Consider the following 72089-nt stretch of genomic DNA (forward strand, 5'->3'; position numbering starts at 1 on the left):
CATTTAGGACCCATGATGTTGTTGGCAAATGTGACACAGAAGTCAAATCCATTTTTTTAGCTTCTACATTATTGAATCTTACTAAGGTCTCAGTCACATTTCAACTTCATATACCAGAAAGAGTGTGTACCTTCTGCTTATACCAGCAGCTCTAAATAGCAGCATTTTGCTTCTCTCTCATAGATGGCTCCAATCATTATGTCCTTTCTTCCACTTATTGGTGCAAACATGAGTTTCCCTTTCTAGATGAGAGGATCTTAATTCTCTCTTAAGCAATGTTACCTAGCACTTGTTTTAACTTGAAAAGGTGCACAATTCCTTTTTTTAAAATTTTATTGAAGTATAGTTGATTTACAATGTTGTGTTAATTTCTACTGTACAGCAAAGTAACTCAGTTATACATATATATTCTTTTCCGTTATGGTTTATCACAGGATATTGCATATAGTTCCCTGTGCTATACAGTAGGACCTTGTTTTTTTATCCATCCTATACATAATAGTTTGCATCTGCTAATCCCAAACTCCCAATCCTTCCCTCCCCCACTCACCCCACCCCCTTGGCAACAAGTCTGTTCTCTACGTCTGTGAGTCTGTTTCTGTTTTATAGATATGTTCATTTGTATCATATTTGAGATTCCACATATTAGTGATATATATTTGTCTTTCTGTTTCTGACTTACTTCGCGTAGTATGACAAACCCTAGGTCCATCCATGTTGCTGCATATGGCATTATTTCATTCTTTTAATGGCTGAGTAATATTCCACACAATTCCTTTTAATATTTTATCACAGTCCAACTCATACTACTTGGTCTGTTAAAACCGGATTTTATTCCCTTTCAAATTCATTGAAAATTATGTTTTTAAAAAATGTTTAGTGTTTTTATTATAAAAATAGTACCTATAATTTAAAATATATGGTAGAAAACTTTATGAAGTTGAAAAGTAGCCTCTTCTCCAAACTACTCTTCAGTGGAATACTTATAGAAATTAAGAATGTTTAATAAAAAACAACATATATGCATGTATTTATATATATATTTATATATATATACACACACACATACACACACACACTCACATATAATCAAGTGTTCAAACTTTCAATAATAGACATCATAGGTCAGTGATCATTGAAGAAGGTAAGCAAATGAGATGAGTCAACTGTCCTAGTGGAATGAATAGAGCATTTCCAGGCCACAGTCTGGGAAGGGGACCATAAACAGAGCCTGGTGGTCACCCTGAATTGAGGAGACATTGCTGAGAATTCAGGAAGGGAAAGGCAGCAAAATATGCAGGGAAGAGTAATAGAGAGAAGAAAACTTTCCAAGGAAAACTTCAGAGTTTTCCCCATGAGTCCTCAACTGAGTACTTATGAGCACAAGGGTAAGAAATGAGTCACAGGGAAAGAACTGGAGACAGAATTCCTAGGGTTAACACAAGACTAGATACAGCACATGACCCAACTGTCAGTGGCAAACTTTGTAATACATGGGCCTGAAGGGCATTTAGGAGGGTACTGATTCATTAGTGGGACAAGACAAAAGACTACTTTAATCCAACCTAACAAAGCTTGAAAGCAAGCTTTGAAAGGATCAACCTGTTTCAAAATAACTATATCTTAGAACAAACTCAAGTATGTATAAAGTAATACAAATTTCTTTTTTTTCTGGGTATAGAATTCCAATTCGAAAGCTTGTTTTTGTTGTTATTGTTAAAGATATTGTGCATTTTCTTCTAGCTTGCAGTTCCTCTTTGGAGAAGTCTTCTGTTATTTTTATTTTTATTCCCTTTTATGGTAGGTATCTGGCTGACTTTAATATCTTTTTCTTTGTCACTGGTTTTAAATCAATTTTATTGTGATGTGCCTTAGTGTAGTTTCCTCATTATTTGGTTTCTTTGAGCTTCTTGAATTTGTGAGTTTGTAGTGTTCAACAAGTTTGGAAAAATTTTGGCCATTATGCCTTCATATATATGTTTTTCTCTGTTCCCCAGCTGCCAATATCAGGACTCCAATTACAACTATATTAGACATGAAAATTGTCCCACATCTCACTGGTGTTTTGTCCACTTTTTCAGGCTTTTTTTTCCTCAGTGTTTCATTTTTGATAGTTTCTATTGCTTTGTCTTCATGTTTCCCATTGTTTTTTTCTATAGTGTTTAATCTGCTATTAATCACATCTCATATATTTTCCATCTCAGACATTTTTTTATATCTCTTAAAGTTCAGTTTTTAAGAATATATCTCTCGTGACTCTACTTAATGTGTTCATGCTTCCTCTACTTTCTCAAACACATCAAATATAATTAAACTATTTAAAAATATCCTTGTCTATTCATTCTATCATTGATATCACTTTAGTGTCATTTCTATTAATTAATTTGTTTCATCACTATGCATCATGTTTTCCTGCTTGTGTGCCTGATAATTTTTTATTAGATGCCACACAATTTGAATTTTATCTTTTTGGGTGCTGGGTATTTTGTAACTAGAATATAAAAGTCCAAGTAAGGATTAAAATGTGATAGAGAAGGAGCCCAGGACCAAGGGATGAATTGTGATAGGTCGAACTAAATCATAGAAACTCAATTTCCAAGTCTTCCTTGCATCTAGGCTTGGAAATGTAAACTAAGTTTAGCCAATAATACATAAGGGGAAGTGAGTTGTGCACTTTAGTAATGTTTTGCTCCCCAATAAAATGTAAGATTTGAACCATAAGTTTTTTCACCATTGTTTCCTGGCTTTGAATATTCTAATGATGTCTAACACTGTGGGAGCTCTCTTGAAGCCTTGAGCTGACAAGGAACCCCCAAATTTTTGAAAATTAATTTACTAATTCAATAAATATTTGGTCTATGGAAAAGGGGAGAATTGAGTTACCAGTCATTGTGATGGGAATTCTGTAGATAAACATATTTTCAGTGGTAGGTGAAGAGTTCAATTTTAGACATTCTAAATTTGTGATACTTATTAGACAGTCATCCAGAGATGTCTAGTGAAGCAGCTGGAAATATTAGACTTGAGTTCAGGAGAGAAGGGGATGGTGAAAAAGATGTTCATTTGAGAAGAATGTAAAAAGTAAGAAATAAATAGTTATTTAGGAATAAAGGAAACTGAGTAGACTGGGGAGTTTCAGGATTATTCGAAAACACTAAGAGCCATTTGATCTTGGGGGTCATGAATTTACGTGAGTGTGATTATCATGAATGATCATGGAATTTAAGGTTGATGAAGATGGAAGTCAGAAACTGAGGAAAATTGAGGGACAGTGAAAATTAAAGCCCCATGGAAGTGAGACACTAAGATGGAATAATAGGAGATTGTCTTTAATGAGTGAATGCCTGAAATTGAGTTTACTAATGGGATGTAATTATTATTAATGTGGAAGGCTAAGGAATGAACCATGGGATCAAGTGGCTGAAATAGGATAGAAGATGAAACTTTTGGAGGATAGGAGGTCAAGGAACTGAGAGGCCAAGGAATTGGAAGAATCATATAAATGGATAATTAATTATGAAGAATTATGAGGGAATGACATTGGAGAAAGTGATCGTGATCCAGGAGCTAAAGTTTTCAAAGAATTACAGTGAGGGCCTGTGGATGATGGTAATCTGGAGAGGATGCTAGTGACATAGTTTAATGGCATAAAATTTAAAGCTGGGAGATTTAAAGGAGAAGGAAGGAAAATGGTCATGAAGTACTAATGTGAATCAGGGAGGATACCTGAAACTCTCAGGTTCAGGGTGTGAGAAACATGGGAGAAATACTATCAGTACTAATGAGTGACTTTGCAAAGGAAGTGGAGTCTTCCAAAGAGAGCAGGTAACCATGCAAACAACAAAGGGAAGGAAACATTTTGAGAAGTATGAGTAATTAGGGGATTTTGATGATTATGATTTGATGATTTTGTATTGCAGAAAACAGAGTGCTAGGATAAGTAGAGAAGAGGTGGGAAATAATATCATATTAATCTGAGAATGGAGCAATAGATTCATGGATTTAAAGCAGCTGAGTCCTTCCTGAAAGTGTTGAGTCCCTGACCTACCTGCCTCTAGTCCCCTGTTAAGTGATGTTATTTGTTTAAGCCTCTGATATTTGGGTTTGTTGTTACTTTTAACCAAACTTATCCTAATATAGCAGATATTGGTTAATTTTTAGCAGGAGTCTGAGTTAATCTAATATACTTTGTAAAAAGAACATTCTGGCTGCTCTGTGGAGAATAGGCTACATGACAGCAAAGACAGAGGCAAAATTACAAATGGCCAATAATTCATAAAAAGATGCTCATACTGACTTTTAATATTTATTGACTGTGTTGTTTTTTATGCCATTCGCTTGGTGTGTTACTTTCTTAAGGCTGCTGTAACAACTTACCAAAACTGAGTAGTTTAAGACAACAGAAATTTATTCTCTCACAGTTCTGGAGTTCAGAGTCTGAAATCAAGTGTTGGCAGGGTCATGCCCCCTCTGGAGCCTCTAGGATAGGAGCCATTCCTGCCTCTTTCTATATTCTAGTTTCTGGTATCTCCACGTATTCCTTGGTTTTTGACAGCATTAACTGTATCTCCGCCTTCTTCTTTTTTTTTTTTTTTTTTTTTATTTTGCGGTACACGGGCGTCTCACTGTTGTGGCCTCTCCCGTTGCGGAGCACAGGTTCCGGACACGCAGGCTCAGCGGCCGTGGCTCACAGGCCCAGCCGCTTCGCAGCATGTGGGATCTTCCCGGACCGGGGCACAAACCCGTGTCCCCTGCATCGGCAGGCGGACTCTCAACCACTGCGCCACCAGGGAAGTCCCTGCCTTCTTCTTTAATGGCCAGCTAATCTGTGTGTCTGTGAGTCCTAGGGTTCCTTGCCTTACAAAAACACTAGATATTGGATTAGGGGCCAGTTCAAAACATACAACTTCATCATATCCTCTGTTTATTATTTTTACTGGACTATTTATCTTTCCTACTATTGTTTTATAAATTCTTTAAAAATTTACATGTGCTACAAACACTTTTTAAGATAGTCTTTTTACTTTAAGAAAAAATAATCACTGGAAACCTTTAATTTTTAATAAATAGCACTCTTTTTAAAATTTATAGCAGTGTGTTACTTATAAAAATGTTTATCATTCCAAGATTATCCTTCGATGCACCCATTTTAATCAATTATCTTTTTTAATATTTAAAGAATTGATTTGTTATTATTTCAGAATTTGATTGGGATCTTAATTACATTGTCTTCCTTCATGCCCTTTAACCTCTTCCATTAGCAAAGAGGTCAACCTGTGTTTATTGCCCACATAATCAATGCTTGCCTCAGGCCAGAAAGATGCATATACAGGCCCTTCCATCACCTGGACTGGTCCCCTAATGTTTCTTCCTTCCAGTTATCAGGATGAACTAAGTTATTTATGATATATTCCCAAGATCTTCTGGGTAAGTAGACTTGGAATTTTCCAGCCTATTCCTTCTGGTCTGAATCAGAGGTTCCTCCTGGGAAATTCAGCTCTTGCAAATTTAACTTTTCCAAGTGTGTATGTAGACAATCACTAAATGGGTGTACTCTTGAGGGATTTAGGAGAGGAAATAGCCTTGAGTAGAGGGGCAGGGCAAAAGCACTAGTGAATAGAGTGTTCTTGAACCAAGATGCATCGAGTTGTTACCGTCTGCTCATATTTTTTTTTTTTTTTTAAAGAAGGACTTTCAGTCTTATGGTTGGCAGTCATGCTTCCTTTAGTGGCCATAAATCTCTCCCAAATGCTAAGAACCTGCTCAGATTCGGTAAGCCAGCTGAGTAAAAAAGTCATCTTCTTGCCTAATGGCAAATTCTGTAGTTTTTACCACACAATTCCCTTTATGGTCATAATTGTCCCTTGCAAAAATATAGTGTTACAGCAGAATTCAAACTGCTGCCTCTGGAATAAACAGGAAAGGGCACATTCTCATTTCAAAACAACATGTGCACCAATAGAGTTTAGCTTCCATTTAAAACGATTTTACTAACAATGCAATAGTTTTGATAGACTGCCTGTTTGACCTTTTAGTGCATAGATGAATCTGTTTGCTCTTGTTTAGACAGGTATATCTTTTGGATTATAGATACGGATATGACTCTCACATACATTTACAGTTCCTATAGGGCAGAGATTGTGTCTCTTTGGTTAGTCCAGGATGCAGCACAGTTTTAAGTACAAGTAGGAGCTTAATAAAACATGTGTTTTCAGCATTTTCAGTCCTGAAAAAAAGCAAAAAGAAAAAGAAAGAAAGAAACAGTGCCTGGTGAAGAATGGGTGCAACCTCAACCTGAAAGAGAATTTAAATTGATCTCTACACTTTGAAGTTAGCAAGAACATGATCTGTGGAAAAAGAAAAGAGGAACAGTAAAAACCCACACATGCAAAACTATTTCTAAATCAGACAGGGTTTTAGTTGGTTATTTCACAGAAACAATAGCCAAAGCCCCCTTTTAATGGGGGAAATGGTAACTTTTACATTCTGGGACGTGCAAAAGGAAATAAAAATTTTGAGAGGCAGGTTAACTGGGCAAATAGCCTTACCTTCCCAAGGATCCTGATCTGTAGGGAAAAGAACATCTCATTGGTATGTAGCTACAGGGAGGTAGACTATGGTGTGTAGATACTGAGAGCTCTAGAATCTGGATCCAAACCTATATCCTTAAATCTATTCATGTGAACAAGTTACTTACTTGTTACTTGTGGTTAGTTACTTGTTCGTTACTTAGTCTGCTTTTTCTATAAAACGAAGCTAATAATAGTACTTACCTTATGGGGTTTGTGTTGGAATTAAATGGGTTAGTAAATGTAATTCCCTTAGATCAGCTCCTGGTACCATATAAGAACAAAGTTGTCAGTTATTGGAAATAGTTGTAGAAAGAGTAATAGAAGTTGTATTAGTTTGCTTGGGCTATGATAAAAATGTACCACAGACAGGGTACATTAAAAAATAGATATTTATTTTCTTACAGTACTGAATGCTAGAAATCCCAAATTAAGGTGCCAGCAGGCCATGCTCCTTCCTTGCCTTTTCTGGTTTCTGTTGGTTCTTGGTGTTCCTTGGTTTGTGCCAGTGCAACTTCAATGTCTGCCTCTACCTCTACCTGGCCTTCTTCCCTGGGTCTCTGTGTCTCAAATCTCCCTCTCCTATCTCTGGTAAGGACAACAGTCACTCAATAGGTATTTTTACACCTGGATTATTTAAAGTCTTTCATGTTTTAAATCTCAGTAATAGGTTTAGAATGGGTTGGTAATCAAGTCTTTCCTGGAGTTTTGGGACGTTTCTGTCAAAGTGATTTGCTATTAGTCTTATGTAAGCAGGAGTTGGTTGTGGCCACTATACCTAATCACATTGAGGAAGCCATTTACGTTCCAATACAATGAAGGCAGCTTGCAAAAAGAAGCACACATTTGGCAGTGGGAAAGCTGAGAGAGAGGAAGGGCAAGAGGGAGGGAGGAAAAGAAAGAAAATACTTTCTCTTTGTGGTTTAAATAGAATTCATCTCTTCCTCACTTACAGTAAGTATTTGTCACTATATACCATTGTATATGGACATCTCCTGCATGTCTTCTCTCTTTGGTTACATGAACGATTGCGGACTCCTTGAAGGTAAGGTCTGTATGTGATCAATTTATGTAACCTCTCACAGTTTCCATCCCATTCCACTGGGAACTCAGTAGACGTGAATGGGAGTGGGTGAAATTAAGGAAACTAATCTTTTAAAATCTCTTACTATGTTCTACACAATGTGCTAAAGACTTTCCATAAATTACGTCACTTAATCCCTGTAATGTCTTTGTAAGGCAAGCATTATTACCTTTCTTTCAGAGATACTTGAGTCATGACTCAGGAAGTTTTTGTAGATTTCTAAATGCCATATAGCTTTTACGTTGGTAGAATTGGGATTTGGACCCAAGCTACCTAGTTTCAAAACTTGGACTTCAAGTCTATCTAGTCCCCATACCTGATGTTCTAACAGAGTTCCTAATAAGGAGGAACATTTTGATCAGAATGTATAGAAATGGCCTAATGATAGAGGGGAAATGCTTGAATTGAACTTTGAGGAATGGAATTTCTATATCTAGAAAAGTATTAGGAAGATGCTTAAAATACATAAGTGAGCTCATTCAGACTCCTATTCCAAAACTCTCCACTAGGTTCTCCTTATGCTTGGAACAAAATCCAAACTTCTGTCTCTGTCTTAAAAAGCCTTTCATGACCTGTCACTTGCCTCCTACTTTAGGCTTTTCTCAGACCTCATCTTCAACTGTTCTAGAGCCTCCTTTCTATTCCTACCCCCTCACAACTTACTCCTGCCTACTCACACTAGTTTTTCTTTCTCTGATACACTCTCCTGGTCTTCTCATGGCTGGTTCCTTTGTGTCATTCTGATTTCAGAGAGACCACACATCAAAAGCAGCTTCCTATTCACTTCCATCATATAAACCTACTCTAATTTTAAATTTTAACACTTTGCACTATTTGACATTTTCTTGTGAGTTTACTTGAATGTGTTTGTCTTTTATTTTCCCCGCCTGTTTCATTGGAATGTAAAATATCCTAAAAGCTAGGCTCAAGCCTGTCTTGTTGTTGGTTGTATGTACCCTCCCCAGATCTCTTGCAATCACCATCCCTCAGTAGATAACTTTTGAATGAATGAGTGAGACTACAGTAAGTAGCTTGAAGTGACTATGTATTGGCAGGGCCCACAATAATTGAACTTAAACTCAGATGTAACAGAATAAATATTTGAAAGTAGTTGGCTAGAGTACAAAGTGCATTAAGGATAGCAGGATGTAAAGCAGGACATTTTGATAGGGCCATTTTGATGCTCTAGTTTTTTTTATGTGTTTGCATCAGAATGTTTCTGGCAAAATAGAAGGAACGGTGACAAATATATCACATGAGAAGTATTCAGAGGCTTTTCTTCTCGTATAGCTGCAAAGGAAGTGCCTGAATTTTCTCCCTTTCTCCATCTTGCTGTGTTGATCACTTATTGGTAATTATCTCCCACTAGAGAGATATCATCAACATCTCTGTCTCCAGTAGTGAAGAACTGGAGGAGAGGAAAGGTGTGATTGATTTACTTAAGAAACAAGAGAATTTATCCTGAGGCCAAGGAGTCAGGGAAAGAGGGCTGATGGTCAGATAGAGAAAGGAGATTTAAGGAGTAGCGGCTGTCTGGCAAAGAGGACTTTTGAGGCGTTAGATGGGTAAACGGGACTGATTAGGACTTTGGAGGGTTTTGAATGATATTCCTCACCTACTTCACCACCTCGTCAAGGTACTTTGGTAGAGAAATGTATGATTTTTTTTCAAGGCTACTGGAGTTGGATTTGTTTCTTCTGGATGTGACAAGGCCAAGATGAGCTTCTAAACTGTTTTAAAACACAGATTCATTTGGGCTACATGTGTTGTTTAGTTTTATTAGTAAGTCAAGCTGCAACGTATCCTCTGATCCTGACTTCTTTTCTAACCTCCCTTTCTGACCCTCAATGAGCATTCTTTTTTACAACAAGAAAACAACCAATACCAGGATAGCAGTTTAGGAGTTTAACAACTGATGCTTTCTCGTTATTATAAAAATATTTAACAAAGTAAAACACAATATGTGAATGCCATTATTATTAAGAGAAATAATAATAGAAATATCATTGAGAATTTTCTGTGCAATTTGATGCAGAGAAAAGTAATCATATTACGACCCAACTCTCTGCTGTATTTCCCCATAAATCACCTTTCTCAAATAAATATTCTCAATGAAATAACATTGGCCTGTCGACTGAAAAAAAAAATGCTTGACCTAAAAATTGAGAGTTATGTTTTATTCAGTGGACAAAACTGAGGACTTAAACCCGGGATACAGCATCTCAAATAACCCTGAGAGGGTGCTCCAAAGAGGCAAGTGGGGGAGCCCAGACTACACAGGAGTTTTTGCAACAAAAACCAGGTAGTCGGAACATCAAAAGATTCTTGTTAATTAAGGAAAACCAGATATCTCAAGTTAATGAATTTAGTGCTCTCCTATGTATTGGAAGATGCAAGAGTCTGGGGATCATTGAAATCATTCCTTTGATAAGCACCTCAGCTATCTGGGGTGTATTCTGTGTTTACTCATCCTGAGTCCTCAGGGTATGCCCTCGGGGTGACTGGAGCAGCGGACTGCTGGATGGAGGGGGAATCCTGCCTCCATCCTGAGTTCCCTCAGGGCCCACCGTAGGGGGCAGCTGTAATGTGATGGCTCGATGGCTACAACATCCTTTGTTTACTGATATGGCAGGCAACATTTTTCACAGGCCAAATCAGGAAGCTTACCAAAAACAATTTCCTATATATATATAGGAAAAGTACCATTATTAGACTATTTAGTCTATTTCCATTATGAAATGCTATTTTTAGGTGAGAAATCAAAGGCTGAGAGACAGTTCATACAAGGTATATGTTAATATGGAGAGAATAAGCAAACACTTAGTTTATTTTGATTAATGGTTTTTCCTGAGAAAAGCAGGTATAGTGACATGACTCCTGATTATATGTTGTTTGTCTGCTAGGTGTTTCTCACAAGCCATTTCATCCTTCAGCCCATTTCCTGCCTCACTCACCCCTGACCTCTGCATTATTCCATTCTCCACCTTGGGTTGACCATGAAGTGGTGAAATGGAGTGAGGCTGAAAAACAAGGTAAAAATATATGCTCTCCAGAACTGAAATAGGTGAAAGTTGGTGTTTTCACTTGTTTATTTCAAAATAACCCCCATCAAAAACACTCAGTTAAAATGGTCTCGTTGGAATAACTTTGGTATGAATAAATAGTTGTAACAAAGTAACAAAGCCTCTCAAAAATGCTATGTTCCCAGAGGAAGTGCTGGGAATGATTCATAAAGGATCAGGCTTAGATTTCAAAGGTACATTCATGTTAGATTCTGGAGGGTTGAATGGAAAACTTGTTGTGCATTTGGTCTTGATTTTGTAAGAGATAGGAAACTAGAAAATTTTCCTTTCAATCCAAGAGTAATGAGAATAAGGTGGCATTTTAATTGCTGTATTTAATGGACTGTAGTTTCTTGAGTATTAAAAACCTTACTTTGAAAAGTAAAAAAGTAATAAAGCATTTCCATAGTCACATAAATTTGGAAAATGCTGAGTTAAACAAAGTGAAGCGTATATCCAAGCTACAGGACTTCCAGAGCCTTCAGAGACGGCTGATATTCCACATAAATATCCCAGACGGGGAGAGTAGACAGTGTTTCTTCAACCTGAGGAATTAGTGATCTGAGAACACGCTACAGAATGCAAATGGTTTTGAGGGTAAAAAGACTGGAAGCAGAGGGAATGGTAAAAGGGTTATCCAAAAGCCCAGAAGGGAGATAATACCCTGCCTTAAACGTGGCAGAATAATAGATTAGGAAAGAAAGCCTCAATGCTGTGGTATATAAGAAATGTTCCCAAAAAATTGGTATAAAATAGACATCGTTCAGATTTTAACTATCACTTATACAAGTCTATATGTCTATATCCTTAATTTTTGTTAACCTATATTTCTGCCAATTGAATGTTTCTATCTGTAATTAAACGTGGCATGTACCAAACTCATTATAGCTTGCTCTGCCTACTCTCTGCCTGTATGATTTACCTATCTCATTCGTCAATCTCTCAAGCTCTAACATATCAGCTTCATTTTTGAGTTCTCCTTCTCACCACTTGAGAACTCACCAAAAACCTGTCCCTTTTACCTTCTAATTGCTGCTAATCTTTGTCAACCCTTCATCTCTTCTGACTTCCCTTCAAATTCTATTTCCAAAATTATTTTCTTAAAAAAATGTCTAATAGCATCACCTCTATTCTGTGCTTGGAAATACTGTCCTTCCCTGTTGACTAAAGGGTAGAGCCATCCTTTTAAGTGGGGGCTTACATGTTCTGGATCAGACTCCACTTTTGCCATTCCTTCCTCACCTGAGCTGAGGCTGTTCCCTGAAATAACGCAAGCATTAAATCTCTGTATCATTGGCATACCTTGTCTCCTCCACCTGAACTGTCCTTCTATCTCTTCTCTATTTGGCAAAAGCTCACTCATTCTTTAAAATTGTTTGCTCCCTCTTTGCAATCGGTTATGTAGATATTATATATGTATATATATATATATATATCTGTCCTGTCACCATCCCTCACGTACTTCAATGTCACCATTTATATAAAGAAAAACAATTTAGTTCTGCCTTTGTTTCCTCTATTGAAGTCAGTTTTCTCTTCATGAGTCAGCATTTTCTCTAATCACCTGATGAATTTGTTGGTCTGGAACCTTCCCAAGACTTTCTAAAGGTTGAAAGAAATGATTCCCATTGGTTCCCCTTGGTCTCCTATTCTTCAAAATATAAATACCACTTAGTTAAATTTAATTCCATTTTTTTGGCCTGTTTTACCTTGCTATAAAACAACTAAAAACTACTGATTTAATATTTACCACATAATTTACTAATTTTCAACTCTGTAGCAGCAAACCAATTCCAAGGTCACTTTCCAAGTCTTTAATAAAAAAAGAGATGGCAATGTGCCAATGGATTGGTACAGTGTCCAATCCTAATGAAAGATTAAACATTTTAGCTAGTAATTCCAGTGTCCTCTGACTGCTTTAAAAACATTTGGTTGCATGGCATCTGTTCTTGGTGATTTATTTATGTCTTGTTTGTCAATTTCTTTCTAAAGCATCCTCTCAACTTATTTATTTATTACTCAATTCCTCTGGCCTATGCACTGTGAAAGTCAATATGAATGTATTAAACAGATAACCTGTGCCCAGCCTAGTGCTGGGTAATGTGAGAAATACAAAACATTTGAGATGTGCATCTGTTCTCTAGGAGCTTGTCTTTCATTGGGGTAAAAAGCAAAAACAAAAGAAAAAAAAATGGAGAACATGTAACTCAAATGACCCAGGTGCTATTAGCTGCAGGTACAAAATACATTAAGCTCCAGATTTTAACGTCTGTTTAGTTCCTTCTAGCAGCCCTCTTCACTTCCCTGCCAATCCCTCCCATTACTCTGGAATTTCTAAGACTTTTCTTAAGAAAAGTCTACTCATATTCTTTTGTGTTAGCTTTCTCTTGGGTGTTTATTGCCCAAAAATGTTTTGAGAGAGATATTTCACCATGGCCACTGCTGTCAGTGGTATTGAAATTTTTACCTCTGTCAGGCATAACTGGCACTACTGATACTTCTTGTCTGCTCTCCACTCTGGCTTGATACTACCACTTTGGTAGAAAAATGGGAAGAATTTTGCTATTCCTAAATCTCTGTTCCCTAAGCCCTGACGTGTGGCTGACTACACGCCTAGTTTCTCACTATCCTTTGTCAAAACAATCCCTCATCTTCTGCTTTGCACCTATTTTTTAGAACTTGAGGTGGCTGGACAACTGACTTCATTTTCTATTTTCTCAGCTTGGTTTCCTCTGCCTCTGGTCACCATGCTCCATCCTCTTTCTTCCTCTTGCAACCAAAAATAAAATTTCCCATTCATATAGATTTATGCAAAGAAATGCTGGGAGCTATCATTGGTCTTACATGTCCAATCTTCAGTTGCTACCTACCGAATAAATCCACAGATCTTAATTAATCCTCACAGCAACCCTATAGGGCAGGCACTATTATTTATGTTTTACAGCAGAGTGTACTAAAGTTTAAAGAAAACTAGCTCAAGAATACACAACTAGTAAGATTCCTTTACTCGAAAATGTTGGCAGCCTATTTCGTGAGTGGGAAACTACAGCAGTTTGATTGCTTTGATTTGCATTCCTTTATACATATATATATATAAATATTTTGATTACAGAGAAACAAAAAAAAGTGAATTTAAGACATGATAAAACTTTAAGTTAAATTCACTTTGACTGATTGGTCTCTCCCTTGAAATTTTTTTTTTTTAACTCTACTCTAACCCTCTAAGCCAAATTTGAAATCATAAACAATAAGGCCAGTGCTCAAATCAGGCATTATCTGCTTCAGAACTGGTCATGTCTCAGTTTCTGACTGGCAAGCAAATCACAGCCAAGTACTTATTAGACTGTTAGGCTGCCTTCCAGTATAGTCTTCAATTATCTTTGTTATTGTACAGCAAAGAATATTTGCTTGATGAAGTAGGGCTGATTTGCTTAGTGTATGTCTCTGCATTCCCATTAATCTCTCCAACTCTGCAATTTGTGTTGGTTTTCTAGTTATTAGTGTGAATTCATGACAGTGTACTTTATTATTAGTGCTGCCTCCTAGCAGTACCTAACCATTTGTAATATGCAGAAAATGTGACAAATCTCCCAGCCCTGAAGTCTTTGGAGGCTGAGTGTGAATGGCTACACTGCAGCAAATAGACAAGCACAGGTGCTGATGTTTTAAGTGATGGACCTAAAGAGTGAATAGAAATCTATTAACATTTTTAGTCATTGAAACAATTGTCTCTTCCTTCTTCTCATCCCTGTGGCTTAAATGGAGTTTAAAAAATTCTATTTTTATATGTTTTTGCATTGTCACTTCTTCATTTTGGTCCTTTGGCCTTTTGGTAGTATATCTATTCCATGATGACACTATACCCAGGCTCAATTTTACTGTAGGATTTTAATTGGAGAGCGTCTCAAGTCTCTTAACAGAGTTCCCTGTTAGATGACTCACATGAACTCTCCAGCTTATAATTAAATACTGATTAATAAATGTTCTTATTATGTCTCTTCAGAAGATCCCAAATATCAAAAGATTGTATTCTTCGACTTTGGGGATAACCTGTCTTTTCCATTCACAGGACTTTCCTAAGCCTCTTCACATAGTACCTGACCAAGGCCAGATCCGGGTAGGGATCTTGACCCCACTTGACTACTACTTCTAGGAAAAAGGAAACACCAAGAAATTTCAGAAGTTTTCTAATGAAGTTCTCTTCCTCTCAGTAGTGTACTATTTCCATAAGACAGTAGAACTCTTGCTTCAAGGACTGAAAAATGTAAATTTAACACAGGATACAGGGATTCACACACCACATATAAAGCATAGCATGTGAGCAATAGTCAAATGGCAAGATTACTGGAAATAGTTTTTTGGACAGAATTGGAAGGTTTTTCTAAATAATGGATTTTGAAAAGGGGAATAATGGAGAAAATTAAATGTTCTTTGGAGGAAGATGGTAATGATCAAAGTATTTGTGTTTTTGCACATGGAAAATACCTTCATGTTTAATTTCTCTGAAAAGTATAGCCCCATTCTTTCCAGGTAAATATCCTGAAGTAAGGGAAACATACTCTTCAATTTATATCTCTTGTACTTTGTTAACTGATCATTTATGATCTTGTGTATTTTGGAATTGACTATTAGACCTTTCCAGATGCCAATGGGAATGACCATTTCTCCATTTCTGATCAAGTATTATCATATTCTGTATTGTGCAAAGATGCCTGGGAGGTGAAGTATATGAATAATGATGTTTTATGACTGCAATTATTCCTCAGTTGATTTTTCATTACTCATAGTGTGAAATCTGAGTGAAACTTATATTCTCTTCCTATAGTTAAATGTTACTATCAATTTAGTATTATAAATTTCTGCCAGATGTAATCATGCCTCATTTCCAATACTGAATTGTCTTTGAGTGAGTGATCATATTTCTTTACCAAGCCTTTTGAATTAATTACTAATATTTTCAATCTTGTAGAATTCCATAAATCTTATTCATTAAGTGAAAAATCATGATTAGTTTGAATCATTAAATGTTAACTTATGACTAAATCTAACTCAATTCACGATAGTATCTTTCTAAATTCCATGTTTGCCCCAATCTCCATAAAACCAAATGTATGTATATGCTTGCTTCACATTTGTATTTCAGCCTTTATCCTAGTTTATTCTTTCCCAAATAGTTCTATATTTGTGCCTTGAAATCTTCCAAAAGGTTTTAAAGCCACTTCCTATTCGGTTCACTGTGGCTTGGAGGTCTCAGATTACTTTTCAAATCTGTATTCTTAGGAAAATCTCAATAGCTTGATTTTTATTTTCTTTTCAAAACATTTTGAATAGATTTTTCATTTGTTTGCTTTCTACACCAAATCATATGTTTGGCCAAAAAATTAAACAATGATTTTGTAAGACATTCATTGCAAACACAAGGGATCATTTTAGTCACATGTACCCTTTTAATTTTTTTTCTATTCTAAGTAAATAATGCTGTGATGAGTATCCTTATACATATTTTTGGTGTATATTTCCACTTATTTCCCTGAGATAAACATTTAGAAGTTGTATCACAGGAAAACATTCTTATTTAGACAAATTTTTATCTTTGCTCAAATTTGATATTAGAATAATATATATGTGGAATTAAGTGTTTGCATATATTTATTGACCATTGATGTTTCTTCAATTATAAATTGCCTGTTTATGAATTTCCTTTGTCCACAAGTCTATTGGAGTTTTCATCTTATTGATTGGCAAGAGATATTCATAAATTTGTGGTATTAACCCCTTGAAATATTCTTTGTATATACACATTTTATTTGCTCAGCTCTATTGTTTTCTTTATAATTCCTTTCTTTGCTTTTCAACCAATAACTTATTTAGTACTGCCAAATTAATATTTACTCTTTTTTAGTTTTTTTCACTTTCCCCTATTTACCACTTTAATAGATTTATAATTTGTTTTGTTTTTCACAAAACTGATCTACTCTACCCACACTCTTGCTTTCACCATTGGCCTCATGCTTAGTATGCCATTAGAATTGCCTTTTAGAACATTTGATTAATATACCCTCTTGCTTATAATGCTCATTTTCCTCTTTCTTTGTCACTAGCAGCTTTACTGCTCTGACTCCAACTGGCCCCCAGCACAAATCAGAGGTGCCACAATATGATAGGCTGAACAATGGCCCACAAAAGATGCCCATGCCCTCAGCTCTGAAACATGTGAATAGGTTACACTACATGGCAAAAAGAACTTGGAAGATGGAATTAAGGTCACAGCCCTTAAAATAGGGAGACTACCTTGAATTATCTGTGTGGGCCCAGTGTAATCAGATGGCCCTTAAAAGTGGAAGAGGAAGGCAGAAGAGTCAGTCAGAGAAATGTGATGGAAGAATAGGCAGGAGACATTCAAGGTATGAGAGAGACTTGGCACTCTGTAGCTCAATTTGACATTGAAGGAAGGAAGCCATGAGGCAGAGAGTTGTTGCCCTTTAGAAGTTGGGAAGAGTTCTCAGCTGACAGCCAGCAAGGAAATGAATACTTCAGCCTGACAACCGCAAGGACCTAAGTTCTGCCAACAACCTGAATGAGAAAGGAAATGGGTTCTCCCCTAGACACTGAAAGGAACACAGCCTTGCCAAACTTTAACTTTAGCCCATGGAGAGCCATGCTAGACTTCTGACCTATAAAACCATACAAAAATAAGTTTGTGGTAATTTTTTACAGGAGCAATAAGAAATTAAGCAAGGCTTTATGGATTTTGATATTGGGCATATCTGGTTCAAATCCTTACTCAATCCCTTAATAGCTGACTAACTGAGTAACTGTTTACCATCTACCTCATGGGGATTTTGTGAGCCAGAAAGTAGTAATGACAGTAGTAATAATAATGACAACAATAATACTAATAATATTTTAACAATATAATACTATAGATACATATGCATATTTAAAAAATAATGATTGTAGGCAGTACTTATTGAATGTTTACTATGTGCCAGATAATTTTTAAGCACATAATAGGCATTACTTCTTTTAATCCTTAAACTACATCTCTGTTGATGGTGTTATTATAATCAATTTTTTTCTTATACATGAATGATATTTATTTAAAAAATAATGAGACAGAGGAACAGAGAGGCTAGATAACTTGCTTAAGCTCATACATTCAGTCAAAGAGTGTTGGAGCCAGTACAGTAAACCTAGACAATGTGACCCAGAGCCTGCATGCTTAATCACCTTGCTGCAGGTGCTCTATTATTTTTGTTGTTGTTTTAATATTATTAACCATTATGCGACAGCTGCTCAGCTATCATTGTTTTTGTTATTACTACTATGTTATTATTATCATCCCAATATCAGTCGAAAGTCCACAAATGATACAAAGATAGTAATGGGAAGACTTGCATATGGGGTTTTGACTTTGAACAAAGATTGTCTTTGAGCCTGTCGTATGGTTTGATAAAAGGGCCAGTTCAGATACACAGAGCCTTTAGACCTGGTGTGGGAGCTGGCATTTCATCCTGGAGTCAAGTGACCTGCCGTTAAGTACCAGCAATTATTAAATTTGCCTGTGAATTTTGAATAGTTTATTTAATTTCCATGTTCTGATTACTTAACTGATCTCCCTAATAATATCTTTTTAAAATCACTAATTAAATTAGATCGATTGTTATTATAACTATAAAAATAGGAGATAGATTGCTCAAATATGAGGTTTTATATCAGCATAACATATTTAAGAGTTAATTGGGAAAAGGACAGAAATATGAATTGTTGGATTTTTCACTTATACCCAGAGGCTCTATATGTTTTGTTCATCAGCATAGTTGCTTTTATAACACGTTTCCTTTGGTTTTCACAGTGTTTGGCTATGGGACTGTGGCTGAAAAAGCAGAGTGTGTGAGAAGTGAGACAGTGAGATACAATGACCAGCTGTTCAATATTATGATACCACTGAAATGAATAACTCTATCTTCCTACGTGAAACAAACAGTACCATGCTCTACAGCAGCAATGTGTGCAGAGAGGAAATAGTCTGAGTGCTTTGGATGTGATGACAAAGACAGGGCTGAAAGCCACAAATGAATTCTTAGTCAGATAAGACCCTTGGCCCCTAGTAAGCAATGTTGTACCAGGTTGGCCTTCAGGATCCCACAGATGGGGCCTGCGTTTCACTTACTGAAAGGGCAGCAATCACACTTCTCCCCCAGTCAGAACAAAAAGGATAATTGGGAGGCCTTGGGGGGTGAGAGCAGGGGGATTGTTCCAGTTAATCCTGGAAGTCCTACAAATCTAAGCCAAAGGAAACAACTTTAATCACTTCTATGATCTTCCTCACCTTGCTCAGTACTCTTCTGGCTTTTCAATTAGCGTTTCACTTCTTTGGCAAACGATTCACTCTGCTTATGATTTGTATTTATGGTACTCATTTATTTTCAGTCATGGGTCACGGTAACTCAGGAAAAGTTCTAGCTTACTGATTTCATTATCCTCCTAATCAGCCTCCTGGCTTAACCTTACCATCCCATTCTTCACCCAGACACAAGTGGGATGTCTCTTAAGAGCAAGTTTGATTGTGACCTTCTTGCTTATCCCCAAGCCAAAATCCAACTCAAAATCAAAGCCTCTTAGTATCAGTCACCTTACTGTGAGGAGAAATTCCACATTTCTCAATACATCCTCAGAAGTCTTTATGCCCAGGGTACCTATCCCTTAACTTCTCCAGGCTCATACTTTGCGCAAACTACTTCCCCTGCTTTGCTCTCTGCATGCTCCACTCCTTCAGCCACCATGGACTAGACTCCTGTCTTCAATGTTTCCTGCTTGCTCTTGTTTCCATGTGTTTGCATTAGGTCTTCTTTCTGCCTGAAATATTCTACCACCAAATACTAACCTTTACCTGGAATTGCCTCTTCATCCTGAAACCCTCAGTTTAGGGGTTTCGTAGATACTAGGATGGATTTAAGTGACTTTAGACTGTGTTCTTGTAATGCCCTGAATCTTCCTGATTTTACACTTAGCATCCGCGAATAGCATCTGGCTATTTTCTGTATCTCCCAGTAGACTACAAGTTCCCTGGGAATATGGCCCATCTCTTGTGCGTATCACGGTGCCTCGCACACTGGACAATGAGCATCTTTTTGTGTTAAATCTTTCTGTTAACCTGGTACACTTTCACCACTCAGTGTGTGCAGAAGCATTTGGGTTGATCAGTGAAATCTAAATCCACAAGATAAAAATTCCAAAGTTATGCTTTATGCTTTACCAGATTGCCTTGATACTATATATCAAATAATTAAAATAATAAATGAATTATTCTTTTCTGCAATTCCTTTCCCAATTTATTATCTATATGTCTACATGAGCAGGAGCCTCAAAATTTTGCAATCTGGTAGAAACTGTTGCTATAACGTCACATGATTGCTTTTTTCATAAGCTAAAAGTATATTATCTTTTCCTTAATAAGCAGAACAATAATCCTTTTATGTATGTGTGCATCTGTCTTTGAATGTTGATGGTAATTTCATATGCATTGTGTTATTTATTCCTCATAATTCCACCTTGAGGTAAATAGTACAATTTTTATTACCTCTATTTTATTGATGACAACTGCACTCAGTGTACTTACTAGTTAGCCTGAGCCACCAGACAGTGAGTGACAGACTAGATACATCTGGTTCACAATGTGGAGTCTAGTTTATTTTCAGTTCTGAGTTATTTTGAGACCCCTCTAGTTCAAAGCCTAAAATAATTCATACTGTAAACCCCATGAGAACAAAGTCCATGTATGTTTCCTTCACCAATGTGTTCTGCATCATGGGCTTGGCAAAGAGTAGGTACTTAATAATTACATGTTAAGTGAATGAATGAATTAACCTATACTGGGAATTCTTTTCATTGCCTTTCAAGCCTTTTATATTTGCAAATGGCGTACAGAGATGGCACCTTCTAAGGTACCTAACATGAAGAGGGATGCAGGATATTGAAGGGAATAGACAGACTCAGAGATGAATCTTGGCTCTGCTATTTATTAGTTTTGTGTTTTGGACCATTATTTCAATTCTAAATCTCAATCCTATCATCTAGAATTTCCATCATCTGGCTGAAACATAAAGACAATATTACTTGCTTTATAGGGTTTTTGTGGGAGATAAATGAAATAATGTATAAAAAGTATGTACCACAGGGTCTAGCATTTAGTAGACACTAGGTAAATATTAGTAGCTCTCTTCCTGCTATGAGGGAAATGTGTTAATTCATAGCCATTTAGGTCAGCAAGAGAATCAATCATTAATTTTTTTTTTCTAAATAGTCATTACATATTTATAATTCCAGGCTGCTTGATTTATATGTACTCTTCTTAGCTGCTTCTAAGCAGTTTCCAGCTTTTGCATACCCCCAGAGTTTATCTCATTCTTCTATATAGGTTGAAAATAAATTTTGAAAATCATACCAATATAACTCAACAGTCTTTCAGGCTAGTGGATTTAGTTGTGAGTTTTAGGTAGGAAAAATAACAACCGTAGTAAAATGTTTTGTAAATCCATACCTGATTGGAGAGAGGATATTAGAAGTTAAGCTCTTGATTTCAATATATCCAGGCATTAAGCTACCTTTTGTATTTTGCTTGGTATGCTAATCCACACAGAAAGCATTACAGAAATCTTTTCATGAAGTCCTCTCTAAATGATTCCTTTAACCATGTGAGTGCCAAAATGTGCAGTTTTTCCTTCCATTCCAACTACCTAAGGACCCACAAAACAACATTAGTTTTGCTTTTAAACAAAAATTATATTAGGCATGAGTTGTGTTCAGGGGGTTAAGAAAACAGTTATACCGGTTTTTGATTCCTTTATGTTGACATATTAATTAAGTTAGTTAAATTAGTTCAATTTGTCCTTTCCTTCAAATGCCTTTGTTAAGAAAAATAAGTTGAAAACAATATGTTCTTAGCTATTTCTACAGCTGATTATTGCTGCTTGTTAAGTTTGGGGGACTCCTTTCCCTGTGAAAATAGGTGTGGATTTCTGAAGCAATGCGCAATCTACATCAATTGTTTCTGTAGTCTTTGCAGTCAGACTGTCCTTGGTTTGCATAGGGGCTCTGATTTGTTAGCTAAGTCGTTTTAACTGATAAGATTCTCAATTTCCCCACTGGTCAAAAGCAGCGATTAATATCCGTCTAACCAGTTAGTTGTGTGGATGAAATAATATATGTAGATCTCTCTGTATGGAACAGAAGCTCTATAAACATTAATCCCTTCTCCACTTCTCTCTGTTAAGTATTCTTTAACCATTTACATGCTTCTGATGGTTTTATGTGTAGTAATAATACCACTTTGCATATGTAACACATTCCAATTCTGCCAAGCACTATCCCATCCTATATTTTATTCTCATAACAAACCTGAGAGATGGGTACCCCTTCTGTTTGGAAGGTGAAAAAATTTATTAAATTGTAAAGTTCTTAGATGTCAAGGACTATGTCTTTTGCTCTTTTCTTTGTTCTTTAGGCCGAGCTTAGCACAGAACTTGGCATACATTCGGGCTGTATAAATACTTGTTGGACAGAACTGATTGATGGGAAGAACAGTAACTTGTCCAAGGTCACACACAAGGTCTTGATGGCAAGATGAGAACAGGGTTCCTCTGACTTTCAGATTTTTCCATTAGACAAATGGTGAATTACATTTTTTTCTCCACAAGGTCAATTCAGGGAAAATAAAAATATTTATATGCCACAGTCTCCCAATTGAAATGAAAATAGCTTTATTGAGTCTTAAGGAAAAATATATTCCTCTACTTAGGTTACTTACTTCTGCTGTAGAAAAGTGCCAATGAGAAATATTAGCACTATTTTTTCACCACTAAAATGTTAATATCTGGGCATATTTGAGAAGGAGCCACCCAGAGGCACTTTACAATCTTTTATCCCTTATATTTGCATAGCACTTTAGAATTCACAAAGTGCTTTCACAGGCATTATCTAATTGTGTTTTTGAAACAATCCCAGGAAGAGGTATTACTACCAACCACACTTTGCAAGGGGTGCACTAAAGTTGAAAGGAGGGGGAACGACTGGCCTAAGGTCCCATACCAAGTGTGTAAAATAAGGCATTTCCTTCCATAGCATATATGCTGAGGATGTCCTTTGCCTTTTCTGGGTACTGAGAGTGGAGACAAGATATATTCCCTAACTCAAAACAAAACAAACAAAAAATCTGAGCATTTGGGCATTTCTCTGTCTTTGCTCACGAGGCTTTTTTTTTTTTTTATTCCAGCTGAGTACAGGAACCTAAGAATGAACCAATCCAAAAAAAAAAGAAAAAGAAAAAAAAAACTACCTTATTGACCTGGAGGCTTTCTGCTCTGAAGTCTCTGCTTTGTATGGGTAGGAAGGCTACAGTGAGAATTATACTGTGAGCTACAAAATGAAACTTTGTGGTCTTTAAGCTGCTCTGCATGACCTAGTTGGATGATTGATGCCACCAAATCAGAGGTCTGTTCTGTTTCATGGAATGCCAGTGATTTGGTACAGATTTGACTTGAAATATCTAGAAATGATCAATTTTGTTATAGTCTGCACATATGATGAGACTTTAGAAATTTTTTACTAAATATGCATGTAGTGATCTTTCCTTCCCACATTTATACATCTTATTTTTTCATATACTCCTCATTTGATTTTGTTTACTTGCAATTGAAGACTAAAATAAAACAAGTTTATCTAACCAGGTTGCCCACTATGGGCAAGTGAACAGAGGTTTTTCCTCACCATTTGTCTTCCGGGAGATCTCCAATCAGGTGCATATTTGCATAAAGCACCAAACCAGGAAGTATGAGGAGAAAGTAAGAATGGTGGGAGGGTGGGGGCGGGGGGCATGGCTTTCTGACGCTGGTCCTGTCTCTCTGCATTCAGTCTCGCCCCACTGGTCTCCTTCTCTGTCTCCCTTCTATGGTTTCTCATTTGTCACCTCTACATGAGGTGAGAATTAATTTGAAGCTTTTTTAAAAAAGATTTTTTCTTCTTTTGATTCTAATACATCTGCTTCCTCCCTCATTTATATTTCACAGTTTAGTGTTGTAAGTGACATCATTTTCCAAATTCCTTTAAAATGTCAGGGTTGTCTACAGTTGTGATACCAATAATATCTTTTGCAGGGAGAAGGAACACTTGGAGAAAGTTTTGTTGACCTCAGACAACTTGCTATCCTTGGAGAAATCCAGAGCTGCTTTATATTTCATTTTCTGCTTTCTGACCCAATAGAAATAATCATTGACTTGTTTTAGACTTGGTTGTGTTTGCTAGCTGATTGATGAAGTCCACATTTAGTGAACTTGCTAAGTTTTTCTGTTCGTTCTTTGAATAATGCTGCTGAAAGTGAAATTAGACCCTCTATAGTAAGTGCTGTCTCAGTGGATGAGTGGATAGATTTAATCCATGGTAGGGAGGTCACCTTAGAGTTGGGTACATATAATATTTTCTTCTTATATTTTCTTACATCTGCATTTCTAAAATATTGCTATGTACTTTTTAAATCAAAAAAAGAATAAGTGCAAAGATAAATCAATAAGGAGTTCAGTGAGTTGGAAATCTCCACAACATGTAATTTGCAATTATTTTGTCACTTTTGTGATGTTTATTAGTTTCCATATTTCTAACACACTAATGACTATATAAACAAAATTTGGTTCAATGTATCTTTGTTTAATGAGAATCAAAACCCCAAAAACCCATGCTCATGTCCAGAATTTCCCCAAAATATAATTAGTATAAATGATGAGAAAAGCTTGTGCTTTTTTTCCCCCATGTGGTAATTCAGTTTATTGTCAAAGGTAACATTCAGTCCAATGTTGTTCATGTTTAACAAATACTTAGAAGTCACCTAACTGCCCAAGTCACAATGCTCAGCCCTTAAATACTAAGATGCAATCCTAGAGTATTGCAATAACTTCTTAACTGATTTCCTTTCATTCTGTCTCTCTGTACACCCAGGTCAAACCTCTACACTGAGAATTCCTTTATGAAGCCATTTCTGATTCTTCATCAGAATAATTTCACCCTCTCTTCATTCATTTATGACACAACGCTTATTCTTGTCTAATGGCATATGATATATGTTATCATTAGACAACATATTCATTACAGATACTGAAGATGATTAGTTACAGATGTGTGGCAGATACAGATGCACTGTGGCTACCCCTACATCCCGTGCATTTTTAAGATGAACTATTGAGAATTACAAACACACAAAGAAGTGCACAGATCATGTATATGTTTCTCAATAAATTTTCACAAAGTGAACATGTTCATATAACCCCTTTCCAGAGCAATAAACAAAACATTACCAAGTTCCCAAGTGGGGGCCTCTGCTCCCTCCCAATCACAACTCTCCTCACCAAAGGTAACACCAGCTCACCTCTTATCACCGTAGATGAGTTTTAGTTTTATGTGTCTGGATTCTTTTACTCAATATTAGGTGTGTAAGTACTGGCATTGTTAGTAGTTTATTCATTAATACTGCTGTTTAGTATCCCATTTTGTGGATATACTACAATTTATCTATTCATTCTACTTTTGCTTACTTGTTTGGTTTACAAGTTTGGGGCTATTAGAAAGAGTGCTGCTATCTACATTCTAACATACAGCTTTCGGTAAACATTTATATACATACATTTCTGTTCATTCATTTATCCGTCTCTTGGGATATTAAATTGCCAACATGAAATCAAGAATTGCATTCTATTTTGTTTTAAATACAGGAATGTGTTTCTGAAAATATTTGAGTTTTGAAGGCAACTAAAGGGAACTTCTTAAGCTGGTCCACTTTCCAATTCCAAACATTAGGACTCTTAAGTCTGTTTCAAGTTCTATTTCCCAGAAGTAAGCAAGCTAATTAATAGAGACTATTAATTTAAAAAAATCCGTTCTCAGTTTAAAACAAATAAACAAACCAAATATTCTGTAATATCAAAGAAAAAGGAGAAATCACAAAATGTAAAGGTAATATGAATTCCTAAAGAGGAACTTTCACATGAATTCCTAGAAAGTTTTATAAAAACAACTCTATGGTTAGTAAACTGAAACTGGACCTTAACAATGAACCCAGAAAGGCTGACATAATTTCTAAAGTATAAAAAGTAAAATCTGTATTGAAAACATTTAATATAGTGTAGTTGAATCGTCCTTAAAGAAAATCAGATAAGTGAAATGGAAGACAGATTGGAGCAATTTTATTCCAAGAGGAGAAGGAGAATGAAAATATACTATGTAAGTAATAGGAGCCTCCCGAAAAGAACACAGAACAAAGAGGGATGACTAAATAAGCAAGGACATAATAAAATAAAATTAAAACTCTAGAACTAAAGTAAATAAATTCTCAAGATTGAGAACTAAGTGAAATTAAAAAGGCCTACTATGTTCCAAGTAAAATGTACAAATATAAACTACTACTGAAACACATTAACAATTTTAACTTTAATTTTTAATGCTAAAACTCAAGGAAATAACATATCAAGCAAATACTGATTAAATATTGGACTGGCCAAAAAGTTCGTTCGGGCATTTTTCATAACATCTTATGGGAAACCGAAACGAATATTTTGGCCAACCCAATAATTTTTTAAAATATCTTTTCCTGAATAAAACACTGGCAGATGTAATATAACATCTTAAACATGGAATTCCACACTTTGAGCTCAACAATGTCTTTTTTCCTTTTGCATTTTCTAGCATTTTGTTCACTTAGTACGTATTCCTATTTTATCTAAATTGATCATCCTTTAGTCTTCTTATATAAATACATATTGTGCAGGTTATATCTTAATATATCCCCAGACATTCAAAAAGACTCATGGGATCACTGATGAACACAAGAAGTTAAATAATTGATTTCTCAAAGTGTAGGTACAATTTTGTACCAATAATGGAATATACACTAAATGTGGCTGTTGTTTTTGAAAAGAAACAATTAGGTTTAATTAAACAACATCATTAAGACAGGGGAAAGACTAATAAAAATAAATTAGAATACAGAACACCAAAATTGAAGGAGAGCTAGTACTGAAAAATCTTAACTGGTATAACTTTTGGAGCAAAGTAGGATACAAAAGAAAAAAAAAAGGTGACAATTAATGGACTCTACCTTCAAGATAAAATACAGATATATGGGAAGAGTGAGAAGGTAAGAGAGAAGCTATAAAAGTGTTCAACTGCTCTTTCCTCCAAGGCAGTATGGAAAAAGACTACCCTAATATTTCAAAACTTGTAATACATTACAAAATGAGTAATTATGCAATTAAGAAGGAAAGAGTAGAGGAGCTTCAAGATGGCGGAAAAGTAAGACGTGGAGATCACCTTCCTCACCACAAATACATCAGAAATACATCTACATGTGGAACAAGGGCTACAGAACACCGACTGTACACTGGCAGAAGACCTCATACCTACCAAAAGGCAAGAAACTCCCCACGTACCTGGGTAGGGCAAAAGAAAAAAGAGAGACAAAAGAATAGGGTTGGGACCCGCACCTCTGAGAGGGAGCTGTGAAGGAGGAAAGTTTTCCACACACTAGGAAGGCCCTTGCTGGGCGGAGACTGTGGGTGGCAGAGGGGGGAAGCTTTGGAGCCGCGGAGGAGAGCACAGCAACAGGGGTGCGTAGGGCAAAGCGTAGAGATTCCCGCACCGAGGATCGGTGCCGACGGGCACTCACCAGCCCGAGGCTTGTCTGCTCACCCGCTGGGGCGGGTGGGGGCTGGGAGCTGAGGCTCGGGCTTTGGTCGGAGCGCAGGGTGAGTACTGGCGGGGTGAACACAGCCTGAAGGGGTTAGTGCACCACAGCTAGCCCGGAGGGAGTCTGGGAAAAAGTCTGGAGCTGCCGAAGAGGGAAGAGACTTTTCTTGCCTTTTGTTTCCTGATGCACGAGGAGAGGGGATTAAGAGCACTGCTTAAAGGAGCTCCAGAGACAGTCGTGAGCTGCGGCTATCAGCACGGACCCCAGAGACGGGCATGAGACGCTAAGGCTTCTGCTGCCACCACCAAGAAGCCTGTGTGCAAGCACAGGTCACTATCCACACTGCCCCTCCCGGGAGCCTGTGCAGCCCGCCACTGCCAGGGTCCCATGATCCAGGGACATCTTCCCCGGGAGAACGCACGGCGTGTCTCAGGCTGGTGCAACGTCACGCCAGCCTCTGCTGCCGCAGGCTCGCCCCGCATCCGTATACCTCCGTACCCCCGGGCTGCGTGAGCCAGAGCCCCCGAATCAGCTGCTCCTTTAACCCTGTCCTGTCTGAGCAAAGAACAGACGCCCTCAGGTGACCTACAGGCAGAGGCGGGGCCAAATCCAAAGCTGAACTCCAGGAGCTGTGCAAACAAAGAAGAGAAAGGGAAATCTCTCCCAGCAGCCTCAGGAACAGCAGATTAAATCTCCACAATCAACTTGATGTACCCTGCATCTGTGCAATACCTGAATAGACAACAAATCAACCCAAATTGAGGAGATGGACTTTGGGAGCAACGATATATATTTTTTTTCCCCTTTTTCTCTTTTTGTGAGGGTGTATACGTATGCTTCTGTGTGTGATTTTGTCTCTATAGTTTTCCTTTTACCATTTGTCCTAGGGTTCTGTCTGTCCGTTTTTTTGTTTTTTTTTTTCTTTTTGTATAGTTTTTAGCACTTGTTATCATTGGTGGATTTGTTTTTTTGGTTTGGTTGCTCTCTTCTTTCTTTCTTTCTTTTTTTTTTTAATTACTTTTTTAAACATTTTTTTGCGGTATGCGGGCCTCTCACTGTTGTGGCCTCTCCCATTGCAGAGCACAGGCTCCGGGCGTGCAGGCTCAGCAGCCAGGGGTCACGGGCCTAGCCACTCCATGGCATGTGGGATCTTCCCGGACCAGGGCACGAACCCGTGTCCCCTGCAGCGGCAGGCGGACTCTTAACCACTGCACCACCAGGGAAGCCCTAAAACATTTTTTTTTGTTTTTTGGGTTTTTTTTTTTTGTGGTACGCGGGCCTCTCACTGTTGTGGCCTCTCCCGTTGCGGAGCACAGGCTCTGGATGTGCAGACTCAGCGGCCATGGCTCACGGGCCCAGCCACTCCGCGGCATGTGGGATCTTCCCGGACCGGGGCACGAATTCGTGTATCCTGCATCAGCAGGTGGACTCTCAACCACTGCACCACCAGGGAAGCCCACTAAAACATTTTTTTAATAATTATTTTTATTATGTATTTTAAAAACTATTTTATTTTACTTTATTTTATTTTATCTTCTTTCTTTCTTTCTTTCTTTTTTCTCCCTTTGATTATGAGCCGTGTAGATAACAGGTTCTTGGTCCTCCAGCCAGGCATCATGGCTGTGCCTCTGAGGTGGGAGAACCAAGTTCAGGACACTAGTCCACAAGAGACCTCCCAGCTCCACATAATATCAACTGGTGAAAATCATCCAGAGATCTCCATCTCAATGCCAAGACCCAGCTTCACTCAAAGACCAGCAAGCTACAGTGCTGCATACCCTATGCCATCCAACAAGCAAGACATAAACACAAGCCCATCCATTAGCAGAGAGGCTGCCTAGAATCATAATAAGGCCACAGACACTGCAAAACACACCGCCAGACGTGGACTTGCCCACCAGAAAGACAAGATCCAGCCTCATCCACCAGAACACAGGCACTAGTTACCTCCACCAGGAAGCCTACACAACCCACTGAACCAACCTTAGCCACTGGGGACAGACACCAAAAACAGCAGGAGCTATGAACCTGAGGCCTGTGAAAATGAGACCCCAAACAGAGTAAGTTAAGCAAAAATGAGAAGACAGAGAAACACAGCAGATGAAGGAGCAAGGCAAAAACCCACCAGACCTAACAAATGAAGAAGGTATAGGCAGTCTACCGGAAAAGGATTCAGAATAATGATAGTAAAGATGATCCAAAATCTTGGAAATAGAATGGAGAAAATACAAGAAGCATTTAACAAGGACTTAGAAGAATGAAAGAGCAAACAAACGGTGATGAACAACACAATATAGCTGAAATTAAAACTTCTCTAGAAGTGATCAATAGCAGAATAACTGAGGCAGAAGAACGGATAAGTGACCTGGAAGATAAAACAGTGGAAAGAACTACTGCAGAGCAGAATAAAGAAAAAAAAAAAAATGAAAAGAATTTAGGACAGTCTCAGAGACTTCTGGGACAACATTAAATGTACCAACATTCGAATTATAGGGGTCCCAGAAGAAGAAGAGAAAAAGAAAAGGACTGAGAAAATATTTGAAGAGATTATAGTTGAAAACTTCCCTAATATGGGAAAGGAAACGGTTAATCAAGTCCAGGAAACACAGAGAGTCCCATACAGGATAAATCCAAGGAGAAACATGTCAAGACACATCATAATCGAATTGGCAAAAATTAAAGACAAAGAAAAATTATTGAAAGCAGCAAGGGAAAAATGACAAATAACACAAAAGGGAACTCCCATAAGGTTAACAGCTGATTTCTCAGCAGAAACTCTACAAGCCAGAAGGGACTGGCATGATATACTTAAAGTGATGAAAGGGAAGAAACTACAGCCAAGACTACTGTACCCAGCAAGGATCTCATTCAGATTCTATGGAGAAATCAAAAGCTTTACAGACAAGCAAAAGCTAAGAGAATTCAGCACCACCAAACCAGCTCTACAACAAATGCTAAAGGAACTTCTCTAAGTGGAAAACACAAGAGAAGAAAAGGACCTACAAACACAAAACAATTAAGAAAATGGTCATAAGAACATGCATATTGATAATTACCTTAAACGTGAATGGATTAAATGCTCCAACCAAAAGACACAGGCTTGTTGAATGGATACAAAAACAAGACGTATATATATGCTGTCTACAAGAGACTCACTTCAGAACTAGAGACACATACAGACTGAAAGTGAGGGGATAGAAAAAGATATTCCATGCAAATGGAAATCAAAAGAAAGCTGGAGTAGCTATACTCATATCAGATAAAATAGACTTTAAAATAAAGAATGTTACAAGAGACAAGGAAGGACACTACATAACAATCAAGGGATCAACCCAAGAAGAAGATATAAAAATTATAAATATATATGCACCCAACATAGGAGCACCTCAATACATAAGGCAAGTGCTAACAGTTATAAAAGAGGAAATTGATAGTAACACAATAATAGTGGGGGACTTTAACACCTCACTTACAACAATGGACAGATCATCCAAAATGAAAATAAATAATGAGACAGAAGCTTCAAATGACACAGTAGACCAGATAGCTTTAATTGATATTTATATGTTGTTCCATCCAAAAACAGCAGATTACACTTTCTTCTCAAGTGTGCATGGAACATTCTCCAGGATAGAACACATCTTGGGTCACAAATCAAGCCTCAGTAAATTTAAGAAAATTGAAAACATATGAAGCATCTTTTCTGACCTCAATGCTATGAGATTAGAAATGAATTACAAGGAAAAAAACATAAAAAACACAAACACATGGAGGCTAAAAATTACGATACTAAATAACCAACAGATCACTGAAGAAATGAAAAAGGAAATCAAAAAATACCTAGAAACAAATGACAATGAAAACACGATGATCCAAAACCTATGGGATGCAGCAAAAGCAGTTCTAAGAGGGAAATTTATAGCTATACAAGCCAACCTCAAGAAACAAGAAAAATCTCAAGTAAACAATCTAACCTTACACCTAAAGGAACTAGAGAAAGATGAACAAACAAACAAAACCCAAAGTTAGCAGAAGGAAAGAAATCATAAAGATCAGAGCAGAAATAAATGAAATAAAAACAAAGAAAACAATAGCAAAGATCAATAAAACTAAAAGCTGGTTCTTTGAGTAGATAAACACAATTGATAAACCATTAGCCAGACTCATCAAGATAAAGAGGGAGAGGACTGAAATCAATAAAATTACAAATGAAAAATGAAAAGTTACAACAGTCGATGCAGAAATACAAAGCATCCTAAGAGACTACTACAAACAACTCTATGCCAATAAAATTGACAATCTGGAAGAAATGGACAAATTCTTAGAAAGGTATAACTTTCCGAGACTGAACCGGGAAGAAACAGAAAATATGAACAGACCAATCACAAGTAATGAAATTGAAACTGTGAGTAAATATCTCTAACAAACAAAAGTCCAGGACCAGATGGCTTCAGAGGTAAATTCTATCAAACATTTAGAGAAGAGCTACCACCTATCCTTCTCAAACTCTTCCAAAAATTTGCAGAGGAAGGAACACTCCCAAACTCATTCTATGAGGCCACAATCACCCTGATACAAAAACCAGACAAGGATACTACAAAAAAAGAAAATTACAGACCAATATCACTTATGAATATAGATGCAAAAATCCTCAACAAAACACTAGAAAACAGAACCAACAACACATTAAAAGGATCATACACCACAATCAACTGGGATTTATCCCAGGGATGCAAGGATTCTTCATTATAAGGAACTCAATCAATGTGATACACCATATTAACAAATTGAAGAATAAAAACCATATGATCATCTCAATAGATGCCAAAAAAGCTTTTGACAAAATTCAACACTGATTTATGATAAAAACTCTCCAGAAAGTGGACATACAGGGAACCTACCTCAACATAATAAAGGCCATATATGAAAAACCCACAGGAAACATCTTTCTCAATGGTGGAAAACTGAAAGCATTTCCTCTAAGATCAGGAACGAGACTAGGATGTCCACTCTCACCACTATTATTCAACATAGTTTTGGAAGTCCTAGCCATGGTAATCAGAGAAGCAAAAGAAATAAAAGGAATACAAATTGGAAAAGAAGTAAAGCTGTCACTGTTTGCAGATTACATGATACTATACATAGAGAATCCTAAAGATGCCACCAGAAAACTACTTGAGCTAATCAATGAATTTGGTAAAGCTGCAGAATACAAAATTAATGCACAGAAATCTCTTGCATTCTTATACACTAATGATGAAAAATCTGAAGGAGGAATTATGGAAACACTCCCATTTACCACTGCAACAAAAAGAATAAAATACCTAGGAATAAACCTACCTAAGGAGACAAAAGACCTGTATGCAGAAATCTATAAGACACTGATGAAAGAAATTAAAGATGATACAAACAGATGGAGAGTTATACCATATTCTTGGATTGGAAGAATCAACATTGTGAAAATGACTATACTACCTTAAGCAATCTACAGATTCAGTGCAATCCCTATCAAACTACTACTGGCATTTTTCACAGAACTAGAACAAAAAATTTCACAATTTGTATGGAAACACAAAAGACCCCGAATAGACAAAGCAATCTTAAGAAAGAAAAACGGAGCTGGAGGAATCAGGCTCCCTGACTTCAGACTATACTACAAAGCAACAGTAATCAAGACAGTATGGTACTGGCACAAAAACAGAAAGATAGATCAATGGATCAGGATAGAAAACCCAGAGATAAACCCACACACATATGGTCACCTTATCTTTGATAAAGGAGGCCAGAATATACAGTGGAGGAAAGAAACCCTCTTCAATGAGTGGTGCTGGGAAAACTGGACAGCTACATGTAAAAGAATGAAATTAGAACACTCCCTAACACCATACACAAAAGTAAACTCAAAATGGATTAAAGGGCTTCCCTGGTGGCACAGTGGTTGAGTGTCTGCCTGCTGATGCAGGGGACATGGGTTCGTGCCCCAGTCCAGGAGGATCCCAAATGCCACAGAGCGGCTGGGCCCGTGGGCCAAGGCCGCTGAGCCTGCGCATCCGGAGCCTGTGCTCCATGGTGAGAGAGGCCACAACAGTGATAGGTCCGCATACCACAAAAAAAATTGGATTAAAGACCTAAATGTAAGGCCAGACACTATCAAACCCTTAGAGGAAAATATAGGCAGAACACTCTATGACATAAATCACAGCAAGATCCTTTTTGACCCACCTCCTAGAGAAATGGAAATAAAAATAAACAAATGGGGCCTAATGAAACTTAAAAGCTTTTGCATAGCAAAGGAAACCATAAACAAGATGAAAAGACAACCCTCAGAATAGGAGAAAATATTTGCAAATGAAGCAACTGACAAAGGATTAATCTCCAAAATTTACAAGCAGCTCATGCAGCTCAATATCAAAAAAACAAACAACCCAATCCAAAAATGGGCAGAAGACCTAAACAGACACTTCTTTAAAGAAGATATACAGATTGCCAACAAACCCATGAAAGAATGCTCAACATCATTAATCATTAGAGAAATGCAAATCAAAACTACAATGAGATATCATCTCACACCAGTCAGAATGGCCATCATCAATCTAGAAACAATAAATGCTGGAGAGGGTGTGGAGAAAAGGGAACCCTCTTGTACTTTTGGTGGGAATGTAAATTGATACAGCCTCTATGGAGGACAGTGTGGAGGTTCCTTAAAATCAACAAATAGAACTACCATTCAAACCCGCAATCCCACTACTGGGAATATAGCCTGAGAAAACCATCATTCAAAAAGAGTCATGTACCAAAATGTTCATTGCAGATCTATTTACAATAGCCAGGACATGGAAACAACCTAAGTGTCCATCAACAGATGAATGGATAAAGATGTGGCACATATATTACTCAGCCATAAAAAGAAACAAAACTGAGTTATTTGTAGTGAGGTAGATGGACCTAGTGACTGTCATACAGAGTGAAGTAAGTCAGAAAGAGGAAAATAAATACCATATGCTAACACGTATATATGGAATCTAGAAAAAAATGGTCATGAAGAAAAGAGGGGCAAGACAGGAAAAAAGACACAGACCTACTAGAGAATGGACTTGAGCATACACGGAGGGAGAAGGGTAAGCTGGGACAAAGTGAGAGAGTGGCATGGACATATATACACTACCAAACGTAAAATAGATAGCTAGTGGGAAGCAGCCACATAGCACAGGGAGATCAGCTCGGTGCTTTGTGAACACATAGAGGGGTGGGATAGGGAGGGTAGGAGGGAGGGAGATGCAAGAGGGAAGAGATATAGGGACATATGTATATGTATAACTGATTCACTTTGTTATAAAGCAGAAACTAACACATCATTATAAAACAATTATACTCCAATAAAGATGTTAAAAAAAAAGAAGGAAACAGTAAAATAAGAGCATAAAATAGGATTATAGAAGATGACATCTAAATAACAATTAGAACAATAAATTTTAATGCTTTAAAATCTCTATAAAAATCTGAAGGACCTTATATTGAATTGATAAAATATATTAAAAATATAGAGTAAAATTTTTAGACTCTACATGTAAACACCTATGGGGAGTGCTCCAAGGCCCACACCGAGTTCCCCGGGTTAGCCCTTCTCTGAGGTCGACCTTCATCATAAATTTGGGGTCCTTAGCACAGATGTATGCCAGACAGAATCTCACTTGCTTCCCCCTTCCTTGCCAGGACCAGATTGACCCCCTTCATGGAAGCACCAGCCTAAGCATGATTATAATTGGGGACTGCTATTTTTAAGGGACAAATTTGAGGAAGGATTTTTGCTGGAACAGGTAAGACAAGGTGAAACCTTTAGCATTGGTGACTCACAAATCAACAACACAGAATTTTTGCAAGTAATTGAAACCATTAGCCTTCTTCAAAACTTTTTAGTTTTTATAACTAAGCAAGCAAAGTTAGTAAAGACAGTTTGCATGGTATTAAAGATCAGAGAAAGTTATTGGTGGGTACAGATTCTGGCAAAACACACAGCAGATACACGCAGAGAGGAGGTTTTCCACAAGCAGCTCACCAGCGTTCTCCCCAAGCTGGACCTCCTTTTCCTTCTCTACAGTTTCATCTCCACAGCCAACAACTCCACTCATGCTTTAGTAAATGTTCTCTTTAGACTAAATCGAAGATGTAATCAAAGGAAATCCTTCGCTATTCCCAACGTAGGCAAGATTAGCCAGCATGAGTACAAAGTGCCTTCAGTGCCAAATATTAAGAGTTATGCCAGTTATTAAAGAGCATGGTAATGACTTTTTTTTTTTTAACAAGGACGGAGTAATGAAAGACATTAGGGCTATTCACAGGTTTATATCGCAGTTCATGCAGGCAGTGTGTGCAGCTGTGGAAAAGAGTGAGTGAGTTGTTGAATCTTGTCAGGCAGAAGTGAACAAATTAAGAAGACAAATCACTCAGATGAAAAACAAACAAACATAAAAAGAACAAGAAGGAAGATTGCAGCAGGCAATGGTAAGCAAACAGATGCCGTCTGAAAGTTTGGAACCCACGTTTGGTCCTCTGATGCCATGAGTCTGTAGCTGAGGTAGAAGTACACTGGGAGATGCAGAGCTTTCTGATCCTCCTCCCTCTTACTCTGATTTTCACACACACAGTCAAGAAACCACTTCGAGCCTTTCTCACATGAAAAGTAGAGTATTTATGCCTTGATCTCAAGCCATGAGCTCTTCCAATTATGCTTCCATTAGTGCCAGACTGAAATATCCTGGAAGTGGAGCAGGATGAAACTTTGATTGACCCCCCACCCCCCTAACATTAGGGAGTACTCACGTTTGAGGAATTTGCCACTACTGACATATACCCAAGAGGGCTCCAGGAACACTCAGACCTCCCAGAATTAAATAAAGAAGAAGCACTCTCCACTTAGCACTGTTTTTCTTAATTACTTATTGAGACAATATTTGAAAACTTGTTCTGAGGGAGAATTGCTTTCTTAGATCCCTAGATTCCCAAGAGGAGAGTCCTTGTTCACAGAACTTGTTGGAGCTTCACATAGGCAGATCCTCACCTTTGGTCCCAGTGTGTAAGTTTTAAGACACAACCATTAAGATAATCAAATTGCCTAATTCTGGTCTGATTCAAGGGTGTACAGTTAAGTTTAGGCAAAGTAAAATAATGAACATAGGTTTTGTTCTTTAAAATAAATTAGAAATTAGAGACTAAGCACAAGTAATCTATAAATGTTCTATAATTAATCTATAAATGAAAATTTTACTCCTTGCACTATCATGCCTTAAATTTACTTTTCCCAAAAGAAAATGAATTTAGTAGAGATTTCAAAGAACTTTCTTTCTATGATAAGCCAAGTTCATCTTTACCAGAAAACTTTTAAAAATAATTCCATGAAGTCTGATTGGCACAAATCAGATATATCTTCTCTTGTCATATTGGATATGACTATGTGAGATCAAAAGAGAGGGCTTTGCTTCAACGTTTTTCTACTAGCCTAATATGTATTGACACTTAAAATGATTGCCTTTTAAATAATGTAGAAATGATAATTACCAGTAAGTAATCATCCAAATAAGTATGTCATCAAATAACTTATTTTTCTTTTGGAGGATTACAGTGACTGCTATGTTGTATTAGCCAATTTATGGTCTCAGTTCCAGTCTTAAAGGAAGGATGTACAGCAATGGAGGACAGAAAGGAATTATGTACCAGACTCAAATTTTGTGATGAACAGATTTCAGACACAGTGGATTTAGTTCAGTTCCTATGTAGTGCATTTAATTCATTTAGATTTCCTGACAAATCCTGGTGTTAATTCAATTTGTGGAGAAAAGATATTTAATAAACTGTTTGGGAATCTTGATGAATAAATATTCATTTTAAATCTGGGGAAAAAATAAACCTATGGGCTACAGGTAAAAAATGTACTCAGGATCTATATTTTATCTTTATAGTCTTTTTTACCCCAAGTGTAGAGATTGTATCAACATTTCTCAGATTGGAGGAAAATAAAATAACTTTTTAAATCTGGTCGTAGCTCAATTTAAATTCAGGGAATATTAAACTAAACACAACTTTCTATCTTGAGTTTATAAATTAAGAGTGAAAGACATATGAAATGAAAAAGCTAAACATTCCACTTAAAATCATAGAAAAGTAAGGATAAACATTAAAAGAAGCAAATTGTCAACAGCTATTTTCAGGATATTAGCCAAAGTGGACAAATTTGCCTGTAAATATCGATCAAAGTACCTGACTAATCGCCTTTACGTCACGTTGTAAAGTATAAATGTGATAACATTGGACAATATTGGGGTTCATTCTTATTTAGACTTCCAGATTACGTATTGTGGGTGTAAATCAGGAGATTTTAGTGGCACAGTAGGCTAAATGTATGACGTGATTCAAAGGTACTGATTGTGATATAATGCTTAGTACATTTAAACTTATGAATATAGTAGATAAGACTTTCATAGAAGACTGATGATGCTCATAGTTGCTATAAATGAAAATTACCAGCATAAGGTTTACTCTAACAAGATTCTATACATTTCATGTTATTATATTTATTTTATAAATTTATTTTGAATGTAAGAAATCTGACATGAAGTAGAGTCTTCTGAAAGCTGTGTTTTCCTTTGTGGCAATTGCAGAAATTCTAGTTTTCATGAAAATGAATATAATAAGAAATACAATAGTAAGAAATCCATTTTATGCATCAAGTTCTTGAATACTTTTTTGAATGTTTGTCATGCTCAGTTTCATCAAGCTCAGTGCATAATTTAGGTATTGGAAGCATCACTTCATATCATTGTTTGGTTTTAACATCTAGCTTAAGTTATTTCCCAGGCAACAAATGTATTTGACACTATTACAGATAAATTTTTTTGTTTGGTTACATATTAACCTGCCATTTCTCCAGTGCTTTGTTTTAATATGTTCACATTATATACAATTCATGTCACTCTACCTAAGCCATGCTGAACTATAAAATCCCAAGATATAAGCTAAAAAATGTAATAAAATATTTTTCAAGTGATGATATGCTTTTAGTCATCACCTAGGAGGTAAGTTTGATAGGCCATTTGTCATAGAAAGTTTGAAACCCTAGGTACTGAAATTATTTTTACTCCATTTATGTTTTATTATGTTCGTTATAGTCAAAATATGTCAGGTTAATCACTGTTGTCATGTGTTTTCTTACATCTGTTACTTAATATTTTTCACTCTATCTCTGCTAATATACATATATTTAGGGTCACTGTTAACTTCTTCCAATATGCTTAAAAATACAATTCATTCACTATATAATCTAGACTAGAGTTAATCTTGATGCCTTTGTTTTCACATTTTTTCATTAAGAGAGACCAAGGCATATATGGAGGAGTAAGCCATTTTTTTAAGAGGATAAATATAGTCCATTATAGTCCATATAAATGTAGTACGGTGCAATGAATTTACAGAAAAAAAAGTAGAAAATAATGCTACCTTTTGAGAATTAAGCTAGTAAGGTACACATAAAGAGTGTGGTTAGAGACTTACTGTTGATATTAAGGTAGGGAGTACTTGAATATTTACATAAAAAAGGAAATAATTATTTGTGGGGGGGGGAGGAGATGTTATGGTGAATCACTGATGGCTGAGATCTCCTGGGAGAGGAGACAGATATCTGTATTTTTAACAAACTTTCCTTGTAATTATTTTGTAAACTGTGGAAGTTTGTATGGAATTTGAGTCTGATATTTATATTTTGCTCATTTTGTTGTTAAGTAATTTTTCCTGAACTTTTAGAAAATGTCTTTGTTTAATTAGCTTGTCTTCACAGAGCTAACTAGCTAACTTCATAGAGCTTTTTCTTCTATTTGTGTGTTTATATTTATTTTATTTATGTTTTTCCTTTCTTTGCTTCTCCTTAATGTGGATTCTTATTCTAGAAGGGAGCTCCAGTGGGTCAGGTTCGAGCTCATATGGGACAAACTGCTTCCGCCCCTCTGATGATCTTGCCGGGCACCCCTTGAACTGTTGGGGAAAACCCCTCAGTTTTAGCTGTTGTTATCAAATTGGCCTGCTGCATATTCCAGGGACTATCTTTTGGTCATTTGGTGTTCTCTAGTTTTCAGGTCAAACATCACTTTGCTTCTGTCAGACCTTATGTCAATAATATACAAATTCCTGTGGTTGTTGGCAATTTTTCCCCACCTGTGGACATATCTGTGTTTGTAGGGATATCTCATCACATAGTTTTGTTGTAAGTGTTCTCTTGGTGGTTTTGATTTTGCAGTTTAGTTACTTTGTCCAATTTTATGTGGGAATTCAAGATACAAAACTATGCCATGATATTCTAAATTTATATTTGTAAACAGTTCTACAGGTGATTCTTGTATACCACTGCTTTAAATCATAGTGTTTTAGCTTTAGAGCCTACCATCAACTAACCTCAGTCTATGTCCCTCTTAGTTTAAACATATGGGAGAGAAAACCAGCAAAGGTTTGCTTGTCCTCAAGTCCAGTCATGGTCTAATGAGCAATGGGTGGTGACAGGAACTGATATACACTTTTGTGTAAGACTAAACATTACAGATCAGTAAAGGAAAAGGAAATGGCTGCTTAACATTTATTATAACTTTTATTCATAGTTTTCTCTGAAATATTAAAACATGTGACTAAAATTATGAAGAAGACTTTTTTTTCTCATGCTGTTGTCTTTGCCTGAACTCACCCTGTGCCCCAACACTTTGCTGACTGATTCCAACTTTTTCTTCACGTGTCCGTCCTGATACTTCCTAGAAGACTTCCTTGACATATTCCTTTCCCTTAGTCTGAGTTACATGTTTTCTCATTCACCCATCACATTTTAGTTTTTTGTCTGTTTGTTTCTCTTCAAATAAGACACTAAATTCCTTAGGGTAGGAGCTGTACTTTTTCTCTCTGTATCTCTACCACCTGGTACAATATTTTCCATGTAGAAGGAACTGAGAATGATGAATGAGTAATTTATGAATGAATGAATGAACATAAATCATAAATAATTTTACCACTTAGCATTTATCATTGGTGGTTTAATGGTAGGCTAAATAATGTCCCCCAAAAGATATCTACTGCCTAATCTCTAGAACCTACAAATATGTTACTTAGTACAGCAAAAGTGTATTTGGAGATGTGATTAAGGATCCTGAGATGGGAAGATTATCCTGGATTATCTGGGTGGGTCCTAAATATAATCAGAATGGTCCTAATAAGAAGGAGGCAATGGGAAATAGGAGATGTGATGTGAGAAGGAAGAAGTTGGAGTAACGTGAGGAAGGGGCCACAGGCCAAGAAATGCAGGCAGCCTCTAGAAACTAAAATAGGCAAAGAAAAAGATTTCTGAACACGCCAGAAGGAACACAAACCAGATGACCCATTGATTTTAGACTTTGGACCTTCAGTACTGTAATAGAATAAATTTCTATTGTTTTTTTCCCACTCAGTTTGTGGTAATTCGTTACAGAAGCAAGAAGAGACCAATACACTGTTGTATTTTCCTTGCTCTTTCTGATCAATAACATATACTTTTACGTTATTGAATCAACTGACAATTGTTTCATGTCATGTGGAGAATATATTCTCAGTAAAGATTTGAGGACAGGGCTTCCCTGGTGGCGCAGCGGTTGGGAGTCCGCCTGCCGGTGCAGGGGACACGGGGTCGTGCCCCGATCCGGGAGGATCCCACGTGCCGCGGAGCGGCTGGGCCCGTGAGCCATGGCCGCTGGGCCTGCGCGTCCGGAGCCTGTGCTCCGCAGCGGGGGAGGGGGCACAGCAGTGAGAGGCCTGCGTACCGCAAAAAAAAAAAAAAAAAAAAAAAAAGATTTGAGGACATTCTTCATTTTAATAGCTGCTTTTTGTCTATGAGTCTTCACAAGGTACTAAGGGATAGATTCTAGTCCCATAAATATGATAGTCACTACCAGAATTTTTTTTTCCTCTGAAATGTTTTTGCCACAAGCAAGCTTTTATCTTCTTCCTCACTGTTACTTTGTATTTTCAATATCTGACCTTCAGAGATTGAGGCATCTCCCAACATACATTAGACCACACAAGGGCACTTAATCATGTAAACAGTGAACTCAGTCTCACTGCTAATTTTTATCTAATGGCAAATTCCTTAGCTGTAAGTACTTTGATGGTGATAAAAGGAAATACTTTTTATTTTATTATTCCACAAGACACATTTCAATGTGAGAATCCCAACCTGTGTTGGTTGTAATTATAATTTAAAAATCTTGACTCTTTTTTTCTTTCTTGATTGCAGATACATTAGCATTACTTTGGAATACAATGCCACTCCAACTTCATTTTTCTCTTTGGAATGTGTTATGTAAGAAAAAAAAAAGGATGATGCACCTAGCAATATTTTATCCATGAAAAGGACATTAATTTTTCCTTTCTGCTTTTATTATGTTATGAGCTATGTTGGAGGTAATGGATTACAGTGAAGCTGTCTTCACTGTGATTCATCAGCCTTGGGGGTGGGGGGGGCGACAACCAATCTGCTCTTAGTGATTGGTTTCTAAAAGACATGGCCTTTTGTGCCGTGAAAAAAGAAGTTAGTTTCTAAGCCTTAGAATTACACTTAGCAAGAAGGCAGAAAATGTACTTATTGCCAATGAGTAAATTAAGATGACAGAAAAAAGGATATGGAATTGTTTAGGTTTCATCTCTTTTGCAGAAATGAGGAATACAATGGTTTCTCACATAGTTACATATCCACAGGTTTTTTACCTGTAGAATTATTAAACACCAAAAGCAGCTTGTGGTTTGGAAGATTCCACATTTACAAGAGCAGCCAAATAGAACTGTTTGATTTAAGTGGCTACTCCTAGATCCCTGGCTTAACTCTGAAAAGAAGGTTGAGATATAAATCTGATTTATAAATTATCCAGTTTAAATAATTGGTAATTGACTAGGCAGTTAAAACAGCTAGACTATCTTATTTTAATCTGTTAATCCTCCAAAGTTTAAAATGCTTTGATCATCACACGTGATAGACTCAGTCAGATACTAATGCCATTAATTGCTGTTATTTTAGCAAGCTTTTATTTTTCTATTTATTTTTAACATCTTTCTTTGGGTATAATTGCTTTACAATGTTGAGATAGTTTCTGCAGTATAACAAAGTGAATCAGCTATATGTATACATATATCCCCATATCCCCTCCCTCTTGAGCCTCCCTCCCACCCTCATATCCCACCCCTCTAGGTGGTCACGAAGCACCAAGCTGATCTCCCTGTGCTATGCAGCTGCTTCCCACTAGCCATCTATTTTACATTTGGTAGTGTATATGTCAGTGCTACTCTCTCACTTCATACCAGCTTACCTTTCCCCCTACCCCGTGTCTTCAAGTCCATTCTCTACGTCTGCATCTTTATTCTTGTCCTGTCCCTAGGTTCATCAGAACCATTTTTTTTTTTTTTAGATTCCATATATATGTGTTAGCATATGGTATTTGTTTTTCTCTTTCTGACTTCACTCTGTATGACAGACTCTAGCTCCATCTACCTCACTACAAATAACTCAATATTGTTTCTTTTAATGGATGAGTAATACTCCATTGTATATATGTGCCACATCTTCTTTATCCATTCATCTGTCGATGGACAATTAGGTTGCTTCCATGTCCTGGCTATTGTAAATAGTGCCGCAATGAACATCGTGGTACATGTCCCTTTTTGAATTTTGGCTTTCTCAGGGTATATGCCCAGTAGTGGGATTGCTGGGTCATACGGTAGTTCTATTTTTAGCTTTTTAAGGAACCTCCATACTGTTCTCCATAGTGGCTGTATCAATTTACATTCTCACCAAGAGTGCTGGAGGGTTCCCTTTTCCTTACACCCTCTCCAGCATTTATTGTTTATAGATTTTTGGATGATGGCCATTCTGACATGTATGAAGTGATAGCTCATTGTGGTTTTGATTTGCATTTCTCTAATGATTAGTGATGTTGAGCATCCTTTCATGTGTTTGTTGGCAATCTGTATGTCTTCCTTGGAGAAATGTCTATTTAGGTCTTCCACCCATTTTTGCATTGGGTTTTTTGTTTTTGTGATATTAAGCTACATGAGCTGCTTATATATTTTGGAGATTAATCCTTCATCAGTTACTTTGTCGGCAAATATTTTCTCCTATTCTGAGGGTTGTCTTTTCATCTTGTTTATGATTTCGTTTGCTGTGCAAAAGCTTTTAAGTTTCATTAGGTTCCATTTGTTTATTTTTGTTTTTATTTCACTTTCTCTAGGAGGTGGGTCAAAATGGATCTTGCTATGATTTATGTCATGGAGTGTTCTACTAATGTTTTCCTCTAAGATTTTTATAGTGTCCAGTCTTACATTTAGGTCTTTAATTCATTTTGAGTTTATTTTTGTTTATGGTGTTAGGGAGTGTTCTAATTTCATTCTTTTACATGTAACTGTCCAGTTTTCCCAGCATCACTTACTGAAAAGACTGTCTTTCCTCCATTGTATATTCTTGCCTCCCTTAACACAGATAAGGTCACCATATGTTCGTGGACTTGTCTCTGGGCTTTCTACCCTGTTCCATTGATCTATGTTTATGTTTTTATGCCAGTACCATACTGTCTTGATTACTGTAACTTTGTAGTATAGTCTGAAGTCCAGGAATCTGATTCCTCCAGCTCTGTTTTTCTTTCTCAAAATTGCTTTCGCTATTTTGGGTGTTTTGTGTTTCCATACAAATTGTGAAATTTTTTGTTCTAATTCTGTGAAAAATGCCATTCGTAGTTTGAAAGGGATTGCATTGAATCTATAGATTGCTTTGGGTAGTATAGTCATTTTCACAATGTTGATTCTTCCAATCCAAGAACATGGTATATCTCTCCATCTGTTTGTGTCATATTTCATCAGTGTCGTATAGTTTTCTGCATACAGGTCTTTTGTCTCCTTAGGTAGATTTATTCCTAGGTATTTTGTTCTTTCTGTTGCAATGGTATATGGGAGTGTTTCCTTAATTTATCTTTCAGATTTTTCATTGTTAGTGTATAGGAATGCAAGAGATTTCTGTGCATTAATTTTGTATCCTGCTATGTTACCAAATTCATTGATTAGCTCTAGTAGTTTTCTGGTAGCATCTTTAGGATTCTCTATGTATAGTATCATGTAATCTGCAAACAGTGACAGCTTTACTTCTTTGCCAATTTGGATTCCTTTTATTTCCTTTTCTTCTCTAATCACCAAGGCTAAAACTTCCAAAACTATGTTGAATAATAGTGGTGAGAGTGGGCAACCTTGTCTTCTTCCTTATCTTAGAGGATATGGTTTCAGATTTTCACCATTGAGAATGATGTTGGCTGTGGGTTTGTCATAATATGGCCTTTGTTATGTTGAGGTAAGTTCCCTCTATGCCCACTATCTGGAGAGTTTTTATCATAAATCGGTGTTAAATTTTGTTGAAAGATTTTTCTGCATCTATTGAGATTATCATATGGTTTTTATCCTTCTATTTGTTAATATGGTGTATCACATTGATAGATTTGCATATATTGAAGAATCCTTGCATCCTGGGATAAACCCCACTTGATTATGGTGTATGATCCTTTTAATATGCTGTTGGATTCTGTTTGCTAGTATTTTGTTGAGGATTTTCGCATCTATGTTCATTAGTAATATTGGTCTGTAGTTTTCTTTTTTTGTGACATATTTGTCTGGTTTTGGTATCAGGGTGATGGTGGCCTCATAGAATGAGTTTGGGAGTGTCCGTCCCTCTGCTGTATTTTGGAAGAGTTTGAGAAGGATAGGTGTTAACTCTTCTCTAAATGTTTGATAGAATTCACCTGTGAAGCCATCTGGTCCTGGGCTTTTGTTTGTTGGAAGATTTTTAATCACAGTTTCAATTTCAGTGCTTGTGATTGGTCTGATCATATTTTCTACTTCTTCCTGTTTCAGTCTTGGAAGGTTGTATTTTTCTAAGAATTTGTCCATTTCTTCCAGTTTGTCTAATTTACTAGCATATAGCTGCTTGTAGTAATCTCTCATGATCCTTTGTATTTCTGCAGTGTCAGTTGTTCCTTCTTTCTCATTTCTAATTCTGTTGATTTGAGTCTTCTCCCTTTTTTTCTTGATGAGTCTGGCTAATGGTTTATCAATTTTGTTTATCTTCTCAAAGAACCAGATTTTAGTTTTATTGATCTTTGCTATTGTTTCCTTCATTTCTATTTTAAAATCTATTTTGTCTGACATGAGAATTGCTACTCTAACTTTCTTTTGATTTCCATTTTCATGGAATATCTTTTTCCATTCACTCATTTTCAGTCTGTATGTGTCCCTAGGCCTGAAATGGGTCTCTTGTAGACAGCATATATATGGGTCTTGTTTTTGTATCCATTCAGCGAGTCTATGTCTTTTGGTGGGAGCATTTAATCCATTTACCTTTAAGGTAATTATTGATATGTGTGTTCCTATTGACATTTTCTTAATTATTTTGGGTTTGTTATTGTAGGTCTTTTCCTTCTCTTGTGTTTCCTGCCTAGAGAATTTCCTTTAGCAGTTGTTGTAAAGCTGGCTTGGTGGTGCGGAATTCTCTTAGCTTTTGCTTGTCTGTTAAGGTTTTAATTTCTCCATCGAATCTGAATGAGATCCTTGCTGGGTAGAGTAATCTTGGTTGTAGGTTTTTCCCTTTCATCACTTTATTTTTTTTTATTTTTAGTATTTTGTGGTACATGAGCCTCTCACTGTTTTGGCCTCTCCCGTTGCAGAGCACAGGCTCCGGATGTGCAGGCTCAGCGGCCATAGCTCACGGGTCCAGCCACTCCACGGCATGTGGGGTCTTTCCAGACCGGGGCATGAACCCGTGTCCCCTGCATTGGCAGGCAGACTCTCAACCACTGCGCCACCAGGGAAGCCCCCTTTCATCACTTTAATTATGGCCAGCTACTCCCTTCTGGCTTGCAGAGTTTCTGCTGAAAGATCAGCTGTTAACCTTATGGCAATTCCCTTGTACATTGTTGTTTTCCCTTGCTGCTTTTAATATATTTTCTTTGTATTTAATTTTTGATAGTTTGATTAATATGTGTCTTGGTGTGTTTCTCCTTAGATTTATCCTGTATGGGACTCTCTGCACTTCCTGGACTTGATTGATAATTTCATTTTCCATGTTAGGGAAGTTGTCAACTGTAATCACTTCAAATATTTTCTCAGAACTTTTCTTTTTCTCTTCTTCTTCTGAGACCCGTATTATTCGAATGTTGTTGCATTTAAAGTTGTCCCAGAGGTCTCTGAGACTGTCCTCAATTCTTTTCATTCTTTTTTCTTTATTCTGCTCTGCAGTAGTTATTTCCACTATTTTATCTTCCAGGTCCCTTATCCGTTCTTCTGCCTCAGTTATTCTGCTATTGTTTCTTTCTAGAGAATTTTAAATTTCATTTAATGTGCTGTCCATCTTTGTTTTTCTAGGTCCTTTTTAAACGTTTCTTGTATTTTCTCTATTCTATTTCCAAGATTTTGGATCATTTATACTATCATTACTCTGAATTCTTTTTCAGGTAGACTGACTATTTCCTCTTCATTAGTTTGGCCTGGTGGATTTTTACCTTGCTCCTTCATCTGCTCCGTATTTCTCTGTCTTCTCATTTTGCTTAACTTACTGTGTTTGGGGTCTCCTTTTCACAGGCTGCAGGTTTGTAATTTCCATTGTTTTTGGTGTTGCCCTCAGTGAGGGAGGCTGGTTCAGTGGGTTGTGTAGGCTTTCTGGTGGAGGGAACTGGTGCCTGTTTTCTGGTGGGTGGGGATGAATGCTATCCTTCTGGTGGTCAGGGCTGCGTCAGGTGGTGTGTTTTGTGGTGTCTGTGAACTTAGTATGACTTTATGCAGCCTCTCTGCTAATGGGTGGAGTTGTGTCCTGTCTTGCTAGTTGTTTGGCATGGGGCATCCAGCACTGGAGCTTGCTGGCCATTGGATGGAGCTGGTTTTTTGTGTTGAGATGGAAATCTCTGGGAGAGCTATCGCTGATTGATATTACATGGGGTCTGGAGGTCTCTGGGGGTCAATGTCCTGGACTTGGCTCTCCCACCTCGGAGGCTCAGGCCTGACACCAGGCTGGAGCACAAAGACCCTGCCAGCCACACAGCTCAGAAGAAGAGGAAGAAACAAACAAACAGAACCCCAAACCAAGTTGTAAAAGCAAAACTAAACAGACAAAATCATGCAAATATACATACACACACGTACTAATAAAAAGAAAACAAACAACTAAAAGAAAAACTGAACAATCAGAACCCTAGGACAAATCATAAAAGCAAACCTAAACAAACAAAATCACAGAAAGAAACATACACATACACACTCACAAAAAGAGCAAAAAGGAAAAAAAATTTTTTAAATTTTTTAAAAATTGCGCAACCAAACCAATAAACAAATCCACCAGTGATAACAAGCACTAAAAACTAAACTAAGATAAACATAAAAACCAGAAACAAATCAGATGCAGAAAGCAAACCCGAAGTCTACAGTTACTCCCAAAGTCCACCATCTCAATTTTGGGAACATTTGTTGTCTATTCAAGTATTCCACAGATGCAGCATTCATCAAGTTGATTGTGGGAAGTTAATCCTCTGCTCCTGAGGCTGCTGTGAGAAATTTCTCTTTCTCTTCTTTGTTTGCACAGCTCCTGGGGTTCAGCTTTGGTTTTGGCCCCACCTCTGTGTGTAGGCTGCCCTCAGGCATCTGTTCCCCACCCAGACAGGATGGTGTGAAAAAGCAGTGGCTGATTAGGGCTCTCTTGCTCACTCAGGCCCGGGAGATGGAGGGGTATTGGTAGTATTAATTGCAATGCGGAGCGAGCCTGTGTCAGCAGAGGCCAGCATGTCATTGCTACAGCCTGAGGTGTGCCATATGTTCTCCCAGGGAAGATGTCCTGGATCTCAGGACCCTGGCAGTGGAGGTCTGCACAGTCCCCTGGAGGATGTGGGTAGTGACCTGCACTTGCACACAGGATTCTTGGTGGCAGTGGCAGCAGCATTAGCATTTCATGCCCGTGTCTGGGGTCTGAGCTGTTAGCTGCAGCTCTTGCCTGTCTCTGGAGCTCACTTAGGTGCTGCTGTGCCTTCTGTGGGCACACAGAGCAGGAATCCCCTCTCCTCTCACTCCCCAAAACAGTGGTCTCTTGACACTTAGGCAGGTCCAGACATTTCCCTTGACTCCCTCCCAGCTAGCTGTGGCGCACTAGCCCCCTTCAGGCTGTCTTCACGCAGTCAACCCCAATCTGATCTCTGAAGCCTGAGCCTCAGCTCCCAGCCCCCACCTGCCCCAGCGGGCGAGCAGACAAGCCTCTCGGGCTGGTGAGTGCTGGTCAACACCGATCCTCTGTGTGGGAATCTCTCCTCTTTGCCCTCTGCACCCCTGTTGCCGCACTCTCCTCCATGGCTCTGAAGCTCCCCCACCCTGCACACCCCCCATCTCCGCCCATGAAGGGCCTTCCTAGTGTGTGGAAACTTTTCCTCCTTCACAGCTCCCTCCCAGAGGTGTGGGTCCAATCCCTAATCTTTTGTCTCTGTTTTTCCTTTTTGCTTTTGCCCTACCCAGGTACGTGGGAATTTTCTGGCCTTTGGGGAAGTATGAGGTCTTCTGCCAGCGTTCAGCAGGTGTTCTGTAGGAGTTGCTCCACATGTAGATGTACTTTTGATGTATTTGTGGGGAGGAAAGTGATCTCCACATCTTACTCCTCCGCCATCTTGAAGGTCTCTAGCAAGCTTTTAAATTCTTCATATTATACATTTTTCCATTCTGTTGAGTCCTCTTATTAGTCTCATTTTTCTTTTCATTCTTTTTGCAAAGTTTAAAATATCAGAGGTTATAAGCTATATGCTTAGGACCCCAAAGTGAGTCTTTTTCAACTGAGTCTTTTCACCTTTAAGCTCTAAAAAGACACCTAAAATTGGATTCTGGAAGATTAAGTTTCACTGATTTTCTCTAAGACAACAAACTGATCCTTCCTATAACTGCAACCTACCTTTGGACAATTTCTCACTTCTTTTTTTCTTTTAGATTATATTCCTGTTGTCAAAGCAATGCAAACAGTCATATGCTTCCAGCTTACAATTTCATAGATGAACTTGGAAAGGGAAAAATTAAATGGCTGGGAAGGATTGGATGACAATTACTGAAAGCTACCTAACCATACCTCTTTTGGTATCCTACCTCATTTTTGTAACCCCTTTAGGTTTCAACAAAATTTCTTGATTATTAATTGAAATATTAAGATGATTATTATGTTAATTAGTCATTATTTGAAAAGAAAGAAGTTTGTTCCCTTTAGGATTTCTAATGTATTTCTTTGAATAGGTAATGTATAATTATGCAGTATTTCTGATGAGAGATATATGAGTTAGAAACCATGGCCAGCCTGATGAGGCTTCCTGCAGTTCTACCAAGTTGACCCCTTTATGATCCTTGTTAGTCTTATTTGAGAAAGTACACATTCATTTCATTATTTTCTCTTTGACATGTTTCATTATACCTGAAAATTGGATCCACCAGTAGCAGGTAAATTTAATAGATTTAACAATTTTTTAAATGCAGTTTGCATTTACACAAATTGAGTCAAAGCAACCCAAATCCTTTAATGAAAAGCTAAAAATAGAGTAAGTATTACTTCCTCCACACTCCCAAAAGAGGGCATTTAAAATGCCTCTTAAGATTATAGGAGAAATAAATAGTTCTTTTTTCTTAAGCTTATTCATACTGGGCCACTGAAAGTGAGGCATTTTATCTTTGGAAATTTAATGAACAAATCATTTTTTTCATGTATTAAAGTGACTACTCTCTCAACCTCTTTAAGGCAGGGAAAGCTGGATGGTGGAGTTGTTAAGGACTTTGGCTTTGGCATCAAACTCTGTCTGATCCAGGCTCCATCATTTTATCTGGGCAAACTACCTCATCTGTGTTCCTCTTCTGTTAAACAAAACAAAACAAAGCAAAACCTCGCTTTTGTATTATGAGGATTAAATGAGATAGTCCATATAAAGCACTTGGTATACTGTCTGTCACAAAGCAAGCACTCAATATGTTAGATATATGCATTATTCATGATAACATAATTCATGGTCATACACTGGCATTCCAAATCTGGTATCAGAATGTACAATATTCACAACAAATATCCTAATTAGCTAACTTCTTGTTCTGTTCTATGGAGATACAAGTTCATAAAATAGAAAAAAGGGAAAAGCCATTGAATTTTGGCATTAAAAAAACAGGTTAAACTAAGGATTCATTTGAATCATTAGTCCTTCCAATGTTTTTAAAATATGACTCAATTTACAAAAATCCAGCTTAGAAAAAAACTTCTGGAATTGAACTGTTGTGTGGAAGTGGTACACCTCTTTTGAGAATGCATTGATGTTATTTTTTTTACTTGTTCTGATGGTGATTGTCCTGCCAGGTTTTGGGTAAACCTCCATGAAGAATTCAAGTGATTTGTTGTCATATTTCAGGCTCCCATTTTGTCTGTCTTTAAAACAGAATTAATTTGTTGTTCATTCTCCCTCTAAAATAAGAAGTCTGATGGTTTGGAAGAAAATTAATAGAGCAGGTTTTCTGGCTCAAACAGTGCTATAGTCCCCTCTGTGTGAATACTTAGATGAGTGTAAATATTATGCTGGGAACCACAATGTCTCTAATTTCTCCTGCATCATTTCTTTTGCCTAGAATTGTGTTTTTATACAATCATTAAAATAAAACGTTCTCACTGATTAAGCCATGTTTTCCTAGAGATAACTATTATATTTTTATTAGTTTTTTCCTTTGGAAAAATGTTAATAACATCTGGGTAGGAGGGTCTGAAGATTATACAATTCCAAGAAATGTATTTTATATAGTTTATAAACTAAAAGAACAAAGAAAGAAACATGTATAAAATTCTTTTGGAGATAAATTTTTAAGAAACTTGAATTGCTTTGTGAATTACTCTGATTTACATAATTTGATAAAGTAAATGATTTGTACTTTTTCACAATCCACTTTCAGTAGGGCTTGAAACTGACATTTCTGAGTCTGATTTAAGGATCTTCCTATGGTCTAGTGGAATATACCAAGTGGTACATAAAATATACATTCTGAGAAATTCTCAGAGCTCATGAGTTTAACCTTGTATATCTAAATTTCACTTCCTTTTACCATTTTCTATGTTCTTGATGTTTTTACTACCATTTCTACTATTATTTATTGAGAGTTTATATTGTAATAAATGTTTTAAGCTTTTTTCCTCATTTACTCCTCACAGTAAAATTTGTGCTAGACATTATTCTCATTGAGTAGATGAGATCAATAAAACTTCGACTGGTAAGTAATTTGCATGATGTTATACAGCTACTAATTGATGGAGCCAAGCTTCAAACCTTCTAATAGCAATGCAACTTGAATAAGGTTCTGTAACTTGAGAATACTATTAGTCATTGAACAGAGAGACAAGACATACAGAACTACTACCCTCTTGATCTAAAGTACGATGTAGGTGATGTAACAGAGGGATCTCAGAGAGTTTTCATGGAGTCATTCAAAACATTTTCACCCAGGAGATGGCAACTGGGTGAGTCTTGACAAATGCGTGTTTACCAGTAAATCGATGGTTTCAGAAAAATTGTCCAAGGCATAGAAATAAGCAAAAGATATTATTAGATGTCCTTTCAGGGGAGTGCTAAGTGATATTTAGTGGTCAGGACTGTGTACCTTTGATTAACTTTCTATTGACTAGGTTATTTTCAAATCTGAAGAGGTAGGAGTTAACTTTTAGGAAACTGAGAGTCACACAAATCATTCATATTCATAGGAATAAAAATAGTTTTTCCAGTAAAGATAGAATTGATTTCTATCCAGTACAAATAGTAACCTAAACATTGCATTTCATCACCCTAAGGGATATGGGATACTAACTGGTCTGAATATATGTAAGCTTATTTCAGCTTTCCTAACTAAATATTGTGAGAGTGTGTGTGTGTGTGTGTGTGTGTAGGCCCAGTGCCCATTAGATAGGTAGATAGATAGTAAATAGATATAGATATGTAAATATATCTATATATCTGTATATCTTTTCTTCCTATTTCCTTTTGATGGTATTGACATTTTACTAGTTCTCTCATTAAATAGTGAGTTTAATAAAATCTTTTCTCAGGTGTTTATATTCACATGAGAGTCATATTTTTAACTTTTTGAAAGTTATAGTTTAGCAATTGGCATGGGAACTTTCATTAGAACCACCACCTTGAAAATAGAACAGACTCATAAAATTGGCTGGAATCTAAGAATTGTACATACCTTTAAAATACAGGAGAGAAGAGTAGTTTAGGAAATGCATGAAAAAGGGGAGGCAAGCTGGGCCCAGTTTTTATAGGCCTTAAGTGCTATGCTAAGTAACTGTATTTATCATGTAGCTATAACTGTTAAATTGAACTAAAGAGGCACATAGGTTAAAATCAGAAAACAGCTAGATTGTTTATTTAATTAATGTCTTTGCAAGTCCACTTTGTTGGCACCACTATGTCCGTGGGATGCAATTTAAGAAAAATCACAACACATTTTCTGGATAGTCTTGAATAATAAATTTTGGTAAAGAGTATCAATTCAGTAATTAACATGTTGAGTTCCAGGTTGTAATCAAAATTTCCAATTTCATTCCAGGCTTTCCCACGCTTCAGCTTGGCCTTTTTGCAAGACTGAGGAAAGGAAAAGGGGAGGATGATCATTATTTCCTTATTTTCCCCACCTAGACTCTGTGCTTCTGTTTCTTCTCTCTCACTTACCAGGAGGTATGTAATGTCTCCTGAATCTAATTTGACTCATTCTATCAAGGCGGTCAAGGGATGGTATTCTCTTGTCTTGCTTGGTGTTTAAATATACTTTCTTCACTTTTGAAGGCAATTTGGAGAAACCTCCATGGCTAGATTCTCTTACCTGTAGGTTCTTTAATACAGTAAAGTCCATCATGCTGTGAATGAGTACCACAGTGATTTTTTTAAGTATGTGAAGTTCATAAAGTACATAATAATGCTCGATAAATGTTTATTGTTTTGAAATAACATGTGTGGCAGCCACAAAAAAGAAATAGATATATATTTGAATACTATTTTGAAGGATTCTAAGCATTTATATAAAAATTATTTGCCAAATCACAGCTACTTTCTGGATAGTCATCTCAAGTTACTACACATTTTTGATTTTTTATTACCAAACTGATTGGAATTAATTTTGTTTGCTCTTTTTTCAGTTGCCAGGCATCACCCTAATTGATACTGTGTTTCTGCTTCAGTTGATTAGTTTTTCTGTTTATATGCAATTTGAGGTTTGAAGGGAAACCATGATAAGCAGATTGAGTGTCAGTAAGTTTATCAGCATACGGCTTTCCTGTCTAAATTGAATGTGCAACGTAAAAATTCATTAAAACTCACCTTTGAAACCTAGAAATAAACAGTTCAGAAAATGTCTAGTGAGATGGCAATAGAAATTCTCCAAATACAACTTTAACCATTACAGTCTTTATTAAAATAAACAAACCAGCTGACACCTTTTTCTTCAGAACCATCCTAGTAGGGGTAGAGATACTACCTGCAAAATCGTGACTGCAAGAAGTCGGTGGAATTCTTGCTTCCCTGCAAGGTGTTTTCTTTTGTTTTGCCAACATCCCTCACTCTTTTAATTCTTTGTTCCACAACCTTCCCCAATCTTTGTTTCTCTTTTTAAACACTCATCCCCACAACACTTGAAGTACACAGTATGCTGATATATTTATCTTCTATGTGGTTATTTTTGATTACTTCAAACCACGCACATATTGTCACCTTATCTTTGATAAAGGAGGCAGGAATGTACAGTGGAGAAAGGACAGCCACTTCAATAAGTGGTGCTGGGAAAACTGGACAGGTCCATGTAAAAGTATGAGGTTAGATCACTCCCTAACACCATACACAAAAATAAGCTCAAAATGGATTAAAGACCTAAATGTAAGGCCAGAAACTATCAAACTCTTAGAGGAAAACATAGGCAGAACACTCCATTACATAAATCACAGCAAGATCCTTTCTGACCCACCTCCTAGAGTAATGGAAATAAAAACAAAACTAAACAAATGGGACCTAATGAAACTTCAAAGCTTCTGCACAGCAAAGGAAACCATAAACAAGACCAAAAGACAACCCTCAGAATGGGAGAAAATATTTGCAAATGGAGCAACTGACAAAGGATTAATCTCCAAAATTTATAAGCAGCTCATGCAGCTCAATAACAAAAAAACAAAAAACAAACAACATATGTATATGTATAACTGATTCACTTCGTTATGAAGCAGAAACTAACACACCATCGTAAAGGAATTATACTCCAATAAAGATGTAAAAAAAAAAATCTATATCAATGACTTTTCCAATGTCTTGGCCTCTGTTACTTTATCTCCTAAATTCCAATGAACTTTTTCAGCATTTCACATTCAGCATTTCATACCAGCTCGTTATCAAACAAACAGCAGAACAAAACAGAGAAAACCGGAACCAAACCCTACCACTTTCAAGACTTGAACCCTGAAGTTTCTTTCTAAGGAATTCAACTTAGTGATTATAGTACATGCCCTTCATATTCTCTATTTCCCTTTCTTTGTAAAATATTGTGCAGTCATAGCTGTCGAATGATGCTATGCAACACTTCCTTAAATACGTTAAAAGACTTCACTGTGGGCAAAGGGAACAATGAAAATCTCTGTATCTTCCACTCAGTTTTGCTGTGAACCCAAAACTTCTCTAAAAAAATCAAAAGACTCTTTTATATGGTCTAACCTTATACGAGCTCTTTAAAAATAACTCAGCAATCCCTGTGTACATACACCTATAGCCTCTTTTGAGGCAGTTACAGATTTTTTCAAATTATCTCAAGGCCCTAAGCTACTTCATCAATCAATGGCCTTGATAGAAATCATTGTATATTATGTCACTGAAAATATTAAAACCAGCTGACAGTATTTCTTCAAACCTCACTCTTCTGCATCTTTTCACACTTCTTTCCTCCTCCTCTTTCCTTGGGTGATCTCAATAATTCTCTCAATTTTAGTCTGCCTCAGAGCAAAATGATCAACACTTTTATAGCTCAAACTGTCTTGTCTTCTAGGACTTCTGAGATACAGAGTGAACTCAATTGGATGCATCACCTCAAACTTTACATTTTTAGAGTGCCCCTAGCACCATCCTCCCCAAAACTACTCCTCCTCCTTCTGCCTTATTTGCCTCGGCTAATGAAAGAGCATAATATGCTTCCAAGGCAAGGATCTTCCAGGTCATCTTTGACTTTTCAACGTGTTCTAAGTGCTGTGTCCAGCATCTCAAGATGCTGTGAGTTTTACATGAGGAAAACAACGTGGCTTTCCTTAAAAAGCTTTGAAGATTTTTTTTTCAGTCAAGCCATAATATAGGTATTCTAGAATAAGATCTAGAAAGTAATCTTAAAATCACTTTATTTCCAGGACTTTATTATGGTGCTAAAACATTTCAAGGAAACAACAAATATTATATCAATCATGGGAGATGGCTCAGCAGAGAAAGGCAGAAGAGCAATGAGAAATAACAGTTTTCAGCAACCTCCATAGAAAACAGCTCCCAGCTCTGAACCCTGAATGTTCAAGACTTATGTCTCTGTAGTGAGGATGGGTGAGTTATGCTCTCAGAGCTCAATTCCACTAGTAATCAATTTCATTTTAGTAACTCCATTTGTTCTGATTCCATTTTCACCCAGCGACCTTCTGATTATATTTTGGCTTCCTATGTAGTTTTACCTGCAGAATCAATTAAGACAATTTTTCATTCTAAATAATATTTGTATTTTTCACTATAAATTAAAACATTGGCCTTCTGACTTTATAAGCTTGGTGAATTTTGGTACATTTCAGAGAGACTGGTCAATGTTTTCTATTTTGCTTTCTGTTGGAATACTATATCTATATAAAATAATTGTATAGCTCCATGAATTCGGATGCTGACAATAGTCATGTATCCAGAATCCTGATCAAGAAACAAATAATTAACACCCCCAAAACCCGCTAGCCCAAGCCTTTGGAACCTCTTAGTTAGGCCATTGAAATAGACTTCAAAACAATCTCCCTGTTTCTCTTCATTGCTGCTTTCTAAATAATAATCAAGGAATTTCTCTGCTATTTCTAAGGTCTTTGGAAGTGCCTACTTATTTCTCTAGCTCCAAATCCCACTATGTCTCTATCCAAAATAAATAACTTTCCAGGTCTAGAGATTTATCAGGAAAGCAAAGCAATGGGGATTACATCAGGATAAGAAACAGGAACTGCCAACAACCAATGATTCTTGACCAATAATGCAATTTGGAATTATCAGAGATGCTTTAAAATATATATGTACCTGGCCCAATTTATATTTTTAACTTCTTTCTTTCATATCTGACAACCAATATGCCAGAAAATTACGTCAGGCTCTACTTTCAAAATATATCCAGAACCTAGTCACTGCACAAAGCCTCCACAATTGACACCTCAGCTACTCTCATATCTCCTATGGGATATTGCAATAGTCTCCACTCTTCAGTCTTTTAACACCGTAGTCAGAGTAATCCTGTTAAAATATGTGAGCCAAATCTTACCTCTTTTTTTGTTCTAAAAATCCTCCAGTAGCTTTCTATCTCACAGTAAAATCCAAGGTCCTTAAAATAGCTGTCAAGTCCCTAATCTGCACTGTCTAGCACAGAGGTCACCTCCACATGTGGCTACTGAACACTCCAGATGTGGAGTCTAAATTGAGATGTGCTGTAAGTAAAAAATGCACACCAGATTCCAAAGACTTGGTACAAAAAAATTTTTAATATGTCAATATTTTTTAATTGATTCAAGTTAAAATAATACTTTTCATGTATTGGATTAATTAACATTATTAAAATTAATTTCACAGTTTCCATTTTTCACTTTATCTTTGTGGCTACTGAAAAATTTATAATTACTTATGTGACTCATGATATCCATTGGACAGTGCCGCTCTAAACAATGTAAGCTTCATTACTTTTCTGACCTGCTACTTCTTCACCATTTCTTACTAGACTGTCTTCCTTGCTCTTCTATGAACTCACCAGCATGTTTCTGCTGCAAGGCCTTTGTGTTTTAGTTTCCCCTCGGTCGGGGAGGTCCTTCTCCTAACATTTCATGCTGTCTTCCTCATTTCCTCTATGCTTTTTCTTTAATATTATCTTTTCAGTGAAAACTTCTGTGACTGCTTGATCTAAAATTGAATTCCATGGAAGTTTGTATCTCTCTTCTCTGCTTTACTTTCCCCCCACAGTTCTTATCTTTACCAAACATAGTTTTCTCTGATAGAGCAAACTGAACATTAGAGAATCTTTTTAAATCTAGGGAAATCTAGTTTCTGTAGGCCAAAGCACACTACTCAAAGTTTGCAGCAAACTTTACTCAAAATTTAGACAAATAACAAGGGCTTTAAAATAAGGAGATGTTCTTTCCAGGACTTCAGAGCACATGAGTAGAAATGTAGGTGTGCATCAATACTCAGGAGTCCACATGAGTGTATCTTTTATGTTCAGGAGGTATGATCATGAATAGCAGAAGTGCAGATCATCTCCTGAGAAGGACAACCGCAAGAATGTCATGGTCATACTTACAGCCAAGGAGAGGTCTGGGTCATTACGAGCAGGGGCACTTACAATGGAGATTGAAACTGAACCCCATTCTCTTTTGTTACCAATGGGCATGATAAATGGTGGGTTACCAAGAGTGAGCAGCGTTATTTGAGAGAACGTGTTGATTTAGATTGTTAGTAATACTGGAGACCTCTACTCAGTCGTCATGACCTCCCAACACCACAATACTAATCACAAAGACCTAAGGAGACCAATGTTCTATGATGTCTATTTTAATGACCATTATTTTTTTTGGCTGTCCAGCATATTATAGGCCAACTTATAATCTGCAGCTTCATGTATCTCTTAAGTCACTGCATGGGCTGCAGCACAAGAGCTGGCTCACCAAGTGTCTCATAAGGGGAGCAGTGGTGACTACTTCTCCACCTTTATTCAAGACTGGAAGGAACTTGCTGCTCTTAGCCATCAGTGTCCAAAAGTACTTTGTTTTATCAGAAAGTACACTGCATGCTTCCCTTGAAAGGGTGGTGTTGGTTACATTGCCCCAAAAGAGAGCTGGGAAAGAAAAGTCAATTATCTCTGGTCATCTTTCCGGTTTAACCATGTATTAAAGTGTGATTTCTCTTTACTATATATAAGCCTCACAAACCAGCAGATGTGATCATGCTAGCAGCAGGAAGAAAAACATGGAGGTCTTCCAGATCCATGCTGGCTCAATTTATTGTAAATATTAACAATAATATTTTATTTAAAAATGAAAAATACAGAGCAATTGCTAAATCAGGACATATGGTTACCATATCCAATTAATCATTCACTACAAATACAAACATACTACATAACGAAAGTGGAGGACAAAAAATTCCAAATCTAACTATATAATAATCATCAACAGAGACTTTAAAGCATTTTAAGATAAAATGGGCCAAACTAATGTGATTGCTTATGACATCCATTGCATACATTTGTTCCCTCTGGTCCGTATCTGAGACCAAATACGGCACAGACAGCTCCAGTACATATTTGACACTCCCCATATCCAACACGTGCAATGTTATACCTGTTTATTTCTCTCTGCTGTCAAAAAAATTTTTTTTGTCAAAAACATGCTAAACATTTTTTAATTGATTGAGCATATTTACCCACTTTGACTTTTCTATTTCCCAGAGCATTTCTATTCTTCTTTAGAGTGCCACAGTTCTTTAAAAGAAACCCACAAAATAAAAATTCTCTAAGTGTATTTCTAAAGGAAAACTATGATGTGTCACATATTGCTTTATAGTTTAGGGATGGACAGAAAGATGGAAGCTGGAAAAGACAAAACATCACAAAATAAAATATAAAGTGCCAAGATGTTGTTAGCTGTTTTAAAAACTGTGAATCACTAGCCTGGTAAAGTATGGGTGGAAGAAGAAGTGACTTTGGGCAGCTTACTTAATACTTCTGAAACTCAGTTTCCACAGGGGTAATGTATGTTTATGTGATGCTGTTTCTGTGAGAAGAAAATTATATGATCCACATAGAACACTGAACCTGATCCATAGGAATCATTCTGTCAAAGTATATTTTTATTATTATACTTATTGTTTATCCCTTGGTTGGGATTCAACCCTGATTCTTCACCCTCTTTAATACATACATTGAGCAACTAACTTTTTATCCTTGCTAATATTGTTACCATTTGAAAATGATGTTACAATGTTATCAAGAAGGAGAAATTGCTCTTCACAGAGTTTCTGTTTACACAGAATCCCTGCCTCCAAGGAATTTGCAATCCAATCATACAAGTAATATTTACACATGTGAAACAACTTAATGTCAATACAAAGGGCTTCTATGTACTTACCATGGATGGCATCCATGAAAGCAGTGATCATTCTTCAAGTTATAATGATAGGAAGAAGTAGCAAGAGAAGAAGTTTTTACTATGTGTCAAAAAAGTGCTAAACTTTTTAAATTGATTGGTCATATTTAATTCTCATAGCACACTGCATAAGAAAGCACTATGATCCTCCCATTTCATATATAGTGAAACTGGAACTTGAAGGGGTAAAACATCTTGCCCGCAGTCATTTACTGTGGAAGAACACAGAAGTGATCTCAGTTCTGACACCAGACTCCACTTTTCTGTCCACAGTTGTACTCAGGGGACCTAGCATGATGCTTGACACACAGAAAGTATCAAATAACGTTTTGTTGGAAGAATGAATCAATGAATGAATGAATACAATGTGAGGTACAGGCTATACATGCTTTGAGGAATTCCAAGATTTGAGAAACTATTTCACTTAATGATTTACTCAACATAGATTTATCAAGCATTTTTCACATACCAAGCATGGTAATAAAACCTGGGAATACAAGGAAGGATGAGATATGATTTTTGTCTTTAGTAAGTTCATATTCAACAAATAAATACTTTGATAAGTTCTGTCATAGAAGAATACTCCAAACAATGTGGTAAGATAATTGGAGAGATTCCTCTTGGCTCTTTTGGATAGAGAATGTCTTAGGTTATTAGAAGATGTTCCCCAAGTAGAAGAGAAGAAAGAGAAATCCTACACAAAGAGAAGGAACTCGTGACGAGTATAACTACTTTGGGATAATAATCAGCTCTGAGTGGTTGGTATATGGGTAGAGTAGGAAAAGCAGAGGTTACGGTTAACCAGATGTCAGACTGGTCCCCTGCAGCTGCAGCCCAGAGCAAACACCAGCCTTATGTGTAGAAGGACTGCTTGGAGAGGGAAAGTCAATGAATGGAAAAAGACGTAAGGTATGCATAATCTAGTAGACTACATATAAGGCAGAACAAGATTTCACCACCTCTTACTACTCTAAGTGCAAACCTCAGACCAGCTGCTGACTCTTTCTAGGGAAAGCACTAGTGCTTCCATTATCTTGTGGTAATAAATCCTACAGTCCAAGGGCCAGGACCCCTCTCCTTGTCCTCAAGTCCTGCTAAGCCCCTTTTTGCTGCCTCAGAGCTGCAGACAATGGGGGGATTGTGAACTCATTACTAAGTTCCGCCCAATGAACATTGTTCCAGGGGAGGTCAATGTACTCTCTGCTCATGTACCCTCAAACGATCAATAGCTGATGAAGCTAGAAAGGGCAGGTTGGTCATTTAATGATGGACATTAACTTGGACCCCCAAATTTGTGTGTTGAAGCCTTATCCCTAGTATGACTGTATCTGGAGAAAGGGCCTTTAGAAGATAATTAAAGTTAAAAGAGGTCGAAAGGGCCAGGCTCTAATCTGATAGGAGTGTGGCCTTATAAGGAGAGGAAGAGAGAGATCTCTCCACCATGCCATGTGAGGACAGAGAGAGAAGGTGGACATTTGCAAGCCAGGAAGAGAGCCCTCATCAGATCCAACCATGTTGATACCCTTATCTTGGATTTCTAGCCTCCAGACTGTGAGAAAATGAATTTCTGTTGTTTAAACTACCCAACCTATGGTATTTTGTTGTGACAGCCCAGAGAGACTAAGACAACCAAGGATTAGAAATGCAGTTTGGAGGCACAGAGACAGTCACGGAGAGTGAAAAATAAATGTAATCTAGAATTATGAGGCAGCAGGGACTGTAAAGTGAACAAAACTTTCTAAGACACATCCCATCCTTTTCTGAGGTAATTCATCCTTTGCTTACAATTGCTATTAAACTTCCAAGAGAAGAGTGTATTTTGAAAAAAAAAAAAAAAAGCACAGTTTCATTAAAGATTGAATGGATTATGTCTTCCACGACTATTTTAGAAGTAAAAGGGATGTAAAGATTAAAGTCAATGATAAACAAAAAGGAAAGAATCTGATCTAGAAACTTCAGTCATTAGCCGGAAACTATTCTTGGGAAGAGGAATTTCAAATCCTTGAAAGTACTTAAAATAGTTTTAAAACAAAAATAAATAACTTCACTTATATACCCCTCCATCTTGTTTGGAAAGCTTAAACGAATGCAGATCTTGACAGAAAAGAACCTTCCTTCTGTTTAGAGGAGGAGGAGCTCTTGCTTTTTCTGAGGCTTATCAGTTCATTTTTGCTAAAATCCCATCTCCTAAAGAACATCATTCAAGCAGTTGCCCTCTCTTTTGTCCCTAACTTTATACTCTTTTTCTCTTCAAATTTCTCCTGTATTAAAAAAAAAACAACATAATAAAGCAACCTATTCCCCAGATCTTGCTACTCTCTCTTCTACATCCACAGCAAAGCTACTTTAAAAAGTCATTTTCCGGGCTTCCCTGGTGGCGCAGTGGTTGAGAGTCCGCCTGCCGAAGCAGGGGACACGGGTTCGTGCCCCGGTCTGGGAGGATCCCACATGCCGCGGAGTGGCTGGGCCCGTGAGCCATGGCCGCTGAGCCTGCGCGTCCGGAGCCTGTGCTCCGCAACGGGAGAGGCCACAACAGTGAGACGCCCACGTACCGCAAAAAAAAAAAAAAAGAAAAAAGTCATTTTCCGTTTTCTATCTCTACTCACTCTCCACCTAATCATGCCGGGGCACACCGTTATCTGATTTCATCCTTGAAAAAATCCAACACCCTTTCTCTGCTCCAAGTTACTCCTGACTTACTAGATGCTCAATCCAGACGACGTATTTCATGATGTAGCACTGATCAACACGCAGATTTTGAACTTTGATAATGTTTCCTACCTAGACTTCCTGCCTTTATACGTCTTACATCTTCACTGTGTTCCTGGGAGATAGTCTTCCCCAGAGGTTTGCCTTTGGTCTTCCCTTCTCATCCTATACATTGTATCTGTGTATTTTCAGGGCTTCAACTACAAAGCTAGTAAGTTCTACACTTAAACACCTATGAGAGTGTTCTCTTCTGAGCTTTAACCACGTATTCACAACAGTCTACTAGGCATGGAATTTAACTATTTGGGTAAACTTGAAAAGATTACTTAGTTTATTTAAATTTCCTAATTTGTAACATGGAATGATAATAATAATAATAACCACCTCACAGAGATATTTTGTGAGGAGAAAATGAGATAAAGATAAAAATAGATCAGAGTAGTGCCTGTTAGTCTGTATTCTTAATTTTATTATTATTTCACAAGCTATAGTTTAATTAAATTCATGATTTCCAACCCTCTCTCCAAAAAAACCCCATCTTTTGTTTCTTTTAGTTCATGTCTCTGTAAATAGTGATATCATCCATACAGGTTTTTCAAGTCAATGACTAGGGAATCTTTCTGAGTTTCTCATTCTCCATTACCTTCCCCATCTTGCTGTTCACCAATCGAGCTGACATTTCTGGAATCCATTCTATCTCTATTCTCACAGCCATTGCCTTAATTCAATCAGTTGTCGTCATTTCTCCCTGGGGAAGAAATGCACTTTAGTTTACTTCTAAACAAAGTCTTTAGTCTTAACTTGATTGAATCTATTATCCATATTGCTTGCAGAGTTGTCTTTCTAAAATACGATTGTGTTCATTTTTTCTTCTCTATTTAAATTCTTCTTTTACTCATTCTAATGTTCTTGATAGAGTCCAGGCTTGGTATATCACACAGACCCTCAAGTACCTAAACCTAGCCAAGATTTCTTACCGTCTCTCCTATAAAATACCAATTCTTTATTCTTTTTCATGTAATTCTTCTTCTTTCTAAAATGTCCATTAACTAATCTTTGCCTGGCTAAATACTATTTCCTCTCCAAATGTCTCTCTAACAATCTGAGCTGGGAGCATCACCTGTAAGTCCCCATTACACCCTGTTTTCACTTCTTCTATAAAATTTATCAGTTTGTGATTTCCTTGAAAATAACAGTGATGAAACAATATGCAAAAATAGTGCAGAGTTCAAGTGGCCAACCTGTGTTTCAGGAATAATGGGGAAAGCGATCTTTATAGGTAAGGAAGCTTGGCTATACTGGGGAGTTGTTGTGCCTTTAGTATATGAACGGGTCAACCTATCAGTTTTGGAGAATCTGGGACAGATCACCAATTCTTTAATATTGATAATATTCTTTCCAAATAAATTGAGTCCTTAGCCACTCAGAACATCATTACACCAGATGGAGGGTATTAAAGGGGAATTATACATAATTCTTTCTTTTCTTTTGACAAGGGGAAAATATGTTGAAGTGACTGTCATATTATTTACAATATGGCATTTGGAGCAAGAATATTTAATTTTTTAATTTAAAATATCCCTTGGAAGTATGTAATATCCTCTTACAAGTTTTTAAATAATTCATGGTGGTAGACTTCAAAATTGTTTGCAGGAATATTAACTTGCCTCCTTTCTTTTGTAGTTTTCTTTCAAATGGATAATATAAAGCCCTTAACATATACTGGCTTACTGCAAAATAGATTTTGCTTTAAAATAAAAATGTTGTACTATTTGGCATTAATTGGGATTTTTGACAGTCTCCAAAGACTGGCTTAAAAGAAAAAAAATCACTGCAGAACTTCATCTAAAGGTCCCTCTGTATAATCCACATTGAGAACATAGACACTGTATTCCTTTTTTAAAATTTTAACCTAATGTTACCTCTTTATAAGAGAAGAGCTGAGGTAATGAATGGTCTTGTGACCACCAATAGTACTGCTGCTCTTATTTATTTTCCTATGAGGATACAAGTACAATTTTCTCCCTTGAATGGTATGGTAATCTATGGCTGGTCCTCTTCAGGAAGTCCCCATGTGTGAAATAAGTAAAACAAAAACAAAACAAAACAAAAAAACATAAAAGCATGCAAAGTCTTCGAGCCAGGTACACACAGGGAAGGGGGAATTTTCCCTGTGCCAATACAAGAGAATTGCAAGAACCAGATCTTGCAAAACAGGCTTTGTGATGTGGTTTCCTGAGTAGAAGAGTATGAGCTGATGCTATGCGCTGATGTGATTCTGAATATAAGTCAGGGAACCCATCATACCATGAGCCTCTGACCCAAAGGGCTTCTCTCTCCTCAGAGGCTTCTGAGAGCTCTGAACTTGAGGACATGTTTAAAGGGAATACAAAGAGGCAATGGGAAGCTGTGTCCACCCTCTGCTTCTTTTCTAGTTTAGATTTATTGTAAAACGTATTCACTGCTCTGGAAGTAAACCATAGTAAATGCAACCTTGAACTGAGCTTGTCCTTTGAACTGGGACCAGAGTTTTTGATCAGTCAGTCAAGAGTAACAAAATCCTTGGTATTTGGAAAACTAGATTTAAAGACAAAATACTGATGCATTATCTTAGTTATAAAACCTATTGTTTTCAGACCCTTTTCCATTTTACACAACTGAATCCTGGAGGAAAAAAGATCTTGGGAGTTTCTCACATAAGTTTCTTATTTATGCTCATTACACATATGTGGAAAAATAGAAACTAGTTTAAAATGACATTTTTTATAAGAGAAAAATGTATTAAAAAAAGCTATTCAAGACAAAAGTCTTGGAACAAAGGTATCATAAAACCAAAAAAGAAAAAAATCAGGCTTGCTATAATTAGGTTTTTTTGGAAACCAGAAATAGTCTTAATAATTTTAATTTAGAATTATGGCCAGGTCAGTTCCTTAAATGCTTTTAGATACTATTTCTTAAAGGTATGCCCCTTTGCTTTTCAAGAAAAAAACAAATATATATTTTGAAGGTTAAGGTTCTGGATCAATTATACATACAAGCATTTCGCTATTTGTTCAAATGTTTTTAACTGGAAGGTAGTAATTAACTCACCTTCATTCATGGTAAATACTCATTATTAGGCCTCTAAATGTTCTTGGTATGACCACATATATATCTCATAGTTTCTTGGGGGGCAATTACTATAGTTTATTTCTACACATTGTCTGCTCTGTGTGTGTATGTGTGTACATGTGTGTGTGCTTAAATAATGGAGATTGTGTCTATAGATGGTTTTTGTCTTAGAAAACTCAACTCTCATGCAATTAACCTATCTGTGAGAAGACAGGTATTAAGAAGCTCAGTTCTCTGTGTAGCAGTTGTTAATCTCGCTGTACATTCAAGAGACAGGAGTATTTCCAGCTCTCTCTAAACATTGTTCTGGCTGAAACAATCTATTGCAAGAAAACTGATCATTCCATTTCTTTTTATTGAATAAGTACAGGATGGCTTTAGACTCCTATGGGGAGAAAGGAATTGGGCTTGTAATTCATATTATTTCTAAATTAAATATTGTATTAGCTTTTGTTTCTACTCAGGCAGAAACCTTAACCTCGTAATCAAAATGCCACTGTCATCCATAGCTGGGGGAATAGATATCTTATCTTTGTCCATCATATCAAATGTCCATGCAAGCATTGCATTGTGGAGAGGGTGGAGTGAGAAGCTAGGTATGGAAGAATCAGAGAGAAGCAAAGCAAGAAAATGTAGAGTGGGCAAGGCAGGATGCTGGGTGATGGCCAGGATACTTAAAGTCTTCTTTCTGGCTCAAAAACTAATTTGAACTCTCTTGGCATCAGTTTCTTCACCTGTAAAGTTACATTAATTTCAAAGCTCATTCCAGATTTAATCATTTAAAAAAATCATTAACATTCATATGTGCTTCTAATCACAGCTTTTTATATGTAATCCAATCGTCCACTTCAGGAGCTATTAGTAAATCAATATGATAATTAATTAAGAGAGTTATTCAAAAGCACTTATTGAATGTTTACTATGTGCTAAATGGTACAAAAGATACAAAATATAATAAATGAATCAGAGCCTCTCTGTCCCTAAAACTTACTTAAAAAGCCAAAGGGACATGGTTATTACTGTGAAAAGTGCTATCTTGGAGACATATGAATAGTGCCAAGAGTTTCTTTCTGAAGGAAAGTTTCTTTCTGAAGAGTTTCTTTCTGAAGGAAAGGTGAGATTGTCTCAGGTGAGGACACATAAGTTTCACAGAGGAAATGACATTTAAGTTGAGCTTTGAGGCATGAGAAGGAGTAGGACAATTCAGGGAATAAGAAGAGTATTGAAGCAGCATGAGCACACACATGAGAATAGTTCATGCATGTGCCAGGAAACCACAAAGTCCCCTGTTACTTTCCTTTCAGTTCAAAGAGCAGCTATGGCTTGCCCTCCATAAGCCAGATAATATAGTTAGCCTTGCAGATAGAAAAATGTAGAAAGTATAGGCAATGACCTCTTAGAGCTATTGTCCACTGGGCAGATGTCTAAACAGATCATTCCAGTGACAGGTGTTAACTATTATGACAGAGAGGAGTGTGGGGTGTTATAAGAGCATAGATATGGAACATCTTACCCAAATCTAGAGGAGGCGACATTTAAGCTCTGCCTTATAAGATGGGGAAACATTAGTCTGTCAGGGGTGGAACATTTATCTCAGAAGAAGGAGACTAGAAGAAGCTAAGTAAGGAAGAGAGATTAGAAAGAGGATACCAGGAATTCATTCTTGTTGGATCACAAAGTTAGAGATAGAGAATATGAGACCTGAGGCTGAAGAGGAAGGGAAGAGGTGGGTTACAGAAGTTTCTTATGCTATAATACCGTATATGGACTTTACACTGTAGGTTGTAATGTAGCTGTTGGGAGGCTTTAAACTGGAGAATGACTTAGTAGGCTCTTTATTTTAGGAGTGTGGAAGATGCATATGAGGGACACAGACCTGAGGTGGAAGGCTCAGTCAGGAGGCTGCTGCAATCATCCAAGTAAGAGTTAAGGAAGGCTGCAAATACTAGATGAAGGATGAAGGGGGAGAAGGGGAGATTAACTAGATAAATATCTAAGAATAAAATCAGAAGATTTTTTTCAGTCAATTACTTGTAAGAACCCTTCTCCCCAAAGTCTCTCCTTCTCCAGGCTTAGAAAGTTACTCTCTAGGTTTATTTCATTGAGTCTCCTATGTTGTGTCTCTAAATACTACCAATCTGGTGCTGTCCAATCGAAGTTTCTGAGATGATGGAAATGTTCTATATGGATGTCTAATACGATCGCCTGTAGGCACATAGGCTGCCAGCCACACCGAGCACTTGAAATGTGGCTAGTGGGACTCACTGATTTTTTTATAATTAATTTCAACTTAAATAGCCACATGCGCCTAGTGACTATCATATTGGGCAGCAAAAATGACAATTCCTAAACTTCTGTCTCTAGCTTAGATAGTTCCTCCTAACACAAGCCTACATCCAACTGTGTACTCAATATCCCCACTTAGATTTCTAACGGATATTAGACTTAGCAGTTTAAAATCCAACTTCTGGACTTCCCCTGAATCCTGCTTCTCCTAATGTCCTCCCCATCTCAGGAAATGACAACTTGACTTTCAAGTTCTCTTTGAGTTTCTTTCATTCTCTCACACACATCACATTTTATGTGATATGAATCAATCACATAAAACTTCATCCAGAGTCTAACTGATTCTTCATACACAGCTGTCACTTAGTCCACAATAATACTGCCTCTCATCAGGTTAGCACGATACCCTCCTGACTGGCCTCCCTGCTTTGAACTTTGGGTTTTATGGAAGCCTGAGTCATATTGTATTATTCTTTTACTCAAAATTCTTGCTCTAAGTAAAATTTAAAATCCTTAAATGGTCAATACAGTCTGGCCCTACATTTCCTGCCACCTCATCTTCTACTTCTCTCCTCCAAGCTCACTCTGCTCTGGTCACACTGCGTTTCCTTGCTGTTCCTGGGATACCCCAGACATGGCCCCACTGCAGAGCTTTGCACTCACACTCTCCACAGCCTGGGATGCTCTTCTCTTGGATATCTGGATGGCTTTCTTCTGCATCTTCTACATGGTCTTGCTCAAATACAGCTTGGCATCAGGTCTTTCCTGACAATTGTATTTAAAATTTCATTTCCCTCAGATGACACATTTAATCTACCCCATCCACTCCCCTACTTTATTGTTCTCCACTGTACTTAGAGGCACCTGACACAGCAAATATTTTGTTTATTTTGTTCGTTGACTTTGGTCCCCCTACCTAGAATGAAAGTCCCCTGCAGAAGGTACTTTAATCTATTTTGTTCATTACCACATTCCCAGTGCTTACAACATCTCCAGAAACATGGAATGTGCTCAGTATATTTATCAATTACATAACTAAGTAATTTTCAGGTTTCTAATTCATGTTGATTGGTTGTATCATTAGAAAGGAGGAAATAAGAGGAACTCGCATGGTGTATAGTATATGCTCAATAAATATTTGTTGACTGGGATTTTTTTTTCATCTTTATTGGAGTACAATTGCTTTACAATGGTGTGTTAGTTGCTGCTTCAAGACAAAGTGAATCAGTTATACATATACATATGTTCCCATATCTCTTCGCTCTTACGTCTCCCTCCTTCCCACCCTCCCATCCCACACCTCTAGGTGGTCACAAAGCACTGAGCTGATCTCCCTGTGCTATGCGGCTGCTTCCCACTAGCCATCTATTTTACGTTTGGCAGTGTATATATGTCCATGCCACTCTCTCACTTTGTCACAGCTTACCCTTCCCCCTCCCCATATTCTCAAGTCCATTCTCTAGTAGGTCTGTGTCTTTATTCCTGTCTTACCCCTAGGTTCTTCACGACTTTTTTTTTTTTTTTAGATTCCATATATATGTGTTAGCATACGGTATTTGTTTTTCTCTTTCTGACTTACTTCACTCTGAATGACAGTCTCTAGGTCCATCGACCTCACTACAAATAACTCAGTTTCGTTCCTTTTTATGGCTGAGTAACATTCCATTGTATATATATGTGCCACATCTTCTTTATCCATTCATCTGATGATGGACACTTAGGTTGCTTCCATCTCCTGGCTATTGTAAATAGCAATGAAAATTTTGGTACGTGACTCTTTTTGAATTATGGTTTTCTCAGGGTATATGCCCAATAGTGGGATTGCTGGGTCATATGGTAGTTCTATTTGTAGTTTTTTAAGGAACCTCCATACTGTTCTCCATAGTGGCTGTACCAATTCACATTCCCACCAGCAATGCAAGAGTGTTCCCATTTCTCCACACCCTCTCCAGCATTTATTGTTTCTAGATTTTTTGATGATGGCCATTCTGACTGGTGTGAGATAAGATCTCATTGTAGTTTTGATTTGCATTTTTCTAATGGCTAATGATGTTGAGCATTCTTTCATATGTTTGTTGGCAATCTGTATATCTTCTTTGGAGAAATGTGTATTTAGGTCTTCTGCCCATTTTTGGATTGCGTTGTTTGTTTTTTTGTTATTGAGCTGCTTGTAAATTTTGGAGATTAATCCTTTGTCAGTTGCTTCATTTGCAAATATTTTCTCCCATTCTGAGGGTTGTCTTTTGGTCTTGTTTATGGTTTCCTTTGCTATGCAAAAGCTTTTAAGTTTCATTAGGTCTCATTTGTTTAGTTTTGTTTTTATTTCCATTTCTCTAGGAGGTGGGTCAAAAAGGATCTTGCTGTGATTTATGTCATGGAGTGTTCTGCCTATGTTTTCCTCTAAGAGTTTGATAGTTTCTGGCCTTACATTTAGATCTTTAATCCATTTTGAGCTTATTTTTGTGTATGGTGTTAGGGAGTGTTCTAATCTCATACTTTTACATGGACCTGTCCAGTTTTCCCAGCACCACTTATTGAAGAGGCTATCTTTCCTCCACTGTATATTCTGGCCTCCTTTATCAAAGATAAGGTGACCATATGTGTGCGGGTTTATCTCTGGGCTTTCTATCCTGTTCCATTGATCTATATTTCTGTTTTTGTGCCAGTACCATACTGTCTTGATTACTGTAGCTTTGTAGTATAGTCTGAAGTCAGGGAGCCTGATTCCTGCAGCTCCATTTTTCGTTCTCAAGATTGCTTTGGCTCTTCGGGGTCTTTTGTGTTTCCATACAAATTGTGAAATTTTTTGTTCTAGTTCTGTGAAAAATGCCAGTGGTAGTTTGATAGGGATTGCATTGAATCTGTAGATTGCTTAAGGTAATAGAATCATTTTCACAATGTTGATTCTTCCAATACAAGAACATGGCATATCTCTCCATCTATTTGTATCATCTTTAATTTCTTTCATCAGTGTCTTATAATTTTCTACATACAGGTCTTTTGTCTCCTTAGGTAGGTTTATTCCTAGATATTTTATTCTTTTTGTTGCAATGGTAAATGGGAGTATTTTCTTAATTTCACTTTCAGATTTTTCATCATTAGTGTATGGGAATGCCAGAGATTTCTGTGCATTAATTTTGTATCCTGCTACTTTACCACATTCATTGATTAGCTCTAGTAGTTTTCTGGTGGCATCTTTAGGATTCTCTATGTATAGTATAATGTCATCTGCAAACAGTGACAGCTTTACTTCTTCTTTTCCGATTTGGATTCCTTTTATTTCCTTTTCTTCTCTGATTGCTGTGGCTAAAACTTCCAAAACTATGTTGAATATAGTGGTGAGAGTGGGCAAACTTGTCTTGTTCCTGATCTTAGTGGAAATGCTTTCAGTTTTTCACCATTGGGGACAATGTTGACTGTGGGTTTGTCATATATGGCCTTTATTATGTTGAGGAAAGTTCCCTCTGTGCCCACTTTCTGCAGGGTTTTTATTATAAATGGGTGTTGACTTTTGTTGAAAGCTTTCTCTGCATCTATTGAGATGATCATATGGCTTTTCTCCTTCAATTTGTTAATATGGTGCATCACGTTGATTGATTTGCATATATTGAAGAATCCTTGCATTACTGGAATAAACCCCACTTGATCATGGTGTATGATCCTTTTAATGTGCTGTTGGATTCTGTTTGCTAGTATTTTGTTGAGGATTTTTGCATCTATGTTCATCAGTGATATTGGCCTGTAGTTTTCTTTCTTTGTGACTTCCTTGTCTGGTTTTGGTATCAGGGTGATGTTGGCCTCATAGAATGCGTTTGGGAGTGTTCCTCCCTCTGCTATATTTTGGAAGAATTTGAGAAGGATAGGTGTTAGCTCTTCTCTAAATGTTTGATAGAATTCGCCTGTGAAGCCATCTGGTCCTGAGCTTTTGTTTGTTGGAAGATTTTTAATCACAGTTTCAATTTCAGTGCTTGTGATTGGTCTGTTCATATTTTCTATTTCTTCCTGGTTCAGTCTTGGCAGGTTGTGCATTTCTAAGAAT

General features: G+C 37.1%; 1 pseudogene; it reads left to right on the plus strand.

Moving 5' to 3' along the window:
* The first annotated feature begins 3534 nt into the window (after positions 1 to 3534).
* On the plus strand, positions 3535 to 36801 carry LOC111179894 (BRISC complex subunit Abraxas 2-like; annotated as a pseudogene).
* The last annotated feature ends 35288 nt before the right edge of the window (positions 36802 to 72089 follow it).

This window comes from Delphinapterus leucas, chromosome 1, assembly GCF_059928025.1.
Source record: "Delphinapterus leucas isolate spDelLeu-1000000601 "Yukka" chromosome 1, BTC_Dleu_Yukka2, whole genome shotgun sequence".
Classification (NCBI taxonomy): domain Eukaryota; kingdom Metazoa; phylum Chordata; class Mammalia; order Artiodactyla; family Monodontidae; genus Delphinapterus; species Delphinapterus leucas.